This window comes from Homo sapiens, chromosome 1, assembly GCF_000001405.40.
Source record: "Homo sapiens chromosome 1, GRCh38.p14 Primary Assembly".
Taxonomy (NCBI): Eukaryota; Metazoa; Chordata; class Mammalia; order Primates; family Hominidae; genus Homo; species Homo sapiens.
Window position 1 is genome coordinate 221,538,473 of NC_000001.11, and position 72,089 is coordinate 221,610,561.

Genomic DNA, 72,089 nt, shown 5'->3' on the forward strand with positions numbered 1-72,089 from the left:
TGTAGAAATTTTTATTTCCCTTTGATCTGCATTCCCCAGGATTTGGTCTTTTTAAAGACGAGTTTCTAAATATGGACTCCAGCCTAGTGGATAATATGCTTCCATAGGAGGTAGATCAGGTAGATGGGAACATGCTTAAAGAAAGTCATGTCTGTTAAGTGAGATGATCTAATTCTGAGTTTACGTGCATGGCGCCCCCTGCAATTGGACAGTGCACAGTTTATGCCACCATAATGTGGCAGTGTCACCTGGGCTTGTTAACTTTGTGTTATCCCTGAGGCTTTAGTAAAGTTTCATTTCACTGTCCTAGACTTGAGTTAGCTGTGCTAGAGGGAATGAAAGTAAAAGAAGGAGCATTAAATGAGAAACAATCCTCCATAAACCACCTTTCCAAAGCAGGTAGGTGGGAGCAAAGTTAATTAGTGAAGGAAGATGAAGAAAAAAACTTGGAAGACAAGGGTTGAGGTCATGAGTTATGGCTTCTCCTTCTTTTGTAAAGCCACTACTAGTCACAGTGTTAATATTTTTAGAGGCAGTTGTGCTTTCCTATTAAACATCTTCTTCCACAACTTTTTTCTTTTTAGTTCTGTGAGCATTTTCTCATCTGGATCCTGCTTCTAACAATGATCCTAAATAGGTTCTTTGAGGGAAGCTAAGTTTTTTGTTTTTGATAGAGACAATCTCTAACTCATGATCTTAGAGCTTACAAAAAGGGTAAAGAACTAACACGATTGCTATGGTTCCAGTGTATATGTCCCTCCACAATTTGTATATTAAAACTTAATTGCCAATGTGATAGTATTAAAAGGTGGGGTATTAAAAGTATTTTAATATTTGATAGTATTACAAGTATTTAATCACCTCGTAAAGAGGTGTAGCCTTATGAATGGGATGAATGACCTTATAAAAGATATATAAGAGAGCTGATGTCTGCATTTGCACTTCCAGCCCATCTGCCATGGGAGGACACAGCTTTCAAGGTGCCATCTCAAAAGTAGAGATGGGGCCGTCTCCAGACATAAAATCTGCTGGCACCTTGATCTCGGACTTCCCAGCCTCCAGAGCCATGAGAAATAAATCCCTATTCTTTATAAATTACCAAGTTTCAGGTATTTTGTTTTAGCCACATGAATAGACCAAGACAGTGATTTATCAACATCACATCTCTGTGCTCTCCTCAGCCTCCGACCTGCTTTATTATCTATGATTACTACAGTCTAGGAACGAGCACTACTGTTGTTATAAGAAATGTCAGCTCTTTAGGAACCTGGTGAGTGACCACAATGACTGGAATATGGCTACGCTCAGTGGAGCTTGCTGTCCTTCTGGAAGTGAATTCTGTTCTCTCAATTTCTATTCTGTGGAAATATTTCCAAGGAAGAGTTGGAGTTTTCCTCCGAAGTCCCTATGTATCCTGCACACATTTTTTTGGAGTTTTTCTCAGTAGCATAGAGTTCGAATAAATAAAACCTACTGTTGAGAAAAGATCCCGCATTCATAACTTTCTTTACTGTTCATCCTATAAAATGGCGTATATCTTACTGCTCTCCCCAGTATAGCTCCATTTGTATACACAAATAAAAAAAGAAAATTAAAAACTTTATTCCACATGTTTATTGTTATGCACTATATTAAGAATTTTACATATATTGTAATTAGCCGGGCGCGGTTGTGGGCACCTGTAGTCCCAGCTACTTGGGAGGCTGAGGCAGGAGAATGGCGTGAACCCAGGAGGCGGAGCGTGCAGTGAGCCAAGATAGCGCCACTGCACTCCAGCCTGGGCGAAAGAGCGAGACTCCGTCTCAAAAAAAAAAAAAAAAAAAAAAAAGAATTTTACACATATTGTTTTATTTAATACAACCTCCCTATGATGAATAAACTCTTACTACTCTCAATACAGAGATGAGTGTCAAAGAATTTAACTGCCCTACATAAGGTTAACAAGTAGTTGAGAAAGAGTTCAACCACATATCTAATTGATCCAAAGCCCATACTTTTAACTTCTATACTTATTCTAAATACACTACTGAAACAAAAATGATCTGAATTTAAATGCCTCTGTTTATTTGCATCAACAATTGAACTTGTTTGTATAAATGTTGTGGCATTGAACAAAATTAAAAAGCTCCAAATGAAGCTCAGCCATACAGACTCCAGGTACCCATTCATTATACAATACATTTTTCTACCACTCAACATTCAAAGAAACATCCCTTTCCTGACTGGGCATGGTGGCTCACGCCTGTAATCCCAGCACTTTGGGGGCCTAGGCAGGCAGATTGCTTTAGCTCATGAGTTCAAGAGCAGCCTGGAAGACATGGCAAAACCCCGTCTCTACAAAAGATACAAAAGTTAGCTGTGCATGGGTGGGATGAGGTGGGAGGGTAGCTTGAGCCTGAAAAGTGGAGCTTACAGTGAGCTGAGAGTATGCTACTGCAATCCAACCTGGGCAATAGAGCCAGACCTTCCCTGAGGAAAAAAAAAAAAAAGAAAAAAGAAAGAAAGAAGTTTTCCTTTCTTTCAGTGGCAGCACATCTGAGCATTCTGCCTCTTCTTCTTCATTTCTTCTCTGCCCATGTCTTCTCTCCCCTCTTCCTCTGGGTATCTGGCACAAGGTCTCCTGGCTTGATGCAATGTGAAGTTCACTCCGGATTCAGTCACATCTGAGTCCTCGTAGTGAAGGCTTGAAGTGACTCTTCCAGGCTATACGTGCATGAGGAACCTAGGAAGCTATTGGCGGGGAAAAAACTAATCTAAGGAATTAGAGAGGCCTATAAAACTGTCCTGGTAACACTACCTCAGTCATTAAAGTAAGATGCCAGAGAGAACAATTCTGAACACTGGAAGGTATTCCATGACTCTTTTCTTCCTTGGACTCAACTTCACGGCCTCCAGGCTGACTAGGGGGCAATTTAGGGTAGGTACAGGCTCTGCAAGTAGCTAGGTCCAAATGAATTGTTTTTACTCATATCTGTGAGACACAGAGTCCAAAGCAATGTGGTTTTTGGTACCCGGGGTCACAGTACAGGGAAAAAGATATGTGTTCACTGGTTGGCACTGATGCATGGAGGATTTGAGAAACCACGATGCTGCTTGGATCTATTAAGGCTTTGACTATGTAGCAGTACATAGGGCCTGGCTACGACAACTGTGACGGCAGGTCCCACTTACAGAGGTCAGGGGCAAAGGCCACAGTGGTAGTAGCAATGTTCCTAATGCCCCAAGGCAGAACCCAGGGTGACCTGTCAGTGGAAGTGTGTGTCTCACTTCCTTGTGCACTTACACACGGCTTTGCTAGCAGGAGTGTGAGGGACTTACAGACGGCTTTGCTGGCAGGGAGTGTGAGCATTCAAGAGGCACCATTTGCAATTATCTAGGGATAAGTATCATGCTCGGAGAATGGTTGGATGTTCTGCAGGACCTGAGAGGTGGGAAAGAAGAGAAGTGCTGCAGAAATGTTTGAGTTAGACATGTAACACTAACTTGCATAGTTATTCTCTTTGATCCTTACAAATACCCACAGAAATTTGGGTTGTTATTTCCATTGTATTTGTGAGGGGGCTAAGGCTGGGTAAATTGTCCACGATCAAATAGCTGGTAAGTAATGGAGAGAAGAATAAAACTTAGATCCTCTGACTTACCATTCTTTCCTGTAGCCTTCCTACTTTCCCAATCTCAGGAAAATTATTATCTTCAATAAATTGTGGGTTTTTTTTTTTTTTTACCAGCAAATTAGGCTTATGTAATCATACTTTTCCTTTTTACATTGACCATTAGAAATCTGAGTTGAATTTTTAAAAATTGTACTGACAATATTAATCTAGTAAGTTGATATGTTTACCACAATTTTTTCCTAAAAATTTTCTAATTTCTGTTTTTCTTTTAACTGCTTTTTGTTATACCTATCTTTTGTTGAAAGCCACTTCAGACCTTGGAAGCAAATGGGATATTCTCTTTACGTAAGCAGAGAAAGAAATCTGGAAACCAAACTTGCTACCTCCAGAGTGTGAATCAGATTGGTCATTCCCAGAGAATAAACTGAGAAATTCCAAGTGAATTGGGAGATATCACATAAACTTTGATTTTTTTCCCATAGTCTTAATGAATTTTGCTGATGTCTTGATATTCCCAATCTCCCCTTTTAATCAACGTTATGTGTTTGAGATAAGTTCGGCAGAGGTTGGAGGATCAGACCTTAGTCATAGAACACAGGAGAGAATATCTAACAGTCTAATAAATGCATATAAATTAAATACATACTGGGCAAACCACTCTAGATTTGAAGTATTAAAATCTGGGGAAGAATCACAGTTAAGCTGGTTGACTGGGCACTTCTTGACTTAATGAAAATTTGTCAGCAAAAGGCTACCATACGAGTTAGGGAAGGTGTACCTTAAGCATGTCTTGAATGGCATGACTTTGTGGGTGAGGAAGATAGTGTTTGCTATGAAATAGTAACAGGAATAGACATGTCACACACAAGGGAAGAATAGCAGTTGTTCCTAACTAGAGCTTACAGTATGGTCCAGGAAGGTGTGGAGTTGAGTTAGAAGTTCTAGGGGGAAGAGGAGAAGAGCTTAAAGAAAAAATAGGAGTTAGAAGTGCCTGTGATGAACTCAAAGCAAAAGCCATCTGAGAATGGAAAATCTCATAAAGGAAGGATGAATAGGAGTAGGAAAAACCACTGAACCACCATTATCTACCAGACAGGTATATCATCTATGCTTCAGAAGAAATCTCATCAAACATGCATGTCAGGACTGGGCTGTGAATTGCAATTAAAATATTTACACAGAGGGAGAAAACTAATTTTTTTAAATGATAATGTGATTCTGTGAGGGTGATGACACTGGTGGTAGTACAGACTTTGGATCTTCCTGAATTCCCACCTGAAAATAGAAAAAGCAAATAGCAAGCAAGCCAGCGAAAACATGGAAAGCATTTACAACATAATGAGATGTCAAAGTAGCCCCATGAATTCCAAAATACAAGCAGTTGGGGATTAATGGTCAACAGCCAGAAGACGGTGTGATATTGACATTGTGCAGGAAAAATAAAAAAGGAAGCAGTGGAGGTTCAGATAGACCTGGGAGGAGGAGAATCCCTAAATAGCTAAAAGATATTCACCAGAAAGTAATGCAGACAATTTGAATTTAGCAGGGTTTCACGGTTCCACAAACAGGTAAGTGCAGGGATCTCTGCTAATTTCTCAAGGGGTAGACATATAACCTAGTCCCTGTGAACTTTTGATCGTAGCCAGCCAGGACAGCGCTCCATGACAGGGTGCCAGACTTACTGGGGGCAGAGCCTAAATTACTTGGGGCAGAATTAAAATGTACCAGCATAAACAACAAAGAAAAGGGAAGGTTTCCATGAAAGTCACATGGGAAACAGAGCCCTCTAGCTCCAACATTTCACAGAAGCAACAGAAGAGGGAGCTCTGTAAGCTTAAAAACAATAATAAAAGCTAACCAAACCAATTTATTTGCCTAAAAGTGCAAATAAATTAACTTCGCAGGAAAATAAACAACAGAAAAGTATAAAAGTCAAATATCACACAGAATTAAGATAATAAAAAAGAGAGTAAGAATCAGAATAACACCTCTACAGACAATGAAATCATGCCAGAGACATGTTCCAAGAATGGATTAAAGTTTTAATATACTATTTTAAAACAATTAAAAGGAATTTTTAAAAGTACATTATACAATACACGAAGGACACATAAGGGAAAAAACACATAAATAGGAGACATAAGAAAGACTTCAAAATAAAAGAAAAAAACACTTTCAGGAAATAACAAAACTATAAAGTATGCAACAGCAAATAAACATGACAAATAATGCCTTAAGAGAAATAGAAAATGAAAAGAAAAAAACTGTAAAAACATAAAAGAATTAAAGTACGGCCAGTGCTGTAATCCCAGCACTTGGCGAGGCTGAGGCAGGAGGACCACATGAAGTCTGGAGTTCAAGACCAGTCTGGCCAACATGACAAAACCCCGTCTCTACTAAAAGTGGAAAAATTAGCCGGGCATGGTGGCACATGTCTGTACTCTCAGCTACTTGGGAGGCTGAGGCACGAGAATCACTCAAACCTAGGAGGCAGAGGTTGCAGTGAGCTGAAACAGCACCACTGCACTCCAGCCTGGGCAAGAGAATGAGACACCATCTCAAAAAAAAAAAAAAAAAATTAAAGAAAGTTATAAAAAGATTTTTGATAAGTATCAAAAAAAAGAAAAAGACCTAACACAAAGAAATAGAGGTCTCCAAAGAAGAAAATTAAAGCAAAGAAATAGAACAATTAATAAATACTGTCAGATAACTTACCTAAAATTAAAACATTTTTTAGAGAGTAGAATGGTGGCTGCCAGGGGTTAAGAGAAGGGAGGAGTAGAAAATTATTGTTGGAAGGGTACAGAGTTTTAGTTTTGCAGGATTAAAATGGATGGTGGTGATGTTTGCACAACAATGTGATATACTTAATGTTTTCAAACTATACACATACAAATGGTTAAAATAGTACATTTTATGTTATCTATATCTTATCATAACTGTAAAAATTAATTAAAAAGACAAAACACGTTTTTAAAAAGTGGGTACATCTAAACCATAGTGTCTCAGTGATTAAACCCAAAGGAAATGCAAGGAAGTTATGACTATAAAGGATGCTGGCTATGTAGGAAAGATGAAGGGGGCTGTGACTGGATAATGGGATGAAGTACCCAGAAGAGTGTTTTGAGGAGGTGGGCAGAAAAGTTCTATGTATTGACCTAGATGGGAGTCACAAGAGTCTTGACCTGAAAATAATTCACCATGGTATACATTTGTATCGTTTAGTTTTCTATATTCAGGTTTTATTTTAAAATAGAAAGGGGAAAAGAATAGAAAATAAATGAGAGAACGATGAATGTGTTCAGATGCACAAAATCTAATAAAGTATTTCCATTTGCTTTGGTTGTATCCCAGCTATAGCTCTTCACTGTGAAGACATTTATCTTATTTACAGGTTTTTCATTCAACCTTTCTCTCATTTATTTATTTAACTTTCGGATTAATGTGCTTACATTCTAGAAATCAAATATAAAGCGCTGAAGCAGGAAGACAGATACTAGTTATTCTCCATCCCCCCGCCCTTGCTAAGACCCGTTCTCATCACCTTCTTTTATCTGCTCTGTGCTGCTGGAGATCATCCTTATGGACTGAGTCTTCCAGCTCCCAGGTCCTCTGGTTTCCATTTGTGTTTGGCCAGCAAGAGACACCATCAAGAGACTGAAGGGCAGGTAGGGGAAGGAAAGGTCAAGGTATGTCCTGCCTCACTTTTCCCTCTACTTCTATGCTATAATTCTGGCAAAGGTTTTATTTATCTGTAATTACTACTAGGATTCTTCTGCTCCAAGGCAACTCTCCCATTGAGCCCCCATGATATTGTTTCCAACTCTTCTTCCTTTAAGCCTGGGGTGGTAATGGCTTCACACTGTTGCTATTCCCTGGGTGCCTCAATGTTCCTATGGGCTCCTTAAACCCCCTATAATTATTTTATAATTATTATTTTAAATAATTTTTTATGTTAATGCCATAAATAATTATTTTATGTCAATGCCATAACCACTTCAACATGTGTGGAAAAGAGGTTTTTGCAGATGTGATCTAGAGATGAGATTCTCCTGGAGTATCCATGTGGGCCCTAAATCCAATCACAAATATCCTTATAAGAAACAGAAGTGGAGAAGACATAGACACAGGGGGAAGGCCATAAGCTGAGGGAGGCCGAGACTGTAGTTATGCAGCCATACGCCAAAGAACACAGAGAGCCACTAGAGGTTGGAAGAGGCAAAGGAGAATTTTCCCCCAGAGACTTCAGAGAGTGCATGGCTGTGCTGATGCCTTGATTTTTTTTTTAATTTCTGGCCTCCAGAACTGTAAAAGAATAAACTTCTCTTGTTTTAAGCACCAAGTGTGTGGCAATTTGTTACAGCACCACAGGAAACTAATACACCGTGTAAGTGTGCCTTCAGGATCCTGATTGAATTAGAGATTATAGTCTATTAAGGAAAGCAGACATTAAATAAATCAGCCCACATCTCCAACTCAATATTCTTCACACTATGCCTTTACTTCTCATCCAGGGAAAAAACAGAATGGCCCTAAAGAAATTATTGCTAGACACTGACAGGTGAGGTTCCCCAGTGAAAGATCAATCTACAGTGCATCCCTCCAAACCATATCTCCTCTATCCCCACTTATCTCCCCTACCCCCACAGAAATTCCTATTTTTCTTTAAGGTCCTATTGTTAAATATGAATACACAAAGAAGGTTTACAGACATTTGAAAAATTATTTATCATGGAAACAGAGACCAAGACACATATAATGCACATTACACAATGCACACACATACAAGTACACACACACACAGATAAATCCAAAAAACAAAAAAGAAAGAAAACTTTAGAGAATGATATGTCCTCAAAAAATAAAAGAGGATACTGCATCCATGAAACAAGAACAGATTACTACTTAAAAAGAAATCAGAGAACAAGGAAGCAATTCTGAAACCACTTTACATATTTGTTAAAACTGAACAAGTAAATATTAATACATAAATTGTAGATAATGGGAGTCAAGGTTCTCACTGTCAAAGAAAGAAGTAACAAATAAACAATGAGAGAAGGTTAGAGTGAATCCTGTGAGGCTAAATTAGAGTCAAATAATATGAGCTCATGATTATGTATATATACGACACACACATAAATTTTGAAATATTTAAAATGTATAAAATATGTTTGTGTATATATGTGCGGTATAAATACATATATCCCCTATCTCTATCCACGGAAGTGACCTAGAAGCAATAACACCCCAGTAGCAATGAACACACCCAGAACCCATATCTTGGCTTCTAATACTATTCTTCAATAATAGGAACCAGGGATACTTGGAAAAATGGCTGATTCTAGGGCTGTGGCAGGAAATAGGCAAGATGAATCTGGAGCCTGTTATTAAGGTGTCATAATGTAAGGAAGTGCTCAAAACTACAAAATAATGGGGATATGTCAAAGGAACACAGGAACCAATTTAAAGAGATTCTAAAGACTAAAGTTAGAACAATTTGAGGAGCAAAATAAACAACAAAGTATTTGATTATAACCCAGAGAATAAAATATCACGAGTCCTACTGATATCAATACATGATTGAATAAATAAATAGGGAAAAGAGACAAATATCACATACAGATGAATTCCAAATAATTTTTGTTATTTATAGAGATGGAGCTTAATTCCCCATCACTTGAGTGTAGGCTGCGCTTAGTGGCTTGCTTCCAGGGAATAGAGTATAAAAAGGGCTGGGGACTGGACATGGGTGGCTCTGTAAATTCACAGTGGAGAAACCTAGAAAACACTAGGTTGGCCAGATGATAAGGATTAACACCATCAGGGATGAGGCATGTGGATATCGAGCATCCTTTTACAGGATGTAACGAGAATACCACTTTACCTCTGTGGTCTTCTAGAAACCCATAATCTCAAACTGACCATGAGAAAAATATCAGAGAAATCCAAATTAGGGACACGCTACAAAATACCTGACCAGTACCCTTCAAAAATGTTTAGGTCCTAACAAACAAGGTTAAGACGGAGAAATTGTCACAGATTGGAGGAGACGAAAAAGATAGGATGACTAAAAGCAACATGTCATCCTAGCTTGAATACCAGAACAGAAAAAGAACGTTTATGGAAAAATCAGTGAAATCCAAATAGACTATTTTAGTTAATGACAATTTCTTTGTTTTGATAAGTGACCATGGTTGTGTAAATGTTAACATTAGGATGTGCCAAGTGAAGCTTTCTGAACAGTCTTTGCAACTCTTCCGTAAATTTAACATTATTCCAAAATAAAAAGTTTGGGAAAATTATGGTTGGTTAAACAGGTATGAGATGAGAGTTGAGGTTTTCTGAGAGCTTCCCAAGGGCTTGGGGATGATGGAGAAAGATATTGCTGCATGAGAATATGGTCATGGAATGAGATTGGAATCACTTAATTTTAGTGACAGAAATAATAATAAGAGCAATCAATATTTTTATTCAGTTCTTATTAAGAACCAGACACTGACTTGAGGAGCTTATTTATAATATTTCATGTAATCCTCACAATAGCCCAAAGAGGCTAATATTTATTTTTGTCCTTGTGGATGTGGATGCTCAGTTGTGAGAAAGGAAAAATAACTTTGCCTGGATTGTTCATGTAGGGAGTAGATCTGGGATAGGAACCCAGGTCCATCTGAATCCAAAACTCATACTCTCAATATCATATTTGATTTTAGTCTCCAGTCCAACCAAAAACCAAGGACCATGAAACAGAAAGGATTGAGTCACTCTAGCATTTAGCTTTGCTACATGGACAACAGGCTAGCGTGGCCTTAATTGCAAGGTCATCTTAGGGTTTCAATTAGCATCAAGAGGGCAAACCCCAAACTGCAGGTGTTTCTCAAGCCTCTGCTTGTATAATGTTTGCTAACATCCCAGGTGCCAAGGCAAGTCCCACGGATCATGGAGGTTCAGTGAGTGGAGAAACTGACTCCCGTTCCTGGTCAGAGGACCCGCAGCATCACATTGCAGAGGACTGGAGCTGGGTGGAACACAATTGATGACCTCATGGGCACTTGGACGAGGAAAAGAGAGGCAGCGCAAATGCAGGTCTTTGCAGTTCTGTTCGGAAGGTTGTTAATGATCTACCCTGCCTCTAGGCTGAATCCTGAGATGTGGAGATTTGGACTATGTGGATGGAGAAGGGTCAGGGAAAGCCTAGTGGAAGATGTGTGATCAGGCTGTACTGTGAGGCTGCCAAAGCTCAAAACAAACTAAAATAGGACAAGCTGTGGGAAGAACAGATGAGCAGGCCTTAAATGCTAAGCTCAGACACTGGGCTTGCTAGGCCAGGAAACCCCCAGCCAAGGATGGGTTCTAACTGATTTCTGTGTCCCGAATAGAGCCTGACACCAGGTAAGAATAAGACTGTGTGTTAGTAAGTAAATATATGAATGTAATGTAGTACAGGGGTGGCTATAATTTATACAATCATATTTGAAAAGAAGCATGAACAATTTTAGTTTTAAAGGATTAAGTTACAAAAAGTATGCTAAAAATGAAGATTTCATTTTAGAATAAAATATCTTTTCTATTACATCTTGCAAACTACCATTCAATAAATTGTACATGCAATTTTTTTACTTCTTTGAAAGTAATTGGCTTATTTAACGATTTGTATCTTCTTGAGGTGACTTTCTTTTCATCATAAAAACCCAGTTGAGTACTTTGTAGCAATTTACATTTTCTTCCTTCCTGTTTATAGAGTACAGAATGAATATAAGCTCTTATTCTTACACCAAATAACTACATAAAATGCCAAGACTCTGGTTAATTAACAGTGGATCTTTAAATAACACATGTCCTCCAAATAAAGCAAGTCAGAACTTGAAGTGCCCAAACATGTCATAGGTGACTGATGAAGTGTACCTAGTGACCCAGTGAATTGATAAGTTCACCATGACAACCATTATTTCAGATAGCTGCACCATAGGCAAAGCAGAAGCTGACCAGAGACTAGATATTTCTTGCTCTCCATGCACTGACTCAGAGAAGCAACCAATAACAGCAGAAGGTATTGGTGCTTGATAGTGCTGCAGCAGCATTGAGTTTACTTGAAACTCATTCTGCTTGGTTTCTGCCCACACTGGATAAGGGGGTATAACTAAAACACTGAGAGCAGAAAACATCCTTCCAAGGACATTACATTTCACATTGTAATAAGAATTTAGGATTACACCTAAAGTTACAGGAATCAGTGTTGTGTTATATTCTGGTGAAGAAGGCCTTCTGGTAGCAGAGGGTCTGCATGGCCATAATCACCAGTGTAATGATGACCTTGATCAGCTGATGGACGCCTGTGGAGTTGCCCTGCAGAGAGAAGTTGGTGAAGACCTTGTAATCACAGAAGCTAAAGGCCAGAAGGAGGATCTTGGGGTGGCAGACATGTTGAGGCAAATATAACCAATTTCTGACAGATGTGCAAGCGCAGCCAGGTGACCACAAGATGCCCCAGGGTCAGGTTCATGTTAGGGATCCTTTTGTTGATGAACATGATGCAGATGGACACCACCAGGTTGCGGAGGGGCCTAGTGATGATGCTTGCTTTGTGCCACTGTTACCGGGGGTCCTTGCTCCCAGAGCTCCCAAGATGGTGGCGGGCCGCTTCCAAAATGGTGGAGGGCCACTTCCAAGATGGTGGCAAGCCTCGTGTTCTCTGACCTGGGGTTCTTGGCCTGACAGATTCCAAAGAATGGAATCTTGGGCCATGCGGTGAGTGTTATAGCTCTATTAGAAGCTGCGGGTCACGGAAGAGAACGGTGGAACCCAGTGACTAGTGTTCAGTTTGATTAGGATGAACCTGGGCACTTAGCCGTGCAGGAAGGGCAAGCCTTTAGCTGAATAGGGAGTGGCATAGGCGACTCACTGGATCAGGAGCGCAGCAGACACCCTGCCTGATCTGGAGGGATGGAAGTCAGTGGCGGGTCTGTGACAGCGGCAAACAGCAGTGGTGGACAGCGAGCGAAAGCTCAGCTTGAGCAGTAACAAGCACAGACCAAAAGAGAGTGCAGTTGCAAGATTTAATAGAGTGAAAACGGAGCTCCGATACAAAGGGAGGGGACCCAAAAGGGGTAGCCTTTGCTGGCTCGAATGCCTGGGTTTATATCCCGATCATTTTCCCTCCTGCTGTGCTCTCAGGCAATAGATGATCGGCTATTTCTTTACCTCCTGTTTTTGCCTAATTAGCATTTTAGTGAGCTCTCTTTACTATCTGACTGGTCGGATGTGAGCTAAGTTGCAAGCCCCGTGTTTAAAGGTGGAAGTGGTCACCTTCCCAGTTAGGCTTAGGGATTCTTAGTCGGCCTAGGAAATCCAGCTAGTTCTGTCTCTCACCACCATAAAGAGCAGCACACTCATCATCTTCCAGGCAAGCAGCCATCCCTCAGCACACACCACTACCCCAGTCCAATCATGGGTACTCTTGAAGACACATAGTTGTAATGGGTAAGAGGTTCGGTCCTTATGGTAGGACAGGAGTAGATATTTTAGTTCACAAAGGATTTGGAATTCCTCAAATCACTTTCTTGGGGCATCTCTTTACTTTGCCTACACAGTGACCCTTTGGGAAATGGCACCAGGTGTCCCAGGCTGGTGCTTAAAGTGGGAATATTAAGGTAAGATGTGGCAGATTCTACCAGATAGAATATCACTATGCTTCCTTCCAAAGGGAGCCTTATTCAACTCCTCTCTGCAATTGTTTGTATACAGAATGTGCCAAAGGTTCCAAGGAGAATCTTAAACTCTCACACCACATGTGACCCAGTGGAATGCAGAGGGCAGGGCCTCCTTCCGGAAACACATCAGCCCTAGTCCTAGCTCCAATCCTTCTTGCTGAGGGGCCTCAGCTCTGTTACCTACCCCCTCTATGTCTCAGTTTTCTTACAAGTAAAATGATAATATTAATAGTAGCTAGCTCATATGATTAGAAGGATTAACTGAGTACATAAAGCACACAGAACATGCCTGGCACAGAGTGGGTGTAACTGTCTCATGAGCGACCATGACTTAGAATAATCAATTTCAGGAGTCCTCCTGGGTGGCAGGATTATCCTTTATATATATTCCAAAACTGTTTAATGAGAAGAAATACATTTCAGTTAAAAATAATTTATATTATAATATCCTTTAGTTGGGTTTAGTTAGGTTCCTGTTGTTAATTGAAAGTGCCCCATGTGTGTTCACTGCAGCACTATTCACAACAGCAAAGACATTGAATCAACCTAAATGCCCATCAATGATAGACTGGATAAAGAAAATATGATACATATACACCATGGAATACTCTGCAGCATAAAAAAAGAGTAAGATCATGTCCTTCACAGGGACATGGATGGAGCTGGAGGCCATTATCCTTAACAAACTAATGCAGGAGCAGAAAGCCAAATGCCTCATGTTCTCATTTATAAGTGGGAACTAAATAATGAGAACACATGGACACACAGAGGGGAACAACACACACTGTGGCCTTTTGGAGGGTGGAGGGAGAGAATCAGGAAGAATATCTAATGGGTACTAGGCTTAATACCTGGGTGATGAAATAATCTATACAATAAACCCTCATGACACAAGTTTACCAATATAACAAACCTGCACATGTACCCCTGAACTTAAATAAAGTGTGGTTCAGGGACAGTTTTTATCCCAAGGGGCATTTGTCAATGACTGAAGCCATGTTTGCTTGTCACAACTGAGGGTGTTACTGGATGTAGTGAGCAGGGGCCAGGGATGCCGCACAGCACTCTACAACGCATAGATAGCCCCTGACGAAAAAGAGTTATCTGGCCCAAAATGTCATTAGTGCCAAGATTGAGAAACTGCTCTACAGGACCTAGTAAACAGAAATAGTCAGCAAACAACTGTATTCCCATTAGGCAAAAGAACATTTTCTCTTCCAAAGGAAGTTAGAGGACGAGGAGAGTGGCTCATGCCTGTAATCCCAGTACTTTGGGAGGCCGAGGCTGGCGGATCATGAGGTCAAGAGATCAAGACCATCCTGGCCAACATGGTGAAATCTGTCTCTACTAAAAATACAAAAATTACCCAGGCGTGGTGGCGCACACCTGTAATCCCAGCTACTAGGGAGGCTGAGGCATGAAAATCACTTGAACCTGGGAGGCAGACATTGCAGTGAGCCAAGATCATGTCATTGCACTCCAGCCTGGGCGACAGAGCGAGAGTCTGTCTCAAAACAACAACAAAAAAAAGGAAGTTAGGTAAAGCCAAACATGCAGCCTGGAGTCGGGCTTGTTGTGCTGATTTTTTCTGTTGCTGATATATGATTGTAAGCTTTCTTTCCGCTGATGTTTTGTGGGGAGGGTGTCCAAAGAGCAAAGGGAAAGAGAACAGAACAATCAGAGAAGAAAATAAGTGTATTCAGCAAATGATCCCTCCAATCCTAAAAGAGTAAAATGCTTACTTCCCTGATGAAAAAAAAAAAGTCATTCATAGATAAGAAAAATCATGTACAAGAGTTTTTGACACCAAGCTGATTAGAGATCTCACAGCCATCTTGGGATATCTGTAACTAAGCCTAACACTGAGTTGAAATAAATATTCCACTTACCTATTCCTTATTAAAATATTAACCATATCCACTAGAAAATGAAGCAAACAGCTTTAAGAAGAAAGCCCTAAATGAAAAGAAACTGCTGGAGAAGTAGTTACTTTACTTAAATATCATTATATACTACTGATTTTTAATAAACACAGTACAAAATAGAAAAAGTGTCCTACTAGAATCAGAGATATACAAGCTCTTATATTTGGGCTTTTAAACATCTGAGCTAAAGATGTTTAAAATAGTTTAGGTTTGTTTAGTGAAAATTCTCTCCCTTCCTACTAAGGATAGAGTTTATTTTCCCATCCTTGGACCCATCTTGGACCATCTGTGTGACTTGCTTTGACCAATGGAATATTAGCAGAGACCTGAAATGTGCTTATGCAGTTTGTTTTGACCTGTGTTTTTAGGCGATTTGCCACGAGAAGGACATGGCCTGGTGGCTACTGCACCTTCAGCTTCCGCACACATAAATACATATGGAACACACCGGACCTAGTCTCCAGCCTGGAGCCATGCCTACAGCATGGCTGAAGCATGAAGCAGGGCTAACTGGCCACATTCAACCTCCATCAGCTGAAGCACAATACACCTGCAAACCTATGAGTCTGAGAATAAAGGCTTGTTATTGAAAGCCACTAAGATTTGGGGTGGTTTGTTATCCAACATTCTGATGGCAACAGCAGTAATAGATCACCAGGTCTTTGTGATTTTGCTTTTAAATAAATTCACTAATTCTAAATGGAATTCTCAATAGATATTTGCAAATTAATCTTTTTTTCTATAGAAATAATGACTACTGCTTCTTTGTCTTGAGTTGTTGATAAAAATATATGTTTCATAGAGCATAAAATGGGCTACATGAGGGCAGACTTCTACAAGGATTAATTTCTATAAGATGTAGAAATGTCTTTTATATCACTTTAGAACTCTCCCAGGCATTTAAATAAGAGTGGTCTTTTTTTTAGGAAGTTCTGTTGGCTGCATGTAAACTTTGAAATAAAATTAGCTCCAAGTTAGAAAACAATTGGTATAGCAATCTACCTAAGGCATTCTTGGAAAAAGTTGGGTGGCATGATTATTTTAGTCTTTAAATTTCCAGAAACATTTCTTCCATTTGGCTTGTGAGATTAGGAATTTAGCAAAGAAGTAACAAAACCGTACTTAGATAGGCAACTGATGAACTGCTTAAACTAAGATTTCTAATTCATTGTGATCGGGAATCTCATTTACATAAAATGAAAAATAATTAAATTGCATCTTAATTGTGATCTTTTCCAATTTAATTGAATTTCAACACTTAGGTCAGTGGCTGGAGTACAAAGTCAATTTCTTCCTGAAAGGTTTTATTATTATTTTAAAATTAATTTCCTTCCTTATTCACAAGAGGGGAGTGATATAGCCCAATGTGAATGAACGATTACATGGACCTATATGAGGTTTTGAATAAATACCTTGACTTGGGCCCAGTAAGCTTGCAAAGGTTGCTAACTGTATGTATTTAGTTGTCACTGGTGAATTCGTATGTGTAGGCAGATGCAGAAGGAAGGTTGTGATATAAGCTATAGACTGTAGTCTTTTCTTTCTCTCCTGAGGACGGGGTGGACAAAATGGGCTTGAGAAGCAGTAGCCTGAAGTTGGGAATCACTGGAATTCAAAAATGTTAGCATTTAAAGCTGCCCAAGAAGCCAGTGAAACGACTCCAACCTGCCATATGAGGACATGGAAACTCTCAGAAAGGTAAAGGCAGTGATCTACCCAAGGCTGAAAAGATAGTGAATTCCAGAGCTGCGTGGTCCATCTAGATTCCCCGATTCCTAATTCTAATTACTTCTCAAGCAGATTTAAGGAAGATTATCTGATGCAAAGTTACCAAAATTACAGAAATTGTTTATTATGGTCATATATACAGGGTCTGACTTACTAGCCTTTAAATGCAAAAGTAGTGGTTGCTTACACTTTGCTGCAGCATTAGCGCTTACTTGGGGGGACTGCTGGGTGGCAGAGCCCCCAAAGAACAGCCTCTCCCATTGGGAGTTCTCCAAGATCATTGTCTTTCTCATTTTGGAGTTTGTGTTTCCTACAGGATCTATTCTGACAAAGCTGTCCTGTGGCCTCACAATCACGTCTGTCAGGGTAGCATGGTTGTCCAGGACAAGTGTGTATATCAGTGGCTCCTGGCAGGTGATGATTACATAAGCATCCTGCCAGCCACCCGAGTGGAAACGATGGTCCCAGCACTTCTGAGAGAAGAGAACATGACGGGGGTGCAGCATGCGGCTGGGGTGCACAGGCTTTCTGGCCTGGCAGAGATCTTTTCCAGTGAAGTGATTTTTCACATTGCAGGAGGAAACACGAGAAAAGGCTTCTTCATCTGCCAGACTCAGGGTGCCTTAAAACACAAAGTGCTTCAACTGTGTTTGAGCTTTGAGGGGGTTGGGGCTTGCTTATTTTTATAGTTATTTATGCCTTACTCTCATTTCAAGTGGCAAGCACTTTATTCAGTTTTCTCAGTGGAGCAAGAACAGACTGATTGGCCCTCTGGGTGTCCAGGAATGAAAGGTCACTCATCCACTTTGCAAACACATCCACTCAGGCGGAGAAAGCCCAGACAGCCTGTGACCTGAAAAAGCTCCTCATGCAGTGCCCCTCGGCCAGGCCAGGTCCAGATGCTTTCCTCAGAGGGCTGAGACATCAGGAGGACCACTGATAAGACCATCTAGCAAGGATTGGACGTGGACGAGGGTCTTCACTGAAAAGAGAGAGAAGATGGGAGAAGAGGGTTAATACATACAGAAAGAGAGAGAAGCTTGAGACAAGAGGGATGTGGAAAAGACTGTGGAGATGGTAGAGGAGAAAGATTGCTTTTCCTTATTTCAGAGCTATTTTTATCAGGATAACATCTAGGCCAGAAGAAAGCAGCTCTTGTTTCCAATGTATCAGGTTAACACAAAACATATTTGTTCACCTCCAGAAGCATAGTTTTGTTTCCTTACCAACATTCTGTGAGCAGTACCACACAGTGGCTAAAAGGTCAGGCTCCTGAGTCAAATGGACATGGATTTGAGTCCCAGCTCAAAGATATACTACCTTCCCTAAAGCACTATTTTATCATTATACTATGAAGAAAGAACAGTAACAACTGTACAGAGTTATTTTGAGTATCCAATGAGATAATGCATGGAAGTACATCATAAAATATCTAACACATAGTTCTCAAATATTAGCTATTAATAATTAGTGAGTATTGCAATGGACATAGCACCAACAAGATTCAGAGACACAAAAAATAAAAACTGCTTTCAAGGAACTTACAGTCAGCTTGAGGATATAAGATGAGCATACATGAAGCAGTATGGAATGGCCCACAACAGCATAAAGTGTATGAAATACACTAAGTTCTGCATGAGTTTACAAAGCCCACAGTGATGAAAAGTTGTGTAATAATTCAAGATACTATGGGTAATCATCAATGAAGTGGTATATTTAAGTAGGTGCTAGAAGTGGAGATGAAAGATGAGTGTCTTTTAAACCAGTGCTTCCCCAATTGTAATGTGCATATGAATCACCCAGGAATTTCCTAATAATATAACTTTTAGTTCGGTCCTGGGGTGGGGCCTCAGATCCTGCAGATTTAAGAAGCTCCTTAGGTAATGTCCATGTTATTGGTCCACAGACCACTCATTGAGTAGCAAAGACTTAGAGAAAGATTTTGGAACATATTCCTGGCAGGTAATGTGTTTACCCAGTGACCTGTTCCTTGTTTTATACCTATTAAATATTAAACATGAAGGATGATGAAGAGAAAAGAAAAGAGTGGCAAGAGAAATAGGCCACAAGGTTCCTACTCACAAGGAGTTTTGGGGTTGTTTTCTCCTAAATTCTCATTGATCAGAAAAACATCATCATTACCACCACTCCAAAACAGTCACCACCATTAACTAGCCAAAACAACTGGTGGAAAAATATCCATTGAACAAGTATGTGACAATCCAGTACCAAAGCTTTAATAAGTCCTAAACAGAAGTGGAAGAGAGCAATCACCATGGGGCAGGGTTAGTTAGGGAAGATATCCTAGATAACTGACATTCAACCCAAAAGCTAAAAGAAATGACAGAAAGGAGTGAAGACGGTGGATGGTGACAAAACCCAGGAACCGAAGCTCCCAACTCTCCTTACTTTTGCTTCTTACTCTTATTGTGGCACACTTACTTATGTGCTGCTCTCTGATTGCTTTTGAGATAGTTCATTCAAACACATTTGTAGCCGCCCCCTAATTCCCCAAGAAACACATACAGTAGATTCTTCTATCCTCATACAGAGATAAAAATTATATTCTTCTTAAGCCTTCAGTTTATGATTAGTCTAAATCTAAGCCATGCTTGCTTTTCCAGAAATAAAATTAAGTGTAGAGAAGTCAGCTCCTTAAGTTGTAGATCATGAAAATGTTCTAAATATTAGAAGCATTACAGAAATGCAGAGATAGCTGACATGTTTACATGGCTTGTGTAATTCTAGGTAACAATGTGTGTTCATTCTGATTTATAATAACACTAGGTATACAGGAGCAGCTTCTTTGATGAGGAAATGAAATCTTCTTTGCTATCTTATTTAACTGAAAAGCTCTTAAAATATATGCTTTGAAATGTCCCCTCTTCCTTGGTATTTATCCAAAGTTCTGCAAAAAGAGTTATAATCCACTTATCTCCAAGAAGCAAGTTGAGGGAGAAGTTACATAAAATAGTTGGCTTATTTATAGATGTGCATCTATTCTGTAAACCCATATGTAAAGACCAGAAGGGCATTTTGTCCCTAAAACCAGGACAAATAAGAGATTTGTAGAGGGAGGCCAGGTCATCAGCACGATAGAAGGCTGCTTCTATTGAAGCTTCTGCTTCTATAGAAGATGATTTATTAGACTACAAAACCTGCCCCATCATGCTTACTCATTACAGAAATTTATGTAAGTATGGAACAAGAAGTTGGATTTCACAATTAAATAGATTTAAAATGATCACCTGCGTTTTAGAGTCTTTTGCACATCAATGGCCTCACAACAGCCACACCTGGCAAAAAGTTCTATAATAGTTTGGCTTTCTGAAACTCTATTTTCCCCAATATTGGCTTTTATATTTTGTCACCACTTTCCCTTTAACTATCAGTTCTTCAGTGGTCAGATGGAGAAATCAAAGAACCTGCCTTTTCAAACGCGAGTGGTTTGGATTTTTTGTTTTATTTTATATTTTCATTATTTGACCCTGCTTGCCACATCATTTGGAAACTAATCTTCCTAGAAAAGAGAATCCTATGTTCATTGACCAGCAGTGGTGTTTGACATCTGCTGTCTGGTCCCATCTTATGCAATGCTAGAAGCTGGCTTCTCGTCCAAGAAAATATTTAAAAAGCTATCTATAGAAAAACAAAAAAAAATCCTTAATGTCTGGTTCTTTCAAAACACCTGTTGAGGTTTGAACATTTTCCCCAAGTTGACCTAAGATAGGAATATAAGAAGACATACTGAAATGGGAGAATGGTAGATTTTATCACCTCGAGAAACAATTTTTACTATTTTGCTGATGAAAACTGAAGGAAAAAGAGAGTAACATCCCAGGGCAAAAGAAAGGACAGTCACTCCCTAGATTCTCCCAAAATGAGATGGCTCAGATACTGGAAATGGCACTGGCTTGGTTCACTCTATTCTCTCCAGCAAGAACCTGGAAAGCCAAAAACCAGAAAGGTAAGGAATCAATTGACAAGCTAGGTCTGGATCTCTGACCTCCTTTCTTCCATGTAATCACCCTTCATTATATCTGAGAAACAAGAAAGGGACAAATTGTCCCTGCTCAGTGGAGTTACCAAACTAGACTATAGTAAGATAACTGCATAGGGTGGCTTTGAGAAAATTTCAGCCAAGTCAATGGGCCATCCCTGAAGAGAAATTACCTATCCAGCATTGGGCTAGAATGACCTAGCTCTCGAAGCCCCACTATTTTCCTAATAACCTCACCATTTCAGGCGTTGCCTGGGAGCAGCCTGAGGGAATTTCCACAGGAGTGGACCTGAAGGAATAGCAGCCAGGACACTGTCAGTCACTATGCTCCTTGCCACAGGTTTTCTGGAAGGAAGAGCTGAGTGGCACATCATTAAAGGCCACCCATGGGTTCTTAACTATGCATAAAGTTCATCCCATGAGGACAGGGAAGAATTATTTTAATTAGATAAATCAATGTGAACTCACGCAAAGATAAAAAGATCATAAAAGCAATGGATTTCATCTTTAAAAAGGAGTACAACATGCAGGCAGACATAATGCCAGAAAAGCTAAAGCTTAAAAAGAACTCAAGGGAGAAAAAGGACTCTTTTTAAGACAGAGTTGGAGCATGAATAAGAAAGAGAATACTATAGCTTCCTTTACTGGAAAAGAGGGAACAACGTTAAAGAGCGAACTAACATTAGTCAGTCAACCAAAATGTATTGAGTAACCCACAACATACTGAGAATTCTACTGCTAAACACCAGGGATAAAGATAAGAGACATTTTCTCTTTTCCTTTAACATGTTAGAGGGTCATAGATATCTTTGAAAATGTGATAAAGCTATATATACCAAACATGGCAAAGCGTTTAGCAAGAAGCAAGTGGGGAGAAAGAGGAGATGTTGAGTGGTGAAGGGATAAAAAAACAGGAGAGAAGCAATGTATAGTTTAGTAAATATGCACAAAAATTTGCGTGAAAATTCATAAGCCCCCTAAAATGGGGAACCCTTAAGCACTTTAATTCATTATATTTTAAACTCCTAATCTTAACCCCCTAATTCACATCTGTTTTCAGTTAGGGGAATGATTTTTCAGACAAGAACAAATAAAATAAATATTCACAAAATTTTTTTTTAAAAATGTAAGAGAGTATGCTGCTCTCAGTGTGTTTATAACTATTGATTGTAACAAATGTCATCTCAGGATAGTCAGGGGGTTATATATTAATAATGCTGCCAAGTCATCGTCTGTTTTCTTCAAGAAAATGTGGAGAATAGGATACATGTTTGGTAAATGATGGCATAATATTTCCAGAGGAGAAAGATATAGATAAGCCAATAAGCACATTAGTAATCCTAAGCAGGATTCTAAAACAAGTTGTATATGCTTAGAAATGGAGAAGTGGTCACTAGTAGCAAGTATGGGTTTAGTAAAAGCAGAGCATAACAAGTTAACCATATGTTCTTTGGTGACAGGTTATCACTAGATTGGTAGGTTAGGGGAATAAAGTAATCATGTGTCTGTAATTTGTCAAGGATTTCATAGTGTATTGGATAGAGCAGTGCAACTGAATGATAACACAACTGGAAGAAAATGCAAATGCTTAATGACTAAACCCAAAGAATCTTTATTACCAGACTGATGTCTTCATTGGTGCTTCTCAGAACTCCATCTGACCAGTGTCCAGTTAAACTTTATATTATGGACTGTAATGAGTTCAGAAATAGCATGGAGTTAAAACTGGTGAATGGCATCAAGTTAAGAATGCAGCTAATACGGTAATGAAAGAATCTGGATCTAAAATTGATAGATTTTGTTATTGTTAAATTTAGGGTTGATGGAAACAGAACTCTGCAAACATAACAGTGTCATTTTATTTTACATGGGTTAGAGCACACTTTCAATAACACTATGTGTACTTCCAGGTACAACGTTTTTAATAGTATATTGAAAGACTCAACCTGTCCTGGTAAGAAAGATAAAATGATAAAGGACTTCAGAATAATTCAACATAAGGAATGACGGAAAGAACCAGAGAGTGTTCAACATGGAGAAGTTGAACTTAGGGAGTTCATGTTGTTTAAATTATTCAAAAGGATTACATAAAAAGGGAATGACACATGTTCTCTGGGGCTCTGGAGAAAAGAATAGGGACAATTAAATATACATTACAGGAAAATGTTGACTTAGCTTAAAGAATAACTTTTTAATCACTGATTGCTGAAAAAAAAGTGAAAGAAAATGTTTTCCGAGTATGACAGATTTTCTATTACTAGAGGCATCCCAGTAGATAATCAGATGGATAACTCAAAGGCCACCTGGTAATGTCTTCAAGAGACATTGTCCAGCTAGAATTTAGTTGGACAAAATGCACTCAAAGTATATGAGGGTAGAAAGAACTCTGAGTAGAGGCAGAGGTCAGAAAACCTGGTCCTCAACCTCCTTCATGGAAAAGTATCTCTTGGGCTCTTTCTAATTAAAAACTTCTAATACTATTATGGTGTATAACTTTTAAATTCATTTGTATGATCCTGCATTAGTCAAAATAGGTTATGCCTCAGCAACTAACAACTTCAAAATTCTCAGTGGCTTTTAAAAAAAACAGAGGTTTGTTTTTTGCTCTCAGGTTGATGGGGAGCCTTAAGAATCTGAAGTAACTTGCTTGGGTAGCTAGCAGAGCGAACTCAGTAAATTCTGCAGTTGCTCTTGATGGCCTCTGGCCTATCTAGAACTACTCTCAAAGCTCACTCAACCTTGAGAGTAAGCCTGGAGATGGGGATGGAAGGAACAGGCAATGTAATCTTCCATGTACTCAGAGGAGAGGAAAGCCAGTTTTTATGAGCAGTAACTGACAACTGTCTGAAATTAAAATGGGTTTAAGACCTCAAAAAACAAAAGAACCCAAAGAGAAAGCACTGCTGTCTCTTCCCGGATCAGGTCCTGCTCTTATCATGAATCTTTTCTGGGTAGGTCGCTTCACCTTTCTATGCCTCAGTTTCTATAAAACAAGGAGAGGAATATATTTTTCTAACTCTCAGGATTGTTGTTTCAGTATAATTAATCGATAAATAGAAATGTAATTCAAGATATTTTAATAATCATTGTTAAAAGAAATACTTTAATAAATTAATTAATTTGAACATTATTAAATAAATTCATATAGAGTTTATTTGAGCAAAGAATGGTTTATGAATTAGGCATCACTCAGAACCAAAAGAGGTTCAAGGGCTCTACCCAGACAGTGTGAGCAGCGAGCTTGTATAGGCTGAACACAGAGGAAAAGAACAGAAATCACTGGATTGGCTATATTAGAAATCACAAATATTTGCCTTATTTGGGCTTGGTGCAATGCACTGGCTGCCTGTGATTGGCTGAAGCTCAGCTGTTTGCATTGGCTGAAACCCAGCTATTTGTTACAAAAAAATATACTTCCAGTTAGGTTTTGATTTGTTTGACATGCTGTTAGGCTGTGATTTGTTACCTAGGATCTCAAAGTTCAGACAAAGCCTCAGATAACAGCTTCCTGCTAATTTAATTTAACACTACACAAATGAAGTGGATAATTCATAAATACTCTATGCCAAAACCTAAGATAAAGAACCATGCAGCTGAAAGTCTCCTGTATATCGAATACATTTTTAGCAATTTTGTACCCGAAGGAAGCACTTCTACTTGTGCAATTTAATATTCTTTTAACGGTCTTCCCACTTTCCAGTGAGTTAGGTACAAAAAAACAAAAAACAAACAAACAAAAAAGTTGTTCCAATCCATGTTACAGAAGCCAACTAAGGCATAGGACCCAGCAAGGGCTCCTCTGAAAACATCCAGAGCCGGTGCCAGGATCAGGAATAGGGCGCCCTGGCTCCCCACGCCTACCAGGCCAGTTTGCGTACTCTTCCTCCTCTCCTTTGGCCTTGCTCCTCCCTTACTCCCATTTCAATAGCTCCACAAACTCTTGGCCTAGAGAACAGAGAATGTGGGGTACTTGGGCAGTGGATGAGGCGACCTCTGCCAGTGGCCTTCTCAAAAATAGTTCCAGTTCCCTGCCGACCTGGCCTGCCCCCTTGGGAAGGTCACAAAAGGGAGGCTGGGCACATGACCCAGACGTTTTGGTCCAAAGGCAGCCCAGATGTTCCAGGCACCCACGTTCCCTGTACAGATGCCGAGTAATAATCGCGGCATCCAGGAATGTGGGCCCAAGTCCCTGTGCTTCCGGCCGGGGGAAACTCCCGCGTCAGGGAACTAATTGTGACTTGGACGGTGAATTGGAATGTTTGGAGGCATAGGTCATGGACTAGATAGGATGTAGGCAGATCCACAGGCAATAAATGCTCTCTGCTCAAGGAGTCACTGACCTACCATGGGGTAGGAAGCAGCCGTGGAAGAGACGGACTAGCGTCACGGTGTCACAGTGAGGGCGAGAATGCGTGCGCGTGCTCAGACATCGCGTGCCACGCACGCATGGCCGATTACTGTCTTTCTCAGCAATTGCTTGCCAAGCCCAATCTAAAAGGATTTACTAAAGACCCAAGAAGAGATCATCAAAATTTAGACAGATATAGTGTCCTCCCTTAAGAAACTCATAAACTGAGGAGGCCAGGCATAAACACATGTAACAAGTAGAAAAAACAAAATCACAAGGCAGTGCAGAATACCACCAATATGGTAGAATTCGGATGAGGTAGAGCAGAAGTGGGTCTCGATTATTGGGAAAGTTTTCATAGGTAATTTATATTGTGGCTCATGTCTAAAATCTATCTCTTCCACGCTGCTCCAGACTGTTCCAGCTTCTTCCAATCTAATATCAACTTGCTTCTCAGTTAGCTAGATCACTTTCTCCTCCAAACAAACCAGTATAAAGAAGCAGCCTTGGCCGGGCACGGTGGCTCACCTCTGTAATCCCAGCACTTTGGGAGGCTTAGACGGGCGGATCACGAAGTCAAGGGATTGAGACCATCCTGGCGAACGTGGTGAAACCCCGTGTCTACTAAAAATACAAAAATTAGCCAGGAGTGGTGATGCGCACCTGTAGTCCCAGCTACTAGGGAGGCTGAGGCAGGAGAATCGCTTGAACCCAGGAGGCAAAGGTTGCAGTGAGCCAAGATAGGCCACTGCCCTCCAGCCTGGAGACAGAGCGAGATTCCTTCAAAAAAAAAAAAAAAAAAGAAAGAAAGAAAGAAAAGAAAGAAAAGAAAAGAAAAGAAAAAGAACAACAACAACAACAAAAAAGCAGCAGCAGCCTTTGATGGAGAAGCAACTAACCAGTCTACTAAAAGATTAAGACATATATACATACGCGAGGTATTGGAAATGATTAGTGGCATTTTTCTTAAATATTGCTGTTCTACCCTTTGTAATTTTTAATTGATAATCAAATATCCAGCTGCCGTTCTGCCTAATTGTGACTCTTTTCCATGCTATTATTTAGCAGTAAAAGTAATTCTGCTTGCCATAATATCATGTCAGTTATGAATTAGATTATCAAAGCAGGGAGATCTGGGGTGTGTACAAGGGAAAATACCACCTGTATAATCCCTTTATGTAGGACTTGCCACCACTCTAAGTTAAAGATCATGGGGGACCCTTTCCATGCTGCCTAATGCAGCAGAGCCTAACAATATGGCAAGTGCTCAGCCTAAATCGTTGCTAAATGAACAACATCAGCATTTTTTGAGTTCTCTGAACTCATGTTCTCCTTGAACACACCAAGATAAGGTACTTTCCTCAGCCTAGAGGAGAACTATGACTTCTCCTTGTTTAGTTGTTCTGGCTTTAGAATTTATTCCCACAAATCAACTCCTATAGAAACATTCTTACAAAAAAAAAAAAAAAGAGAGAGAGCGAGAGAGAGAATATTTTATTCTTTAAAAAATAATTTCAGCTTTTATCTTTAGATACAGAGGGTATATGTGCAGATTCCTTATGTTAGGAATATTGAGTGATGCTGGGGTACTTTTTTCCTCTTGAAAATGGGATGAAGGAAATGAGAGTCTAGTGTTTTCTTTCATCAGAATTATCAAAACAGTCAGCAAAAATTACTTATGTTTGCAGAAGTTTCACAAATGAAGGAAAGGTCACAACTAACAAAGGCTGATAGGAGAGGAGAGGCTCCCTGGCAGAACTTGCCTTAGAAAATGGAAAGAACCAGACCTCATCCTGCCAAACACGTTCAGTCTTTTCACCTTTTTTTTTTTCTTTAGGAGATTTCTGATGACTAAAGCTGCTTAAGAGATCCTTAAATAACATTTTGGTCCAAGTAACTAGCTGATTTTTTTAAAGAGCTCAATACAACTGTCAGTATGGACACAGGCAATATGATGTTAAAATAGTGTTGATTCCACTAAGTGTTCACAGGGTGAGCATTTTATTATACGCCACTGAGAGGTCTGGGTATGAGACCCTTTCTTTCTCAGCCCTATTTTTAGAGGGCACATGTGATACGTGGCACTTGCACCTGTCATTAGGAAGCTCAACAGCCAACGGCCTGTTTGTGCTACTACTGTATGTGTGTCCAAATGGTGAGACCAGTGCTGGGGCTGAGGCTGTGTAAAGGTCATGATCACCCACGGCCTTCAGAAAAAGATATGCTTGCTGGTCCTTTTAACCTACATGCCCTTCGCTCAGAGTCAAGCATTAACATCCCAATTGTAATTACAATTGTTTTGCAGGAAGAAGACTGGCTTCCCAGTTTATTTGTTAAAACAAACAAAAACAAAACAACATACGTACATACAAATACATAACATATACACATATGTATTTACATATGAAAGATTTAAAATTATGTACCAAACTTAACCATTACAACCTATAGGTAGAGAAGAATTGGATTTAAAAATAAAGGGAGAAGAATATTTTAACTTAACTTTTACTCTATGAACCTTGGTATTATTTGAATTTTATGTTCATTACCACTACTGTGATTTTTAAATTTCTTGGCACAGAAGCTGTTATGTAATAGGAATTTAAGGGAAAAAAAGAAAGAGAATGAGAAAGAGAGGGAGGGAGAAAGGAAAGGAATAGAAATAGAAAGGAAGAGTATGTACAAATTGTCAAGAGCCACATCCATCAGCTCTGAATGAATGGAGTGATTAGAGATGAATGGAGCTAATTCAGAAAGACTTTATGAAATGGTTGAATTTGTGCTGCATTTGTAAAACAATTTAAAAAATAATGATATACTTACTATATCCTATAACATGTTTATTCCAAAAAAAAATGGATTATATAGAGAAGCACAAAGAAGAAAATGAGCATTACCAGGAACCCAGTCTCACAGAGAAAAACCACAGCTAACATTGCACTGGCTTTCCTTTCATTCTTCTCTTCTCTTTGTTTTTTTTCTTAGACTACATTTTGAAGGGCAACAGAAACAAGGTGTAGCAGAGAGAATGAGGTAGATGTGGGGAGGACATTCTAGAAGAGCAATGAAAGAAGTGTGTACCTGAAGCTCCCTTATCTCAAGGCTGAGATCTCAGAGAGATCTTGTCTGGACCTGGAGTACTGGTATTGTGTCTATCCCTGAAACTTTGCCATAGGGACAGGCTCGCTTGATCTTAGTTGACTCCTCCTCTGTAAAATGCAGATATTCTCTTTATCCTGCCCACCTTGCTGCATTAGGTACATAGAAAAAGCACACCCCAAAAGTTCCTTACAAATCAATTTTTACCTGCAATCCAAAATAATAATATTATGCAGGTTTGTGAACTAGCTCCCAAAAGTCTATTTAAACCAAAGGTAGTTGAAATTCTGTACTGGGTATTTATAGCAATATATCATTTTTTCACTATGCGTGTACCATTTTTAGTCACCATATGGGCACTTTAAGGCAAATTCTGTGTATTTATCTGGGAACCCAACCGACATTTATTTATCTGAGAAAATGCATTTTATTGGTTTATACAGGGGACTACTGTTAGCCCTACCTACAATTCTGGGGCATCTCTTGGCAGCATTATTAGCAAGCAGGGAAGACTGCAGACTGGGGACAGGTTTCATTTTTTAAGAGCACTCCTCAAACCGATAATGCATAGATCTATCTGATAACAGAAAAATAGCCACAACAACATGTGAAAGCAGTAATGATCACAGCTATCCTTTATTGAGGAATAACTATACTCCTGGAATACTTTATGTGCATTATTGTGTTTAACTTTCAAATCAACTCTATGACAGTTACAGTACTCTTCTCCATTTTATAAAGGAGGAAACAAAGCACAGAGAGGTGAAATAAGTTACTCAAGGTCATTCCATTTAGATTGATGCAGAGCCAGCATTTTCAGCTAAAGTCTGGCTCCATAGCTAAAGCTCTTATCATTTGTTAACACACAGGCAGATAGGTGAACCTAGGTTACCATTTGTGATCGCCATCACTAGGAAGTCATGCTAGGCTATTTTAAAGATCGTTCGGGTATTTTGTGAGTTCTTCTGAAGGGTAAGAAGACAGTAACGGTAGAAATCTGACCTCTCTCCCAGAGATGTTTAACAAGCAATTGCCCAACCCTACTCACACTCCTTCCAGAGGTGATGCCCTGGGCAGCCTGGCATTGGAGAAATGTGTTCACTCTGCTTGAAGTGGTGATGCTGTCACTACCTGTCACTAGGAAAGTTCATTTAAGGTTCTATGAACAAAGAGTCTGATGTTAGGATTTGGTGTGTGTGGGGGTGGGGGGATTTATAGTCATTCCATTCTCTCCTGCAGTGCCCATTTCTCTGCTGGATCCATATTTCTGAGTCATCTCTCAATTAGAATCAACCATCCATAACATGCTCAAAAATGCGTCCTTTGATGCTAGCCTCTACACATTTTTTTTGTTTTGCTATATTGCTTATAATGTTTGTGCAGCTGCTTTGAGAGCTAAATATGCAATCAATGTGATGCAATCATGTTCCTTCCTTATCAGAGAAGGGAGAAAATGTCAACTTGAATTTTAGGCAATTTTCAAGAACTCCACGATACAAAATCATAAGTGTATTTAATTGATGTGATCTTAATTGGAATCACAAGGGAAATTGGAATGTACTTGCAGTTCAGTTGTTTGTGTTTTTAATAGCACTGTTTGGCTGAGATTGGACCATTATCTGTCTCTGATTCACCAAATGTTGGAGAGTTTGTATTTCTAAAGTTTGATGAAAACTGAATGCTATGTTACAGTATTTTTTTCTGGCCTTTTTTGTTATGCTCTTTCTTATGAGATTTCGATTTTTTGGGTTATGATTTGAGAATGAGCTACCATAAGTACACATAAATACGTACTTCTGTTCATATTCTAGCAATTAGAAATACATTTATAGTCATTTCTTGTTTGTTATTATAACTGGTGATATTTATTTATTCACTTGTTTATACAAACATTTATTCAATCAATAAATGCCTGCTGAGCCCAAGCCATCTCTTTGTCTGTGTGATAAGAACAGAAGATGGATAACTGAACAAGACTAAATCCCTGCTCTCAGGGTCTCACGGTAGTTGGAGAGATGAGCAAGTAAAGCACATGGAAGTCCTGGGGTAGAAGTATGCAGAGGGTGCTGAGGGAGAAGAGAGAAAGCTATAGCTAGACTGAGGAAGGTCAATAAATTTAAAACATAGGGCTAAATTTTACCAGAGCATGAAAAAATGATGACCCCAGAGGTCAAAGTGATTGGAGAGATTTTGCTTTGTTTTTAAGTTATCTTGCCTATGTTAATCAAACTGAATAAACTTTTAAAATTGCATTCATTTTTCATCACTGATGTTCTTCCATTAAATTCAAACTGGAAGAGCTCATAAAAAAAGAGATCAGGCTATTTAGTTTGTTAAATTGGTATGTATTATCCTAGGTTTTCAGATACCAATGTTGCATATTTCTATTGAAAGCGCTTTTTATAAAGCATCATATTACATGGACTAGAACTAGGACGTGGCTTTGTCCAGAGAAGTGCATTCATTCAATACATCAAAAATGTGTTAGGTATTGATTTTACCACATTTCTGTCCTCAAGTTAAAATCTAGAAAGGGAAGATATAATCAGTTACCCAAATTGATTTAACATTCAAGGAGTTTTTTAACTGCATTTTCAGTCCTATTCATTCATAAGTAACATCACAGAAAAGCCTAAAGACGCCTAATGTCAAAGACCATATTGCACTTTTTCAAGTGGGAGTAAAGAAGCAACAGTGATCCCGGCATGGCATTCTAGTGTTTGTTAGCTTCCTTGGGGTGATCATAGGCCCTAGTCACACCCTGAAAAGACAGAAAGTTTCAAACACTGACATGGCTAAAAGATTTAGGAGAGAAAATGGCACTGTGATGGGACAAATACTGGAAAAAAAAAAAAAAAGGAAACAAAAAAAGAGATTGGTTCTGTTCTGTTCCTAGCTCATCACTCTCTATGCATATGACTTTGAAGAATTTCTTAATGTTTCTAATCCTTAATTGCTTCATCTAAGATACAGGAGAATGGAATATATGATTCATAGACTCTAAAATATGAATTCTAAGAGAAATACAACATTTGAGATGACTCTTGGTTACGTAGCTTGAATCAGTCAATAAAGAGAATTTAGTTAAAAGGCTTTTGATAAAGAATCAGAGGTTAAAAGGGCTTTTGATAGAGAATCAGAAAACCAGATTTCAAGTTCTAAGTCTCCTGCTAACTTATCTGTGTAACATTGGACCAGCCACTTCCTCAGTCCTTAGTTGCCTCTTCTATGAAACAGTATGGGATATGTGGTAGGTGGGGAATGGTTTGGAGACATGAGCTATATTATTGCTATGCCATATTCCGGTTCTAGCCTTCAATGGTTACACAGATGTGTCAAGATTCCCTGAGAAATTGTACAAGTCCTTCTCTAGTTTCCCTAAAATAGTATACACTTACCTTCTCTGGAAGGGAGAAGCAAGGTGGCCATTTTCATTTTATAATGCCAAGTGATCTTTCTAATACAGCTTAGATTGTGAAGTTCTAATGAAATTGAAATTAACTAGGACAATTTATCTTATTTAAGACCTCATGATAAATGCTTTCATTCATAGGCTAAGACAGGAGGTTCTTTCTTCTTCTATTTTCTTTGATTATTTCCAAAACTAGAAGGCTTCTTATCCCTTTGAAGATTGTTTACCTCTAGAAAATGAGTTCATGCATCCTACAGCTTGTTCTTCTCTGGGTGTCCTCATGCTAGTAAATTGTGTTGATACAGAGACAAGACAGATGTTCTTGTAAGCTTCCTCCAAACTCTAGAAGACTGCGGTACACATTGTAGGCCCATTCGATTTGCTTACTTGAGGGTCCAGTCACAAAGGATTTTAAAGAGCTATTAGAAACCTTTTGAACTCTCATTTCTACCTTTGTTAAATGATAGTCTTTCTTGCATGCATGAGCCCAGAGAAGAAATGTAATAATTTAACTAAATTTGGAGCTGATAACACTTGTTGATATTTTTATAGTCTGTCCTTTACAGAGAACTTTCACGTATATTATCCTAGCAAAACATGCAGACTGTGTAACAGTAGTTCACTTAACTAATGAGAAACCCAAAGCCTAGTTTAGTAGGTGATGTGTCCAAGGACACACAGCTAAGGAGGACTACAGCAGGAGTTGAAGCCAAATCCTCTCCATCTTTAGTGATAGCTAGTTCAGTCTCCACTACTTAGTATCGATCCCCAAATGGGGGCCCCTTGTGACCCATGGGGAGAACTGTTGAGTGTGATAGGAACAGTAGTCTTTATATCACGAATATGGGGATTAGTAAAAGATTCTCTTTTAGCTTTTAATCTCTACTCCCTCTTTCCTCATCTTTAACACATACTGTGACCTTGAAAAGAGATAGAAACCAAAAATCTTCAAGTGGCTTTTTGGTTAATGAATTACTTAATAGTACTTCTTGGAAATTATTGGATGCTTTCTTTGTGTTTTAGAAGGTGATACAATAAGTAGTGTATTTCTTCTCTCCTGGGTTGGAAGACTTTGCAGCTCCATAGCCAGTGACAGAATTTCTAATGCAAGGCCATGGCCTGATTGGTTTTATTCCTTGCTTGATTCTCCCAACCAGGGTCAAAGTCAGAAGTAGATTTATGTGGAAAAAGCCCAATATTCATCAACCAGTGAATGAATAAACGAAATGTGGTACACACATACAGAGGATATTATATTTGGCTACATAAAGGAAATAATGTTAGATGCTGCATTAATGTGAATGAATCCTGAGAACATTATCTATCCTAAGTGAAAGAAAGCAGTGATAAAATACCAAATATTTTAAGATTATATTGATCTGAATCTTCCAAAGCAGGGAAATATTTAGAGACAGAAAGTAGATAAGCAGTTGCTTAGGGCTGGGGGAATAAGAGAGTGATAGCTAGAATATGGAGTTTCTTTTTAGATGATAAAAATGTTCTAAAGTTTATGGTGAGTATGATTGTACAACACTATTGAACTTTACACTTTAAATGGGTGAAATACATGGTATATGAGCTATATTTCAATAAAGTTATTTTGAAAAGAAGGAGATTTATAATAATATAGCATTCTCTCTTTTGTATTCCATTACTATGTAAGGTGCCCTGATATTATTGGTCAGTAAGAGCACCTGTTACCTCTACCATTCCCTTAGCTAAGGACTGATCAACAACCATACTGGCTATGCAACCCTTTCCTTAAAAGCCACAACCACTGGCTGGGTGCGGTGGCTCATGCCTGGAATCTCAGCACTTTGGGAGGCCGAGGTGGGCCTGAGGTCAAGAGTTTGAGACCAGCCTGGACAGCATGGCAAAAACCCATCTCTATTAAAAATACAAAATTAACCAGGCATGCTGGCAGGTGCCTGTAGTCCTAGCTACCCAGGAGGTTGAAGTAGGAGAATTGCTTGAACCCAGGAGGTGGACGTTGTAGCGAGCCAAGATCATGCCACTGCACTCTATCTTGGGCAACAGAGCAAGACTCTATCTCAAAAAAAAAAAAAAAAAAGTTATAACCACACTGTATTTTCTTAAAATAAATAACTTTTTCTCCCTCGAACCCCTAGATATTTAATTCAAATCTCAGCCCTACTTACCTCATATTGCAGTTATATGTTTACTTGTGAGGTTTTTGTACTCAATCCTGAGCTCAAGCAGAGCAGGGGACATTTATTTGTCTTTGAATTCCTATCACCAACCATAGTATTTTATAGCAAGTAGGTGCTCCATAAAAGTGGAGAAGGAAAGTAGCAAAGAAGGGAGGGAGGGAAAACAACCATCTCATTTCATCAGGTGTCACTGAATTCCTGAACATCTGGAGTATAGTAGCTGCTTTGTGCATGAGGTCCTAAATCACACTCAAGTTAGTGATGTCTTTGAACAGCATGCAGTTGAGTGATGGGTTAGACATGGGTTAAATTTATGCACACGTTTAGAAAAGTGCATTCCATCAGAATGTCTGAATTTATCTAAATAAACGATTTAATCTTGGTTTATGATAAATATAATACTACTCTTTAATTATTGTCTATTTGTGGTTTACACATATGAATCCCAGAGTATATCTTTCACTCGGTCTGTGTTGGTTATAAATTTAAGTCCAGGGACCTTAGATTCTACATCTTACATGTCTCTCAAAGCATAGACCACAGAACAATTTATTAATAGAGACTTGTTCTCTGAATAAATGGCTGAATGATAAAATTAAATAAATATTCTAAAAAATTTAACAGTGTGGCAAGCCTAAATAGTGAGGTTAGGTTAGGTTGATTTTTTTTTAATGCACCATTAAGTAAACAACCTGATTCTTCATACACTAGAATTCCAGTTACTCCATGCCTGGGTCTATATGTTAGGCTATTCTGTGGTATTGATGTAAAAGAAAATATTTACCTGAAAAGACTTTTGCATCTGCAATACAAGGAGATGGAGTTATTGTACTGTACCCATAATTTCTGTGGTCATCCATGGCCAGGTACAAACATAAACCTTTTCTCTGTTTGAGCTTGTGACTCCTGGTTCCCAGGCATACCACTCCTTCCTGTCCTGGCTGCCAAACTGTTATATGTGTGAGGGAATCAAATTCTGCTCAGCACTTTCTACAGTAGCATCCTGTTAGGTCCATGCCAAAATGTAAATTATTATCACCATTAAGCACATATTAAATGCTTCCTTATGTATGATGCGGGAGAATGGGTTTCATAGCTAGAGTCCTGGTCTTCTATGAGTTTATATATTCTTTTGAGCAAGGCAGTTGAAAACTGGACTGGAAATCTGGTGGTTACCTGCATAAGGACATTTTTAGCAAGGGTGACAAGAGTAAAATTTGTCATTTTGTCTACAGAAAACTTTTTTTGTGAAGCAGGAAGCAAATAATCAGGTCAAGTGTGTGAATTTTAAGGTAGTACTTGGGCGTATTGGAGCTATCTTATTTGTTCTCTACTGGGAAATTTGATCCAATGGGGAAGGATTAGGATGGGCTCAGGTCCAAGAATTACGGCTGCTATTTCCAATGCTTCCCGCAACTCAGCAACGCTGCCTTCACTATGCCTGGGGCAGGGCCAACCTCAGGGCAATGTGAGGCCACACTGAGTGTCCCTAGGTGGCCTTATGTATGAGAAAAAACTAGTTCTCCTGCAAACTAATGCATTTCTGTATTGTGCAACTCTTCAATAGACCAGGATCCCAGATGGATGACATGTGATGGAGACTTTGGGGAGAAAAGGGAAGCCAGCACGGGCAGAGTTGTTTTGAATTTTCTTCAACCCAGACTAGCTTCTCCAAAGTCACTCATTTGATTGAGTGTTTACTAAGCAGCTACTATGTGCCAGGCACTATTCTAAATAATGGGAGTACTATGAAGCATAAAATAGACTCTTCCATGGGACTTATTTTTTGACGGAGGAGTTGTACACATATGGGCACCCTCTCAAAAAACCTATTGAGCTTCCCTAGTTTGCTGCAGCTGCCCAAGGATTTTCCTTCTAACTGGGCATTTTCTAGGCCAGAGAAATTCATTTAAGAGAGGACATAAGACATAAGCAAGAATGCTTATTACAACTTAACACAATCAAAGTCCTCATCTTGAAGAGTAAAATATTATGTCTGATATCCCTTTGTGATAGGCAATGACTACAGAAAGAGGTAAGGCCTCAAAGTCAGACTCTTTAAGTTTGAATCCTGGCTCTTCCACTTACTAGCTACATGTTAGTAGGTAAGTTACTTACACTATCTGCATCGCAACTTCATTTGTAAAATGGGCATAATGTTAACAGCCACCTCATAGAGTAACCATGAAAATTAAATGAGGTAAAGTACCTGGAATGTTGTACATGTTCCTGTTTATTTTTCAGTGTTAACTTATTATAAATATGCCAGTTTGGAATGTGCCTCAGCTGTCTTACTGGATGAGTACTTTCAGCTCTATTCTAACTTTCGCAGGGTAGAGGCCTTGTTTTGTATATCATTGTCTTTCCTATAGTAATTCTTCCAAGGGTTCTACACACAATAGGGGATCAGTCAGTGCTTGCTGATTTCTGCTAAGAAAATGAATTGAATGTCATTTATATGGCTTTGATGTTGCTGAGGTGAGCACACAGTATATATTAAGTCATCTTACCTTCCACCTTCTTCAATTCTGTCCAGAGTCCCTATATTCTTCCCTATCAGCCAGAGTCCAGGTCCTAGGTTTCTGCCTCCTCCCTTTCATTAAAAAAATACTCAATTAAACTCCAATGATCAAGTCTTGGGACAGTGCCCTTTGTCATATCTCTTTTATTCATTCTGCTACTTTTAGTCCACCAATAGCTTCCCTGTCTAGAATCTTATCATCTTATGATAACAACTTTATCTTTGTTGGTAAAGTTGTTGCCCCTGACTCAGATTATGAATGCTGAATATTTGGTTTCCCCCCACTAACAAAGAGCAACCAGGAATCATTTTATTATCACATACCAAATATATGTTAATGGAAAGTTCCTACCACCTATGAATCCCAAGGAAGAGGAAGAAAGAAGGTGGGGATAGATACCTGAGAATTGTTTTGAAATGTGATCCTTTTCTCCCCTCTATAAGTGAGAAAAAGCACACTCAGCCTCTGGCTTGTTATCTAAAGCAGGGGTCCCCAACCCTCAGGCCATGGATGGGAACCGGTCCATGTCGTGTTAGGAACCAGGCTGCACAGCAGGAGGTGAGGGGCAGGTGAGTGAGCATTACCACCTGATCTCCGCCTCCTGTCAATTCCGTGGCAGCATTAGTTTTTCAGAGGGGCCAAACCCTCTTGTGACCTGCGCATGCAAGGGATCTAGATTACGGGCCCCTTATGAGAATCTAGCTAATGCCTGATAATCTGAAGCGAAACAGTTTCATCCTGAAGCTACTCCCCTCCTCCATCCATGGAAAAATTGTCTTCCGTGAAACTGGGCCTGGTGCCAAAATGGTTAGAGACAGCTAATCTTAAGGGAGTGAATATACTGTCATACTAAGAAACCCTTCTCATGTGTGAAAGATATTACTTTGTAAGACGAAAAGAAGTTATAAAGCAAAAGCTGCCTAATACTGAATTGATCAGAGTTCAAGAAGACTCCCTTTGTCTTCCGTCTCTCAAAATATTCTGAAGCACTTGCCCTCTTGCATTGGGAATAAGTGACTCTGACAAAGTTTTTTTTCTCATAGCTGAATCCATATCAACATATATTTATCAATTCATTCCATTTTATTTTATAGGCATGCTGCCTCCGTAATTGATTACAGTAAGAAACACCTAGAAAACTTTAAAAACAAAATATATCCTGAACTTCTGGAAAATATGAAATAACAGGGAGTGGATTTATCCTCCTGAATGAAACAAGTAAAAAGTGAAAAAATATATGAAACAGTGTCATTCAAAAAAATGGTCTCAGATAATGAAGGATCATGATAACTGTTAAGAGAAAAAAGCTTTAGACTTACTAAATTTAGCAAAGTTTATTTGTGCAAATAATGATTCATGAAACAGGCAGCACGTTTAACCAGGAGAGATTCAGAGCTCTTCACCCAGCAAGGGGGGCAGGTGGTATTTTCAGATAGAAAAAAGGACTTACCAAAACAACTTGATTGGTTACAGCTCAGCATTTGCCTTATATGGACATGGTCTGCTCAGTCAGCAGCCTGCGATTGGCTGAAACTCAGTTACTTGTTATAAGAACACATTCTTAAGTTAGGTTGCAGTTTGTTTATATACTAAGTTAGGTTGTAGTTCACTATGTACGAATTCAAAGTATAGAGGCATCTTTAAGACAAATTCAATTTAATTAAACACAACTAAGATGGGAAACAAGTGAGAGAAACCAAATGACCACTCTGGCTTGCTGACTGGGTAACTTTAGGAAATGACACAGACAAGGGGAACCTAGACAGAGCTCTGCATTCTCTTTGATTAAAGTCTTAGAGCTGAAACTTCAGGGATGTCAACAAAGCTATAGTTTACAGTGAGAAATACAGTACAGGAGAGAGCTTCAGGGAAGGAGAACCCCAGAGATCTGTAGAGGGTATTCCAGGAGAACTCTGCTGAATACTGACCTGAACATGAATATAAAGAAACTACCCATGGCTAGAAAAAGAGTCATTGCAAAAGATTAGAAGAAATAGTGCCTAAGCTCACATAGGGCTGGATATATTGTCCCTAATAATTAAAGGAAAGCATACTTTAGGAATAATTAGTTAAAGTACTAACAATGATCTTACCTCAGTAGTGAGAAAAATTAACCTTAAACTAAAATGCAGGCCAAGTGTGGTGGCTCACGCCTGTAATCCCAGCACTTTGAGAGGCTGAGGCAGGCGAATCATGAGGTCAGGAGTTTGAGACCAGCCTTACCAACATGGTGAAACCCTGTCTCTACTAAAAAAAAAATTACAAGAATTAGCTGGGTGTGGTGGCAGGCACCTGTAGTCCCAGCTACTTGGGATGCTGAGGCAGGAGAATCGCTTGAACCCGGGAGGCGAGGTTGCAATAAGCCGAGATCGCGCCACTGCATTCCAGCCTGGGCGATTCAGTGACACAGTGAGACTCTGTCTCAAAAAAAAAAAGAAAAGAAAAATAGATCAATTGTCACTGACCCATAAATGACACAGATGATAGAATCAGAAGACAAGAATATTAAAGAGTTGTAATTTATTCCATATGTTCAAGAAGTTACAAAAAAAGATTAAACATGTTAACTAGCTACATGGAAGATATACAAAAGACCTTAATAGAACTATTAGAGACAAAAATTACAATGTCTGATAAAACACAGTGGATGGAAATAATAGCAGATTAGTTATTGCAAAAGAGAAGATTAGTGAACTTAAAGACATAGGAATAATAATTTCCCAAAATGTGACACATTGAAAAAAGTGAACAAACTTCAGTTAACTTAGGATAATTTTAAGCAGCCAAATAGATGTATAATTGGAGTCTATGAAGGAAAAGATTGGGTGATATATTTGTAGAATAAAGGGCTAAACTATGAATCCACATATCTTAAAAGTTCAATAACCCTTGAGTAAAGAAATAGGAAAAAGGTACAAAAAAGAAAATCTTTATTGAATTACTTAAAACAAGTGATAAAGTGAAAAAGTCTAAAGCAGCTAGAGAAAAAAAGATACGTGAACAGGAGAATAAGGATAAGGATGACAGCCGATTTTTGTCAGTAGTCATGCAAACGAGAGCAGAACAATATTTTTTAACTATTAAGGGGAAACAATCTTGTTAAACTAGAACTTTTACCTAGAAAAAAATACATTTCAAAATAAAGGTAAAGACCTTTTCCATGCATAGACAAGCTGAAAGAATAAATCACCAGCAAACTTGCACCGCAAAAAAATGTTAAAGAAAGTCCATGGGGCAGAATGAAAATGATACCATAGGAAAATCTGGAGCTACACAAAGAAATTAAGAACATTGAAAATGGTAACTACATGGGAAAGTAGAAGGTATTTTTCTTGTCATTTAAATTTCTTCAAAAGAGAATCAAATATTTAGAGGAAAAACGGTAACAATATATTGTAGGATTATAACACATGTAGAGTGGATGGGATGACCACCATAATTCAAAGTGAAGAAATGAAAGTATACCGTTTTAGGTTTTTATACTTTATATGATGTGATATTATTTGGTTGTATATCATGAGAAGTTAAATTATGTATTCTTTAAACCCTAAAGCAATCACCAAAATAACATAATACAACAATTAGTTGTAGCTAATGAACCCACAAATAAGAAAAAATTAATTATAAAAATACACAAGCAAGAAGGGTCAAGGGACCAATAATTGTGATGATTGCACAATGATGTGAATATACTTAATGTCACTGAACTATATCTATATCTATATAAAATATATAATAAATAGTTAAAATGATAAATTTTATGTTACATATATTTTACCATAATGAAAAATATTCAATCAAAACAAGGCAGAAAAAGAGGACAGAACAACCCAAACTGAATGGACAAATAGAAAACAAATAGAAGGGAATAGATTTAAAGCCAACCATATCAATAACTACATTTAACAGAAAAGATTTAAATATATGGATTTTTTAAAAATGATTGTAAAAATAGATAAAAATCAAGACCTAACCTTATTTTTGCCAACAAAAACCAACTTTGAATATAAAGATTAAAAAAAGATAAAAATAACTAAAAGAATGCCCAGTGTAGTGGCTCACACCTATGATCCCAACTACTTGGGAGGCTGAGGCAGGAGAATTGCTTAAACCTGAGAGGTGGAGGTTGTGGTGAGACAAGAGCATGCCACTGCACCCCAGCCTGGGCAACACAGCTAGACTCCATCTCAAAAAAAAAAAAAGTATGTAAAAGAAAGCTAGAGTTCCTATATTAATATCAGAAAAAGTAGATTTCAGAGTAAAGCATAAAACCAGGGATAAAGTGGATCAATTCAGGAGAAGGACATCAACATCCTAAATATTTACACACCTGCTAACACAATATCAAAGTAAATAAAACAAAAGCTAATAGAATTAAAATAAGTAGACAAATCTACAATTGCAGTCGAAGATTTCAACATTCCTCTCTCAATAATTGTTTGAACAAGATGGAAAATTAGTACAGATACTGAAGACTTGAAAAACACTTTAAGTCAACTTGATGGAACTGATATGTGTGTGTGTATATACATATATATATATATTTTTTTTTTTTTTGAAACAGAGTCTCGCTCTGTCGCCCAGGCTGGAGTGCAGTGGCGCGAACTCGGCTCACTGCAAGCTCCGCCTCCCAGTTTCCCGCCATTCTCCTGTCTCAGCCTCCAGAGTAGCTGAGACTACAGGTGCCCGCCAACATGCCCAGCTAATTTTTTGTATTTTTTTTTTTTAGTAGAAACGGGGTTTCACCGTGTTAGCCAGGATGGTCTCAATCTCCTGACCTCGTGATCCGCCCGCCTCGGCCTCCCAAAGTGCTGGGATTACAGGCATGAGCCACCGCGCCCGGCCGGAACTGGTATTTATAGATTACTCCACCTAACAACAACAGAATGCACAATCTTTTCATGTGCGTGTGAGACATTCATGAAGATTTTTATAAATGATATGAAAACTTTATCCTGGTCAATAAATCAAGTCACAACTAATACAAACAGATTCAAGTCATGCAAATTGTATTATTTAACAATAATGAAATTAAATTATGAGCAAATAGTGAAAGGCTATCAAGTAGATCTCTAAATATGGGGAAATTAAATAAATAGTACTAAAAGAAGAAAAAAATATAATCCTCTCAATAGATGCAGAAAAAGTATTTGACAAAATCTAACATGTTTTCATGATTTAAAAAAGAAAAAAACAAAACTTCTCAACAAACTGAGAATAGAAGGGAATTTCTGTTCTTGAAGGGATACCCGATAATGGTCCCTATGAAAATGTGTAGCTGAAATGAAATCATACCTAATGGTGAAAGAAAACAAAGCAAGGATGTTTGCTATCACCATCTATGTTTAATATTACATTGGAGGTGACAGCTGGTATAGTAAGGCAAATAGCAAAAATTAAAAGTACATAGAGTATATTTTTAAAAAACTAAAAGAGTATAATTGGATTGTTTGCAACACAAAGAAAGCATAAATGCTTGAGGGGATGTATACCCCATTAATCCTGATGTAATTATTACACTTTTTATGCCTATGTCACACCATCTCATGTACTTCATAAATATATAGATATATGCCCTATGTACCCACAAAAATTAAAAATAAAAAAATGAAATAAGTAGATGGACAGGAGAGAAAAAAACAAAAGTTTTTATTTGAAGACATGATCATATATATATAGAAAATCTCATGGAATCTACAGGAAAAGTTACAGTAAGTAACATATGAGTTTTATAAGGTTGCAAGATATAAGACCAATATACAAAAAGAACAATTCTATTTCAATATAGTAGCAACAAAAACTGAAATTAATAAAATAATATATTTACAACATCATAAAATACAGAATACTTATGGATGATCTGATAAAATACATGCACATGACACGGAAATCTATAAAATTATTGAGAGAAATTTAAAAGACCTAAATAGATGGAAAGATGTACCATGCTATGCTTATAGATCAGACTGTAAATTTTTCTAGAATTCATCACAATCCAGTCAAAATCCAAATGAGCTTTTGCAGAAATTAATAAACTGTTTCTAAAATGTATATAAAAATGCAAGAGATCTAGTATAAACAAAATTTGACAAAGAATAACAAAGTTGGAGGACTAACACTTTTTAATTTCATGATCTATTATACAGCTACAGAAATCAAAACAGTATGGTAATGGCATCAAAATAGACAGATTAATGCAATGAAATAGACCTACACATTGATCTTCAATCCATTTTTGACAAAGATCCACAGGCAATCTTGTGAAGAGAAGATAGTCATTTTAACAAATAGTGCTGAAAAAATTGGATATCCATATGCAAAAATATGAACTTCAGTTCATACCATGCACCACATACAGAAACCAATCCAAAAAGGATAATAAACTTAAAGGTACAACTTAAAACTGTAAAAGTCTTAAAACTTAAGACTTCTAGAAGAAAACATAGGAATAAATATTTGTGATTGTGAGTTCAAAAACAGTTTTTTAAATATAATAACAATAGCACAATCCACAAAATTAAAAATTGATAAACATAGTTAGGAATTTTTGCTCTTTAAAAGATACTGCTAAGAGAGGAGCCATACCTTCAGTTTTTGACTTGGCTTTCAAATCACAAGCCCTGCCCCTTCCCCATCATGTGGGCGGAAATTAGTTCTCAGGCCCTGCTGCCTAGCTTAGTTTCTTCTCTGCCTCAGATTCAACATCTGTAAAATGAGAATTACATTGTTAGGAGGGGTTAGGAGTATTAAATGTAAAATGTGTAGAACAGGACAGGACCCTGATACTGTTTCCTCATCCCTGTCCCCCATTCTGGATTTAAGGGTGCCCAGAAAATGATTTGCTTTCTTCCAAAGAGCTTTTAAAAATAAGTTCCTGTGACTTCTTCAAGTGTGTTAAAAAAAAAGAAAAAGAAAAAGAATATTGGATGACACTCAGTAGCCAGTGTTCCTGTCACTGTTATCTGCTTATGAAGAGGAAATATGCCAAAGTGCCGGCCCACCTGCCTTCCTCTTTTACCCCACTTCCACCCTACCTACTGTTAACATACCCCAGGCCACAGTCTCTTATTCACAAGTCAGAGTACAAAAATCTGAAAGCCAAAAGTATTTTATTCAAATTTGGTGGCAAGATCTAACACTAGGCTTTTCATAATCTTTATTTTTCACGCTTAATATGTATACAATTTACTGCTGATTGATATATTAATGGTTGATTATGGGGAGCTGTCCTAGATTCTAAGGGGATGGGATTTCATATGCAAATGTGAACAAAGAAAGTTAGTTAGGGCTTCTAAATTGTTAAAAAAACAATTTGTGGCATTATTCTACATAAGCATTTCTAATACTATAGGTTTTATTTTGTAACTCAACTTTAAGCTTTCTTTAACTAAAACTCATCTCTGAAAGTTTGTTGTATGCTTTCCGGTCCTTAATAGTTGCCAAAGCAAAGGGTTTGCAGTCTCTTTTAAATGTATGACAGCAATCCATAGTAAGAAGTACGGTTTTCTTTATTGGGATCAAGTCCACCCATTTGACTCTGTATGTGAAATAAAAGTTTAATGAATGAATATTCCTTTGTGCAAAGTGCTCTGAGGTTTCCTAATTTATTTTAACAAAGACAGCTAGCCCCATACTATAAAAATGATTATGGAACCTGCATTTTGAAAAATATTGTTGTTTTTGTAATTGCTAAATCTGGTTTTCATTATATCAAAATTTTTCTTTTTTTAACTTTTTCAGGTTCTGGGGTACATGTGAAGGTTTGTGACATAGGTAAAGATGTGTCATGAGGGTTTCTTGTACAGACTATTTTATCACCCAGGTATTATTCTATGTGTAAGTTTGAAATTTTTCATTATAAAAAGTTAAAAAGAACAAGAAAAGAGTCAAGCCACAGACCAAGAGAAAATATTTTCTGATTACCTGCCTGATAAAGGACTTGTGCTGCAAGGTTTGTAAAGAAATATCAAGACTCTATAACAAGAAAATTAGCAATCAAATAAGAGAAAAGATTTGAACCACACTTCATTAGACAAAATATACAGATGGAAAATAAACACACAAAAAGTTGCTCAACATGAATAGACATTGGGGAAATGCAAATTAAAATCACAATGAGAAATTGCTTCACACCTATTATATTGTCCAAAATTGGTGAGAATGTGGAGGAACTGGATCTCTCTTACACTGCTTGTAGGTATGTAAATGGCTACAATGAGTTTGGAAAACAGTTTGCTTATTAAAAAGTTAAACATACATCAGATGTATGATACAACTATTCCACTCTTAGATATTTACCTAAGTTAAATATCCATATCCATGTAATACTTGTACCAAAGTTTCATAATAGCTTTATTTGAAATACAGAAGTGGAAAAACCCAAATGAGGGTGATTGATGTTTGTTATCTTGATTATGATGTTGGTTTCACAGCTGTATTCATTTGTAAAAGCTTATTAGACTGTGTACTTTACATTTCAGTTTATTATATGTCAATTACAGCTCAACAAAATTATTAAACAATTATTCCTGTGACACATTCATAGGATTAGTAACTTTTGGTAACTTCTGAATTAGACCTCTCTGGACTGTCATGACCTCATTGGCTATCCTCTGAGCTATTATTCAACTCAAATTATGTCAAGAACTATGCATGGCATTAAAGAAAAGTATGATAAATACATGCAAAGTTGATAGAGGAATACAGGAAAGGAATGCTTTGGCCAAACTTGGCAGGTCAGTAACATCTTCCTAGTATGGAAAACTCTAAACTGAGAGCTAATGGAGTCAGTCAGACAACTATTGGCGAGATTAGAGAGGCGTTTACATGCAAAGGGAACAATGTGTATAAATGATCAGTGGCAAAAGAGAGAATGGGACCTGGGGGAATACAGTGATTCAACATGACTGAGAGAATGAGTGTCAGGGAGTGCGGGCAGGTAAAAGAGGTCAGATCATGAAAGACCCCATGCCATCCTAAGGAGTTTCTGTCTGCCACCAAGAGTAATAGACTGCACAGAAGGGTTTTTATTAGGGATAAAGTGTGTGAGATGTTGTAGAAAAAAAAAACAACAACAACACTCTTCAGTGACTAGGATTGAAGGCAAGACTAGATGTAGGAAGTGCAGCTAGGAGAGTTAAACAATGAATCATCAAATTAAAGGGTGATAGGAGCCTGAACCGAGATAGTGAATGTGGGATTTGAAATATGGATAATTTGAGAGTTATTTCTTGGTTTCTGTTGTGAGAATACAAGAGGAGAGTAGTTGAATGGATAGGTTCAGTTCTGAACACTTTGAGATGCCTGCAGAACTCCAAGAAGATGTGTGACACAGGGAAGCTGCTTCAAAAGTATCTATGACTTTTTTCCTCAAACAGAGTCTGATACAAATAAAACTACATTAATGCTATTTCTTATTAATGTAAACCAGTAATATGTATAACAGGCTTTACTTATTTTCTTCATTTTACTATAAATCTGAAACATCTCAAAATTTAAAGAAATGAAAAGATACACGATACAGAGTATGGTAAATTTGAAGTCACTCTTCTATAATTTAACTAAAAACTGGATAAACTGAAAAGCTAGCCTTTTAAGACCGAACTCACAAAATAGAGAAATGTTCAAGCCCTATTTCAAAAATGAATTTAAAATTTAATCCTGAAATGAATCTAAGACCTCTTTGTTATTTATTTAGTGGCCCTCAAAAGGGACTAAAGTGGTTGGCAGATATAAACTCAAATCGTTTCTAGAGGAAATCAACCCCAATTTAGGGCCTCAGGATTCTCATAGATCAAATTTAATAAAATAAGAGCTTACATACCCACACACACATACACAACAAGGAAAAAGACACCACAAATGACAGCAAAAACAATAACCAATTTAGATCCCCAAGTACTTCATATATTAGAATTATCAGGTAAAGAATATTTATGCTTAAAATGTTAAATGAAATAAATTATTACATTTTGTAAAAATGAGTAAAGAACAAAAGTCTATCAAATGCAATCCTGCAGATTTGAATAAGAACCCTGCCAGAAGAACATTTCTATGAAAAGAAAAATATTGTCATTGAAATTTAAAAGTCAGTGAATGAGGTAAATAGCATAGCAGATATAGCTAAAGAGAGATCTGGTAAGCTGTGACACAGAGCTGAATAAATTATCCCAAATAAAACAGAAATACTGAGACAGAAAGTATGAACAGAATGAGAGGATATCCCCACCAGATATTAAAATGTACTACAAATCTCCCATAATTAAAACAGTTTAGTACTGATGCATGAATAGACCAAAAGAATAGAAGTTTAGAAATGAACCAAAAACATTAAAATCTGATGTATTATAAAGGTGGCATCTCAATTACTGGAGCAAAGATGGTGTGGTATCACATATATCTAATCAAAAACAGGGAACCCAAAGAATAAAGAAGAGGCAAAAGAGATGATGACTGAGAATTATCCAAAACTGATTAAATACATGAATAAGCAGACTGAATGAACACAATGTATAACAAGCAGCATATAAAAAGAAATGTATCTAATACATCATAGGGAAACTAGAGAACACTGAAGAAAATAGAAGCACAGATTGCTTCCCCCGTAAAAATTTCAGGTAGCCTAATAGCAGACATATCCATAGCAATAATAGAAGCCAAATAGTCTCTTCTGCTGAGAGAAAATGACTGTCAATTAGAATTACATACTGAACAAAATTATCCTTTAAGAGTGAGACAGTGTAAGTTAAATACTTAGAAAAAATCAATTAGGTGACTGTGTAAAGAATATAGTTAATAAAAAGGGAATGGCTTCAGAAGGAATATTATTCTAATAGGAATGATGAGAAAATGACTAGTAAATAACTATAAAAATATAAAGAGGCAATTATAACATAATAAAACAAAAATGTCTAATCTATGGGTTGATTTTTAAAAAATGACAGAATTCAAGTATTAGACAGGAGGAGCTTAAACACCAAGAAGGAATGTCTGGATTTAAACTGTTCAAAGCCTTTTATTTTGTTGAAAAGGAACTATTTTGATTAACTATAGACTTTAAAAATTGAGATGCATAGTAAAATTTTAAGTAATCATAAAAATGCATATATAGTGAAATTTACCAGATCATTTAGAAAGTTTTCAGGGAAAAAGAATGAATTGTCTCAAAATGCTGAGTAATTGGAGTAGATGGGCATTACCAGATGTTATGGATGTCATAGCATATCATAAATCACCAGTTACTTAGTATGGTATCAGTAAAACATATTCTAATATGAAAAAAGGGAATAAAAGAGTTACTTAACAAATAACTCTAGAGGCATTTCCACTAAGTCAGGAACAGGAAAGTATGCCCACTGTTTCTAGTAAAATTTAACATTAATCTGGAATTACTGCCCAAGGCAATTAAATAAGATAAAACAACTAAGAGCATAAGAATAGGAGAAAAAAAATCTCTATTTAGAGATAGCAAGATAATATATCTGGAAAACCCTAGAGAATTAATGACTAAATGAATACAGCAATTAAAGAATTCAACAAAACCATCAATTTCATTAAAATTAACATGCAAAGATAAATCGTACAATAATCAACAATAGATTAAAAAAACCATTTACATAGGAACAAAAGATAAAAATCATAAGAATAAACTTAACAGAAAACTTTTAAAATCTATATGAGAAAAAGCTCTAATACTCTCCTAAGAGACACAAAGTAGCTATGAATAACATGAAGGATATCTCCTGCTGATTAGTAAAGTTTAGCATTAACAAGATGTCAGTTCTTACAAGTTAGCTTACAAATTTAACACGATTCTAGTAAAAATGCCAATGAGATTTTTTTTATGAAGATAAACAAGTTGATGTAGTACATATGGAAAAATCAACATATAAGAATATCTAGAAAAACACTGAAAAAAGACAGGAGACTATCCCCACCAGACAGAAAAATATACTACAAATTTCCTATAATTAAACAGTGTGGTACTGATGCATGAGTAGACAGACTGTGATATGGTTTGGCTCTGTGTCCTCACCCAAATCTCATCTTGTAGCTCCCATAATTCCCACGCTTGTGGGAAGAACTTGGTGGGAGATAATTGAATCATAGAGGCAAGTCTTTCCCATGTTGTTTTCATGATAGTGAATAAGTTTCACAAAATCTGATGATTTCAAAAATGGGAGCTTCCCTGCACAAGCTCTCTTTTTGCCTGCTGCCATCCATGTAAGATGTGACTTGCTCCACCTTGCTTTCTGCCATGATTGTGAGGCCTCCCCAGCCATGTGGAACTGTAAGTCCATTAAACCTCTTTCTTTTGTAAATTGCCCAGTCTTGGATATGTCTTAGCAGCAGCATGAAAACAGACTAATACAATACATTAGTACCAATAGAGTGAGATATTGCTGAAAAGATACCCAAAAATGTGGAGGCAACTTTGGAACCGGGTAACAGGCAGAGGTTGGAACAGTTTGGAGGGCTCAGAAGAAAATACAAGAAAATATGGGAAAGTTTGGAACTTCCTAGAGACTTAAATGGCTTTGACAAAAATGCTGATAGTGATATAAACAATAAGGTTCAGGCTGAGATGGTCTCAGATGGAGATAAGGAACTTGTTGGGAACTGGAGCAAAGGTGATTCTTGCTATGTTTTAGCAAAGAGACTGGCAGCATTTTGCCCCTGACCTAGAGATGTGTGGAATTTTGGACTTAAAAAAGATGAGTTAGGGTATCTGGTGGAAAAAATTTCTAAGCAGCAAGGCAGTCAAGAGGTGACGAGTGCTGTTAAAGGCATACAGTTTTATAAAGGAAGCAGAGCATAAAAGTTCAAAAATTTGCAGCCTGACAATGCAATAGAAAAAGAAAATCCCATTTTCTGAGAAGAAATTCAAGCCAGCTGCAGAAATTTGCATAAGTAACAAGCAGCCAAATGTTAATCCCCAAGACAATGGAGAAAATGTCTCCAGGGCATGTCAGAGGTCTTCACGGCAGCCCCTCCCATCACAGACCCAGAGGCCTACCTAGGAGGAAAAAATGGTTTTGTGGGCCAGGCCCAGGGTCCTGTGCTGCATGCAGGCTAGGAACTTGGTGCTCTGTGTCTCAGCTGCTCCAGCTGTGACTAAAAGGGGCCAAGATACAGCTCAGGCTGTGGCTTCAGAAGGTGCAAACCCCAATCCTTGGCAGCTTCCACTTGGTGTTGAGCCTGTGGGTGCACAGAAATCAAGAACTGAGGTTTGGGAGCCTCTGCCTAGATTTCAGAGGATATATGGAAATGCCTGAATGTCCAGGCAGAAGTTTGCTGCAGGAGTGGGGGTCTCATGGAGAACCTCTGCTAGGGCAGTGCAGAAGGGAAATGTGGGATCAGAGTCCAGTCTGGAGCATGTCTTATCAGCAGCATGAAAACAGACTAATACAGACCACAAGAAGAGAAGTTTAGAAATGGACCAAAAGCCTATTAAAATCTGATGTATTATAAAGGTGGCATTATAATCATTGGAGCAAAGATAGTCTTTTGAATAAATGGTGGCAAACGATAAAATTAGATATATACCATACCATGCACCAATGCAAGTCCAAATGGATCAGAAGTGTAATTGTAAAAAATGAAAATATGTAAAGACTATAATAAAACATAGATGAATTCCTCCTTAACCTGGATTCAATAAAATGAAAGATGATAAGTTGATAAATTTAAATATGTATAAACTAAAAAAGAACTTTGGTTGGTTAAAAAGAAAAATGGAGTCAAAAATAAAATGAATAACTGGAAGAAAATAATTGCAACATATATCGTGGAGGAAGAGCTGATATCATTAACATACAAATAAATTTAAATTGAGAAAGAAAATCCTAAAAATCTTACAGAAAATTGGCCAAAAACCAAAACTAGTAATTTCTGAAACAAGATGCAATAAAAGGCCCTTAAATATATAAAACTAGTGTTCACATACATTGCTAATAAGATTGCACAATGAGATGGAGGAGAATTTGACAATATTGAACTAAACTGCATACACATTTACTCCTTGACCCAGCAATCTCAACAGAATTTAACACAAAGATAACTTACAATTTGAAAAAAAAATGCACAGTGTGACTTATTACAACATTATTTGTAATAGCACAATGTTAGAAATAGCCTAAGTATCCAAGATGGGAAATTGGTTGAATAAATTATGGTATACACACAGAATGGAGTAGCATGCAGCTGTAAAACATAATGAGGAAGGTCTCTTTACACTGATATGGAGCGATTCTCGAAGAGACATTAAATGAAGAAAGCAAAAATGCAAAATATCACATATACTATACCCTGTTTTTGTAAGAAAGAAGGAGAAATAAGAAAAGATACATATATCTACTTATTTTCACAAAAAGAGCCATGTGAAAGAAAAAACAAAAGATAATAAAGTCAGGTACTTACAACAGGTGGGCATGGTATAGAATGAAAGAAATATAGGATAGATGGCATGTCTCTGAGCAAACCTTTTTAAATGATGTTGACTTTTGGAAGCATGCTAATGTTCTATATATTAAAAAAATCAACAAAGATAGGAAGGGAAATAAAAAGCTAAAACTAAAAGCAAACTGGAAAAAAATAAACACAGTGTATTTCAAATAACCTTACTGAAGAAGAAAACTGTAAAAGTTAAGCCATTTATTAACACAATATGTGACTGTGGGGAGGGTATAAAGAAAACTGAAAACTCCAAAACCATTTTTAGTAGATTTGGTGTTTTTTATAATGGGCGAGGCAATTCAGAAATCTTTCAAATGTACTATAGGATTGAGCAAAAGAGTAAATGCATCAAAGTTGTTGGGATCCAGGGTTCTTAACTACAGAAGGATCTATAAATAGGAAATGGAGAAAGTAAGAAGAACCCTGTAGGCATGGATTAGAATAGGAAGTATTGTTATGGACTCATGATTTCTAAAATACGGACATGATTGCATATATGCATGTATATGTAAATGTGTATATATATATATGTCAATATGTGTATAATGTAATATGTGTTAATAAAAAAGGAATGGCTTATACTCCACGTATTTTCCAGCACTGTCCTTGAAAGGTCTTTGAAGTAAAGATACCTCAGTAACAATGAGCATACCTACCACTCAGGTGTTGGTCTGTAATGCCACTAAAAGGAACCAGGACTCCTCAGAGAAATGGATGATTCCAGAGCTGGGCCAGGATAGATAAAAGATAGGTTTGGAACATCTTATTGCTTGAGAAAAATAAGAAGTGCTAAAAAAATGTGTGGTGCATGTCTCAACAATATAGAAACCCTTTACAAGACTCCCACTGGCCTTATCTGGGACAATTTAAGCAATAAAAACAACTAAAAATCTAAGGATAATAAGTATAAAAAGGAACCCAGGAGTTTGTACTGATAATAAATACATAAATAATAATAGATCCAATAAAGAAATAGATGAGTGAATAAATAAATTTACAGGAGAGAAAAGATAGCTGTTGCCCTCAGTAGAATGCTAAATGCCACCTGGCAAATATGAGGAGTGCTGGATTTGGAATCATGTTTTTTGCAACCATCGTTGTAAAGGTAGGTTCAGGCAAGAATCATCAGTGGATGGCAAATGCAGGAGAAGTGTTGATGAATAGAATATTTGCATGGTCTTAAAGCTTTTCTTCACAGACTGCTTATTTTCTTCACAGACTGCTTATTGCAAGGGAGAAAAATAGTAACTGTAATAGAGAAATCAGGCAACATCTTGACTGTGTAATGAAAATCAGCAATTGTGTTGGTTAATACTGAATGTCAACTTGATCAGATTGAAGGATACAAAGTATTGATCCTGGGTGTGTCTGTGAGGGTGTTACCAAAAGAGATTAACATTTGAGTCAGTGGGCAAGGGAAGGCAGATCCACTCTTAATCTGGTGGGCACAATCTAATCAGCTGCCAGCAAATATAAAGCAGGCAGAAAAATGTGAAAAAGAGACACTGGCCTAGCCTCCCAGCCTACATCTTTCTCCCATGCTAGATGCTTCCTGCCCTCGAACATCGGACTCCAAGTTCTTCAGTTTTGGGACTCGGACTGGCTCTCCTTGCTCCTCAGCTTGCAGACAGCCTATTGTGGGACCTTGTGATCATGTAAGTTAATACTTAATAAACTCCCTTTTATATAGATATAGATATAGATATATCCTATTAGTTCTGTCCTTCTAGAGAACCCTGACTAATACAGCAATCATCACTTAGAGGTAAACAGATATACAGACATCATGGCCCTCCAGATGCAATACCTGATGATTGTGTTGTGGCCAGGAACATAGGGCCTGGATGTATTCATAAGGAACCATCAACTAAATTCCAAATGAAGAACATTCTATTTAAAAAATTGGAACCAACCCAAATGCCCATCAGTGATAGACTGGATAAAGAAAATGTGGCACATGTACACCATGGAATACTATGCAGCCATAAAAAAGGTTGAGTTTATGTTCTTTGCAGGGACATGGATGAAGCTGGAAACCATCATTCTCAGCAAACTAACACAGGAACAGAACACCAAACACTGCATGTTCTCACTCATAAGTGGGAGTTGAACAATGAGAACATATGGACACAGGGAGGGGAACATCACACACTGGGGCCTGTCAGGGGATTGGGGGTTAGGGTAGGGATAGCATCAGGAGAAATACCTAATGCAGATGACTGGTTGATGGATGCAGCTAACCACCATGGCACGTGTATACCTATGTAACAAACCTGCACGTTCTGCACATGTATCCCAGAAATTAAAATATAATAAAAAATTAAAAAGCACTGCATCCTCCAAAAATAGCAATAAAAAAGACAAAGAAAGGCTACATAAATATTCCAGTTATAAGGTGACTAATCGGACATGACAACTACGTGCATTATCTGATCATAAACTGGTTCCTGAACTGGAGGGAAAATAAATACTAATAAAGGACATTGTTGTGTTCATTAACAAAATTGAAATATAAATAACAGGTTAGATAAAAGTATTCATCAGTATTAAATTTACTGAAGTTGTTAACTGCTATGATTACATGGGAGAATTTTATTATTCTTGGAAAATGCTTGCTAATACATAATACTTAAGTACTGATGAGGAAAGGGCCATTATGTGTGCAGCTTACTCTCAAATGGTTCAGAAATATGTATATATAAGTATATATATATATACATATACATATATACACATATATATACACATATATACATATACATATATATACATATATATATACACACACATATGAAGAGAGAGCGGGAGAGAGCACGTACATGCAAGTGGGATAAAATGATAACAATAGGAAAATCTAGATTAAAAGTATTTAATTCTTTTCACTTTTCTTAATCTTGTGATTTTCTGTTAATTTGAAATCATTTCAAAATAAAAAGTATTTTAAAAACTTTGATTCTCTATAATAAATGTTGGAATGAATGTAACAAATAAAATTTAACCAGTCAAAAAAAACCAGTGCATCAATATTGGGTGGGGAACTGCAGTTTCACGGCAGTATATATGATGAAGTTAGTGTGGTTCTCGCTGATTGTGGGCTAAATATGACCCCTCACAATGGCTCAGGATCAGAGAGCGGAGGACAGCTCTCAGAGCAGGCTCAGGACTTCTGTAAATTTTAGTAATGCAGAAGTCCCCATCTAAGCTCTTGGATCCTTTCTGATGGTGTCCTTCCCAAGCCATTTCCTTGCTGACAAGGCCTGCAAGGTGCAGTGAGGTGCCTGAACTGTCCTTGAGGGCTCCAGCACACCTTCAGATAGGGGCATTTTTAGGCTTTAACAGATTTTCTGGAATTGGCAGACTCTGAACATTACTCTCAATGTTTTTCTTTTCCAGTAAGCCCTTCCTAGGGGGAAGCTATGGGAAGGACAACAGTAACTGCTTCTAATGTCAAGGTAGCATGGTAGCATGGGCGTTGTCCATGCACACCGCAGGTATCTTCACCCACAGCCTCCAGGCCTGAGCTTCAAAAACGGAGAGACTCTTCTTTGCTGCATCACAAAATGTTTCCTCAAATAATTAACGGCAATTATGATAATGGTGAAGAAGCCAGGCTACTAGCCAGTCTCTCTGAGTTTTAACCAGGCTCCAACACATACTAGCTATAAGACCATAGAGAAGTTACTTAACCCTCTGTGTCTTAGTTTCCTCACCGGTAAGAGTATAAATACTGCATTGGGAAGGTTGGCTGAGTTAATACTACAAAGCACTTATCCCAAGAAAATAGTAAGTGCTTTTAGTTATTGCTTATAAGTGTATAAAATATAGTTTTTCAAACTTGTAGTTATTGTTTTAAATCTCTTTAAGAAAGCCCTTTAACTGACGAGATTTTAGTCTCCTCTTCCATTGCTGTACTCTCTAATGAACATGGTCACTATTCTCTTTTATCTGATCCTTTCTGTGTCTTTTATAAGACTTTCAGCTCACTAGACCACATCACCGGTAAACAGTCACTGATCCCTCAACACATACATCCACTCATACTCACACATGCACACGCACATCAACTAGTCTGTAAAAAAACAAACAAAAACAAACAAAAACTCCTGATGCACGAATTGGGGGCTTCTCCAGATTAATCAGGATTGTACTCTGTCTAGCCAGTGGGGCTACAGGCAGAGTGAGCAATGGATTTCAGAGGCCCAGAGCACCCTTCTGATCCCAAACACATCCATCTAACATCCTGAAATAACTGTTATGGTAAATGCTTTATTGAGAAGACTGATATTTAGTGAGTTAAGAAAGGAACATGTTAGAAGAGATTTGTGTTCACTACCATCAAATTGCATGGGTTCCAATCCTAGCTCTGCCCTACCTTCTGTGAATTCTTAATTGCTCTTTGCCTTAGTTTTATCAACACACACACATACACAAAAGAACCTACACTATAGACTTAATAGAGTTATATATGTAAAGTGCTTAGAGTGAGCATGTCATCAGAGCTATGTAAGTGTAATCTATTATTTTTATTATTTCTTTATACATTCAACAAATAGTAATTAAGCACCTACATTATGCGAAACACTATGCAAGGTCCTAGAAATATCAGCATATATGAAACAAATAGTTTGTAAACTATTGGGGGGAAGCAAAATAAGCAAACAGATTTTTTAAGCAAATCATCATATAAACGTGAAGGAAAAAGAAGATGCCGAGGGAGAGAATGCAAGGGTATTGGTGGCAGGGGGAGTGGGGAAAGGGGCTTGGGTTTGGCCACAGAAAAGGCTTCTCTGAGGAGAAAGCATTTGACCTAAGGCCTGAATTGAGGGGAAGAAGCCAGTTCCCAAAGAGGAAGAGGAGGAGCACTTCAGACACAGGGGGAAGTCTGTGTAATGGCCCCCAGCAGACAATGGACAATGGCTGTCCAGTAGAATCTGGGCTTAGTGAGTGAACATGAGTGGCCTTCAATGAAGGCAGGGGTCAGATTACGCAGGGCCTCGGAGGGCATGGTAGGAGTTCAAATTTGATTTTATGAACCCTGTGAAGTCATTGAAAGGTTTGAAGCAAGACAATTACATGATCCAATTTACTTTTTCAAATGCTCTATCTGAATGCCCTATAAAATTAGATAGTTACCAAGGCAAGATAGATTATAGGAATGCCATCACAGGGGACCTGGCTGCTGCATCCTATGAACTACACAGACCACCCAGGCAGTGGTCTGTTTGGGTCACACATACAAAATGTATCCTTTTGTGTTTCAGGGAGCCAGTCCAAGGCCTTGTGCAGTTTTTGGGCTTGGATCGTGGAGGTTCCACTGGGGCTGGGAGGGAGAACGTATTTTGACCATTGGATAATGTCTTGCAGCTTGTAACATGTGGCTTTGATCTATTTGAGTGAGAACCTCAGTCTGTTTAGCTGACATCATTTATACAGTCTCTTTGGCACTCAAGAAGTAAATTATCTCTCTTTAAATGTTTTAATTCTATCATCAGCTTATTTTAATATTTTACTATTAATAAGAACATTTTTCTCTCCTCCTCTTGAAGTGGACATTTGAGGAAATAATTTCAAGATTGAAAATCATTTCATATTGAGATTATCTATATCCTCAATCATTTGGCCGAATTCCTGTGGCTTTGTTTGTTTGCTTGTTTTTGAGTAGATATGTTTGAATGTCTGGAACTACATGGTACCAATAATTAGCTTGACTGTTATTTCCTATTTTTATTCAGGCCTGTCTGGTGTTACATAAATAGTTCTGATGTGCTGAATGTCTGTTGATCCCTATTTTGACTCCTAGTGGTTATATGAATTTAAATCTCTGAGACTGTCAGCTAAGTCAGCTGTGACTACTTCCATTCTAATATTCTAGGGCTTTGGATGGTATCTGAGGACACTGGGGAGGCATAGTGGTGTTTCCTTTTAGTTATGATTTTATAAAATTGTCCTGGTTGGGTTCTCTGAGAATAAGATGCTGAGATGGAGTTGGGAGTGCAAAGGGTTTCTTGAGGAATAAGACTCGTGAAAAGAAAAAGGAGGAAACAGAATTGGGCTGAGGTGTCATCACACTGTGACACAGTCCTGACAAACTCAAGGCTCCAGATCAATGACTGCCCATTAAAAGAGTCCTGCATTGGGCAAAAATGGTTATGCCTTAGTATCACCATCTGACTCAATCATTGGCTTAGAGTAGCCTCAAGAGGATCAGGACCTCAGTTCAAAAATTAAGGTGAACCTCAGAAAGAGCTAACCACTGGAGACTGCCAGCTTACCATACTTCTTGCAGCTGGGTAGCAGTTCTTCCTCTGAAGGGGAAACAATGTGGTGGCATGTCTCTTTGTCTTCCACATATAAATTGCATCCATCTGCCTTTCAGAGAAGCTTGTGCTGTGAGATCTACTTGTCTACACACATGAGAGAACAGCTCCTCCTTTCTTCCTAATGGTAAATATAGAAGAGGGAAGTTAGTGAAACAAACTATGGCCCTTGTGGCTGCCCTTGGTCTAAGGACCACTACTACTGCTCATTGTTTCCTCTTCCACTCCTCATTCAAATTTGTTCTCATCCTCAGCTACCACTTCTACTGGTCTCAGTGGCTTACTTGATGGTGTCAATCAGACCTCATTTCTGAGGGATCCGAGCTCCTTCTTAGCCAGGGCTGTACCCTTGTTCATTCTCAATCACAACTGGGCAAGGAAGGACAAAGAAGTACCAAAGTGGATCGCCTGGGTTCCGCGTGGATTCCTCCCTGCCTCTGGGATGTAACAGCAGCCCTGTCTCCTCCTGCTGATCGCATCAGTTACTCCTGAGAAGACGGTGAATCTTCTTCTTGCCTACCACTCCTTAGGCATGAGGAGCCCGAGATACCTCGGTAGTAGCTGCAGCTTATAGTTCCGTTACACCCTTGCTGTGTACACTGGCAAGAGTGCTCCCTTTTGGTGTTGAGAACCTTTATCTCTACAGTAACCTTTCAGAAATACGAAGCACAGTTTCCAGTAGTGGTGGTCAGTGGTTCTACTCCACATATGTGCCTTGGTTCTCAAACCCATGTATTCTTTCTACAATGGACCCAGTGCCATAGAAACATATCTGACTCCATAGGTATATGGCATCCTGAAGGATGATGCCCAATTTTTATAGAATTTTGCCTCTGGGCTTGTACTTCAGCTGTGACTTCAAACTGAACTTTTTAATGCTCTGAGCCTGGCTGTTCCTGAATGGTATGCTAGGTGATACTACACTATACTGTTTGGGATTCTGTCTCACTGAATCAAACATTCTGTAAGCCCCATGATAGAGGTGTTAGCTGAGGTCCTGAAGGCAGAAATGCAAACTTGTACCTGAAATAGGTGTCCTGAGGGATACAATATAGTAATTGGATCCTGAGGGATCCAATATAATAAATTGCCACCAACTGATCAGTTGATCTCCTCAAGGAAAAGCCCCAAAGGGGCTTCCAATTAGCCTCTGTTGCTAATAGGCTAGACATTCATCAATGGCAGTGGTTAAACTGATCTTGGTGAGTGGGAGATGGTCCTGTTAATCCCATGTGTAGCTTTCATCTCTGCTTCTATGCTCACAGGATTCACCTGTCTGTTTTGTCAACACTGGAGCCGCTGCTGACAAAGACTGGTTAATACCAATTGGCCATGCCACTTTTTCCACTTTGGTTGTTCAGTGCCTCATTCAAGGTAGATGCTAGTTCTAATGAGCTTTAATATGTGAATTAAAAAAAAATAAAACCTCCAAACTTGGTTCCCATTCTAATATATACAACCACATACCTCTACTCTCAATGTTTTTGTCTCCATTCTTCCAATTTCTTTCCTTCTAGGCTCTGAACCAGCTGACCAGGCTATTTGCCACTGACCTTGGAGGTTTTTTTCCCCATCACTGTTATTTTTCAAGGTATCCTCTGAGTGAGGCTATCATGTAGTCTCCATGAATTTTTGGCTTGTACGCACTCGCTAAGATGACCCATTCCAACACCAAGCTCTGTTGTTTCGTCCTTCTGTCTTGGCTTTACAAAATGGCCTTTGTAATTGGCCTAACCCAATATAGCCATAAGTGAGATAAGAAAAGAATACTAGAGCAAATGTGGTGGATGAATGAGAATTTGGGCTGCTTGCTCATGCACCATGATGACACTTTCTGCTCATGCTCATAGTAGGCCTTGAATATACCATTTCCATCTTATGATCAACTGCTGCGGTCACCTTCCCAACTTTTTTATTTGATAAGTCCAGTAGGACCCAGCTGTTCCAGACAAATGGTCATTTGGTGTCTCATGGTCAATTGTTTTATATCTACTGCAGTCCAATAGCATAAGAGCCTAAGAGCTCTTTTCCAGTGCTGGGCAATTCTCTGTTAGAGATGGTATAGCCTGTCTCCAGAAATTCAGGTTTGTTTATTGCTATTCTTACACTAGAACTTGCTATAAAGCCCACACTACATATTTTCTACCACTCCTATCTCCAGCACCATGGGGCCTGCCAGATTATGTGACCCAACTGCCAGGGTTGCTCTTCCAGAAGCCAAAAAGTCCCACCAGGCATTGTGCATGCTTTTTTGTAAAAGGAGATACAAGATGCAACAATTTCTCTTTTACTTGGAACAGTATAATTAAGCATGCCAGTAGACCCTAAATATTTTACTGAGATGGCAGACCCGTTAATTATTATAGCATTTATTTCTCACTGTCTGGAGTGCATGCATCTTACCATGGCCTCCAGTGCACTCTCCACCTTTTCCTCACCCGCAATGTGATGCTCTGCAGGATGTCCAGATAGAGGAGCTAACAAAACAATTAACAGAGAGTGAGATTGTAAATATGCATTGTTTTCTGTTCCACGTGAATGCAAACTATTTCTGAAAGTCTTTCATTGTTAAGATAGAGAATACATTTGCCAAGTCACTGGCTGCATATCGTATTCTTGTGGCCACATCAATCCACTCTGGCAATCTGAAATAGCAGCTGTCATTAGGGCTGCCGCAGATTGAAGCTGCGACAGTCTACACAGTTATTCTCCAGGGCCCATTCAACGTTTTCAGGGTCAAACCAGCAAGTCAAGTAGATAGTGGCCACCACCTTACCACATTTAAGCATGATATTAATCTCTAATAACTCTCACTTTGAGAGCATATGATTCTGTTTGTGTCTTACCGTCTTGTACAGATGGTATAAGATGGTATCTTGGGAGAATGTGCTAGTAGAGGGATAGGCATGGGCTGGAGGGATGATTTTAAGTATTTGAAACATACAGAGGTGCTGCTGGTGGTGACGGTGATAAATACAGGGATAATGATTTTGGATGATTTTTACTAAATTGCATTGATGCCTTGGATATGGATAATGGTATGCTGAGGTCAGTTAACAACGAAAGTTCCTGAGAGAAGAATTATCTTTGCCTTTTGAAGAAAAAGGCTTCTCATTTTCTTCCCATACAGGAAAACACCTGCTTTTATTGGGAAAGGGCTACTCACTTCTACAGGCTGAAATTATTGAAAGAAGTTTATGGAGTCAAAATATTGAAGGTATTATGCATATGTCCCCAAGTCATGTGTCAGATATGCAGGTTTTCCCAACCAAGGCCTTGGCTTTGTCAAAACGGACTTGCCTTGGTTGGACATCCACCAATCTTTGAAGTTCAGCTGCTGTTTATTAGATTCTAGATTTGATCTCATACTTCGCTCACCACTGCGTGAGAGGAGGACTTTGTGTAGCCTGCTGAAGAGACTCTCTGGCTCTCATGCTTCGTTTTAGTTCTTTCCATTGTTAACTGCCCTCAGCATTCCATTATCCACATAATAGAATAAGGCATCAATGTAATTTAGTAATGATCATCCAAAATCATTATCCCTATATTTGTCACCGTCACCACGAGCAGCAGCACCCCTGTACATTTCAAATACTTAAAATCATCCCACCAGCCCGTGCCTATCCCTCTACCAGCGCATTCTCCCAAGATACCATCAGTGAAAGTTTTAACAGTTAGACCACTTCATTGGCCCAGCCCATCTGTGCTCTACCTGCCACCCAAAATGGGGTCCTCCTTACTAGCTCCAAGGTAATTGTTCCAATGCATAAATCCCATCTTGCCACCTGCTTTCTCAGAACACTCCCAGTGCCAGCTGTGCCAGTTGGGTTCTCTGAGAAGGAGTTTCTGAGATAGAATTGGGAATGAGATCGACTGGGGAATATTACCTATAAAAAGAAAAGGAAGGAGACAGGGTTGGGTAGAGGAAGCTGCCAGAATTTGATGCTGCCCTGACAATGCCTCTGCCAACCCAACAAGGCACTTCAGAGAAAAGCTTTCCCGTTAAAGGAGTTTTGCATTGTGGTGAACATCTGTATTATTAATTTGTTGGCGTAAGGGTGCCCTGAAAAAAGGGTGATCTCAGCTGTCACCACTTTTTTCTGTCCTTGACTGAGGATCACCCCAAAAGAAGTGACCTTGGCTTCAAAGCTCAGAAAGACACTGAAGGTTTTTCTGGAGGCAGCCAGCTAACCACATGCCTTGCAGCTTGGAAGAAAGTCTTTTCTTGAAGTGGGATATGGGCAGCCTATCTCTGTATGTGCCAAAAAATCATAGACACCCACAGCCAGACAAAATTTTGAAGAATTTGTTTTGTCCCTTCTGCTTTCAAATGCTACTAGTGTAAGATGCACCATTGGTTTGTGTACCTCCAAGAAACATACACAAAACAACAAAGCCAATCATAAAAGTCCATCACTTTATACACATTGCATTGCAGAGTTGTTAAAATCTAGAAAAATATGTATCTTAGAACTTGATGAAATACAGTACTTGCTTTTCTTTTTGATTTACACTTCACGAATGGAAACACCTTGCACCTCCTCTCTGGCACAGGGACTCAGGTCAGCATCATCCTGAATTGGAAAAAAGAAGCTCAGTTCTATTTCTTCATATTCTGTTGACTGTGTTGCATGTAGAGATGAAATAATCAGCATCTCACTTAAAAAAATGCAAAAAAAAAAAAAAACAAACAAACAGTGCTTCTGGATCATCTAAAGGTCACACTTCTTTCCACCTCTGCTCAGAACACATAGAAATGAGAGATTAAATTTAAAAAGGAAAACCAAAGAACATAGCAAGCCTTAAAAAATATCCAATTCATTCATCAGTGGATATTAAAATTGGTAAAGCCACTTTGGAAAACTGTTTAGCAGTATTCATTAAAGATGAACATGTACATACCCACAACTCAGAAGCTCTACTGCCAGATAAATAGCCAAACAAATACATACCAAAAAGCATGGGTGAGAATGATAAAGGAGCACTATTTATTATAGCTCCCAACTGAAAACAACTCAAATGTCCACAAACAGTAAAATGGATAAATTAATGAAATATAAAACAGCAATAAAAATGAATGAGCCACTGATATATGCAACAACACGGATGAATTTCATAAAAGGCAGACACAAAGAGTACCTTCAGTGGTACGATTGTGCTCATAAAATCACAGAAATCAAAAAAACAAATTTGCAATATTCGAAGTCAGGATAATTGTTAGTGTTGTGAGAAACATGAAGGTCATGGCTAGGAGGTATGGAGCTACCAAGTTTCTGTGGTTCTGGTAATTCTCTGTCTTGATATGGGTTGTACTCACTTTGTAAAATGTTGTCTAGCTGCACACTGATGGTTTCATACTACACCATAGGTGTATTTCAATACAGAAAAAAACTAATAAGAAATAAAAATAATATGAAGCATATGTAACTGAAAAGTTAGAACTTGACAGAGCTAGGTGCCTAATAGTATTCAGTAGTTTGCCATAGTGTTTTGCATTTTCTCATGTGCTTTAAAAATTTATTACAAAAAAATTAAAATTAAAGGTCATGAAAAAGTGAAGTCTCAGCTTTCTGCCTCCTATTGAAAATTTGCTTAGTCATTGGGGGATCCAATGATCTGAAAGGCAATAATTCTTGTCTCAAGGACAAGTTGGAGGCAAAAGTATGAAAAAGATGGCCATGCAAGTTTCAACCAAAGGTCAGATGATATAACTGTATTTATGTCATGCAAAATAGACCTCAAGTAGAAAAAATGCATTTTAAAGATAAAGAAGGTCATGTCAAAACATAAAAGCTTCAAATCCATAGGAAGATGAAAAATTAAAAATGTCTTTGTACCTCTCAAAGCATAGCCTGAAAATATATTTAAAAGAAATGGAAGAGGTCAGGTGAATGGCTCACACCTGTAATCCCAGCACTTTGGGAGGCTGAGGTGAGAGAATAACTAGAAGCCAGCAGTTCAGGACTAGCCTGGTCAACATAAGGAGACTCCATATCCAAAAATGAATAAATAAATAAAATAAAAAGAAATAAAAGAAACTGAAGAAATACACAGAAGAATAGACAAATTAACAATTACCTAGGTAAATGATAGACTATATAGATTAAAATATCTGTAGTAAAATGTAAAATCATTATAGAAAAAATGTTTTATAGTGTAATAAAAAATACTACATAGCACACTTATGAGACACAGGTAAAGTAGTTCTTAATGAAAAATTATAACCTTAATTTGTGTATTAGAAAAATGAAGAAAATTAATGTTGAGAAACCATTGGAAGATGTGAAAAAAATAACAGCAATATAAATCCAAATGCAGTAGATGAAGAATATTTGCAAACAGAAGCTAAAATGAACAAAATAGGAAGCATAGATGCAATTAAGATTTTTGTAGCTAATACTAACTGAAAATTTTTGTTTTAGATGATCAATAAAATTTGACAAACCTATAGCAAAATTTATTTAATAATTAGCATAATAGATATTAACAATGAAAAGGACTATTATAAAGTGATAGGAGATAGTATGAACAATTTTACAGTAATCAATTTGAAAATTTAGATAAAATGAGAAAATTAATAACTTATAAAAGCAAACCAAATGAAAAATAAAAAACCTAGAGCTTCTAAAACTATTAGAAAAGAAATGGAATCACTTATTTTTTTTTAAATGTTTCCACATAGCAAAACTCGTGCCCCAGATAACTTCACCAAATAATTCTATCAAATATTCAAGGACCAGATAACCAAAACCTTATCCAAGCTATTCAAGGACTAAATTGAATTTGTTGGTATGAAATTGATATTGTAGAGATGCTAATTCTCCCCCAAATACATGGCAATCTAATTAAATTGCCAGCCATAGTTTTTGAGGAACTTGTCAAGATAAATCAAAACTGATATGAAAATATAGAGGGTTAAGAATAGCCAAGACAATCTAAAGGAGATAAGGTATGAGTCCTTGTCCTACCAGATACCAAGACTTATTTTAAACTAACTTTATTATTATAATTATTATTTTGAGACAAGCTCTTGCTCTGTAACTCAGGCTGAAGTGCAGTGGCCGATCTCAGCTCACTGCAACCTCCATCTCCTGGATTCAAGTGATTCTCCCACCTCAGCCTGCCAGTAGCTGGAACTACAGATGCGTGCCACCATGCATGGCTAAGTTTTGTATTTTTTGATAGAGACAAGGTTTTAGCATGTTGGCCAGGCTGGTCTTGAACTCCTGACCTCAAGTGATCCACCCACTTTGGCCTCCCAAAATGCTGGAATTACAGGTATGAGTCACTGTTCCTAGCCTATTTTAAGCTAACATTACTAAGACAGTGCACCTCTTGCACAACAATATACAAATAAAACATATTTGTATATTTGTGGATCATAAAAGATCACCAAGAAATACAGACACTTGATTTATGATAGAGATAGTGTAGCAGATCACTAACAACAGACTTTTTAGCAAATGGTATTGGGACAATTGGATATCTAATTAGAAATCTCACACCACACTGAAACATCTGGATGGAATAAAGACAATTGTAAAAAACAAAAGTATAAAGTTTTCACAATGTAACATAGGAGAATACTTTACAGCTCACAGAAGGGAAAATATTTCTTAAACAAGATGTAAAAAACATAAACTATAAAGAAAGAATATACATTTGACTACCATTAAATAAGAACTTGTGTTAATCCACAGATATTATTAAAAGAGAAAAAATACAAGCTGCAGTGTAGGAAAGTTTCTAAAAATATATCCAAAATGACTACTATCCCAAATATATAAGGAACTATGAATTAATAAGACAAGCAAACTTATAGAAAAATAAGCAGAAGAATTAAGCAGATATTTTACAAAGAAACATTAATGACAAGTAAACGTGAAGAAAGGCTTAACATCATTATTAGTCAGAATAATGAAAATTAAACCCAGAGTATGCCATATTGGCAAAAATGTAAATATTATTTTAGACAATACTAAGTGTTGGTGAAGATGAGCTCTCATCTACCACTGCGGAAGTAGAAATTGCTTCACCTATTTTGGAAAACAGCTTGGAATCATTTAGTGAATGTGTACATGCACATTCACAGCTACCAGTAATTATATTCCTAGCAAGAATGTTCATAATATTATTTTTGGTAATTGCTAAAAACTGTAGACACCCAAAATGTACATCGGTAGCAAAATAGATAAATAATTTGTGGTATATTCATGATTTTTTCTTTAAAAAAGACCAAACTATAGTTATATATATAAACATGAATAAATCACAAGCAATATTAAATGAAAGAAAAAAGGAATGAAAAGACATATTCAAGGTCATTCTATTTGCATAAATTGTATAAGCACGAGGATAAATTACATATATGAGGAAGGAATACTTATGTAGTAAAAGCGTCTTTAAAAAAAAATCAAACGAATGACTATCAAAAAGTCAGAACAGTAGTTATCTGTGGGGAAGAGGATGAAAAAGAAACCATCTTGGAGGGTCAGAGGGAACTTCTGTCAATGTTTTCTTAACCTAGATGGTAGTTACACAAATACTCATTTTAATATTATTATTGAAAATGTAAATATGTTTTATATACTCTTTGATATATACAGTATACAATCATCCATTGCTTAAGGTGGGATAGTGATATGGTTTGGCTGTGTCCCTACCCAAATCTCATCTTGAATTGTAGTTTCCATAATCCCCACATGTCATGGGAGGGGCCCTGAGGGAGGTAATTGAATCATGAGGTGGTTATGTTCTCATGATAGTGAGTGCTGCTGTTCTCATGATAGTGAGTGAATTCTCAGGAGATCTGATGGTTTTATAAGGGGCTTTTTCCCTTTTTGCTAGGGGACTAGGCACTTCCCCTTTTGGTAGAAATGGGAGATGCCATCATGTGAAGAAGGACATGTTTGCTTCCCCTTCCACCATGACTGTAAGTTTCCTGAGGCTTCCCCAGCCATGCAGAGCTGTGAGTCAATTAAACCTCTTTCTTTATAAATTACCCAGTCTCAGGCAGTGTTTTAAGGCAGCATGAGAATGAACTAATACAGATACATTCCAAGAAATCTGTCATTAGGAGATTTTGTCATTGTGCAAACGTCGTAGAGTGTACTTACATAAACCAAGATGGTGTAGTGTAGCCTACTTCACACCTAGGCTGTATGGTACAGCCTATTGTTTCTAGGCTACAGGCCTATACAGAATGTTACTGTCCTGAATATTGTAGGTAACTGTAACACAATGCTAAGTATTTATGTATCTAAATATATCTAAACATAGAAAAGGTACAGTAAAAATATGAAATAGATAAAAAAATGTACACCTATGTAGGGCATTTACTATGAATGGAGTTTACAAGACTGGAAGTTGCTCTGGGTGAGTCAGTGAGTGTGAAGGCCTAGAACATGACTGTACACTATCATAGACTATATACTCTATACATTTAGGCTACACTAAATTTAGAAAACTTTTTTTATTCAATAACAAATTAACCTTAGTTTATTATAATTTTTGACTTTATAAACTTTTTATTTTTTTTACTTTTTGACTTTTGTAATAACACTTAGCTTTAACCTCACATTGTAGAGATGTACAAAAATATTTTTATATTCTTATTGTATAAGCTTTTTTTATTAACTTTCTTTCTACTTTTTAAACTTTTTTGTTTAAAACTAAGATACAAACACACACATTAGCTTAGGCCTACACAGGGACAGGATCATTAAGGTGTCACTAGGCAAAAGGAAATTTTCAGTTCCATTTTAATCTTATGAGACCGCCATTTTATATACAGTACATTGTTGTTGGAAACATTGTTATATGACACATGACTATATTTCAAAATTAAAAAGAAAAAGGAAAGACAACATCCCAGGAAGCTGAAATTGATAAGTCTTTGGCCCCTTTCTTAAGAGTTAGGGTAATCTGATAGCAGAGGCATTGTTTCAGATGTGAGACATTTAGTCGAATTACCTGTTTGTTTTCTCACAAACTCATACTTGTTTGACTGGATCATCTGGGTACCTTTGCTTTCTGCAGTCACAGCCTTTGATTACAAGGTGTCAAGAGATGGTATCAAGGGCCAGAACAGCAATTATAAAGCTACTGCCATAATAAGGCATTTATAGGCACACCTCATTTTATTGTGCTTCACAAATAGTGTGTTTTTTTTTTTACAAATTGAAGGTTTGTGGCAACCAAGGAGTGAGCAAGTCCATTAGTGCCATTTCTCCAACAGCATATACTCACTTTGTGTCTGTGTCATATTTTGGCAATTCTCAAAATATTTCAAACTGTATTATTATTATTATATCTGTCATGGTGATCTGCAATCAGCAATCTTTGATGTTACCATTGTAATTGTTTTGGGGGACCACGAACTGCATCCATATAAGATAGCAAACTTAATAAATGTATGTTCTGACTGCGGCACTGGCCAGCCATTCCCCTGTCTTCCTCCCTCTCCTTGGGTCTCCCTATTTTCTGAAACACAACAATATTTTAATGAGGCCAGTTAATAACCCTACAATTTTCTCTAAGTGTTCAAGTGAAAGGAAGGGTTGCATGTCTCTCGCCTTAAATCAAAAGCTGGAAATGATTAAGCTTAGTGAGGAAAGCACGTTGAAAGCCAAGTTAGAACAAAAGCTAGGCCTCTTGCACCAACCAGTTAGCCAAGTTGTGAATGCAAAGGAAAATTTATTGAAGGAAATTAAACTTGCTACTTCAGTGAACACGTGAATTATAAGAAAGCAAAATAGCTTTATTGCCTAAGTGGAGAGAGTTTGAGTGGTCTAGATAGAAGCTCAAACCAGCCACAACATTCCCTTAAGCCAAAGCCTAATTCAGTGCAAGGCCCTAACTCTCGTCAATTATATGAAGGCTGAAAAAGGTGAAGAAGCCAAGGAAGAAAAGTTGAAAGCTAACAGAAGTTGGTTTATGAGATTTTTTAAAAGAAGCCAAGTTTATAACATAAAAGTGCAAGGTGAAACAGCAAGTACTGATACAGAAGCTGCAGCAAGTTATCCAGAAGATGTAGCTAAGATCATTGACAAAGCTGGCTACACTAAAAAAATACATTTTCTTTGTAGACAAAACTGCCTTCTATTAGAAGATGATGCCATCTAAAACTTTCATAGCTAGAGAGGTGAAGTCAATGCCTGGCTTCAATGCTTCTGAAGACAGACCGGCTCCCTTTTTAGCAGTTCATGCAGCTGGTGACTTTAAGTTGAAACCAATGCTTATTTACCATTTCAAAATCCTAGAGCCCTTAAGAATTATGCTAAATCGGCCGGGCGCGGTGGCTCACGCCTGTAATCCCAGCACTTTGGGAGGCCGAGGCGGGCGGATCACGAGGTCAGGAGATCGAGACCATCCTGGCTAACACGGTGAAACCCCGTCTCTACTAAAAATACAAAAAATTAGCCGGGCGTGGTAGCGGGCGCCTGTAGTCCCAGCTACTCGGGAGGCTGAGGCAGGGGAATGGCGTGAACCCGGGAGGCGGAGCTTGCAGTGAGCCGAGATCGCGCCACTGCACTCCAGCCTGGGCGACAGAGCGAGACTCCGTCTCAAAAAAAAAAAAAAAAAAAAAGAATTATGCTAAATCTACTTTGCCTTCCTCCACAAATGCAAAAACAAAGTCTCCCTGAGAGCACATCTGCTTACAGCATGGTTTAATGGAATTTTTTTTTTTTTTTTTTTTGAGATGGAGTCTTGCTCTGTCACCCTGGCTGGAGTGCAGTGACTTGATCTCAGTTCACTGCAAACTCCGTCTCCAGGGTTCAAGCGATTCTCCTGCCTCAGCCTCCCGAGTAGCTGGGATTACAGGAGTGTGCCACCACACATGGCAGATTTTTGCATTTTTAGTAGAGACAGGGTTTTGCCATGTTGGCCAGGCTGGTCTGGAACTCCTGACGTCAGGCAATCTGCCTACTTCAGCCTCCCAAAGTGATGGGATTAAAGGTGTGAGCCACCATGCTTGGCTAGCTTACTGTATATTTTAAGCTAACTGTTGAGATCTACTCCTCAGAAAAAAAAAAAAAGATTCCTTTTAAAATATTACTGTTAATTGACAAGGCTCCTGGTCATCCAAGAGCTCCTAAGGAGATGTATAGAAGATGAAGGTTATTTTGTTATTTTCATGACTGCTAACACAACATCCATTCTGCTATCCATGGAACAAGGAGTAATTTTGACTTTCAAGTCTTGTTACTTAAGAAATACATTTCATAAGGCTATAGTTGTTATAGATAGTGATTTCTCTTTTGGATTTGGGAAAAATAAATTGAAAACTTTCTGAAAAGAATTTGTCATTCTAGATGCCATTAAAAACATTCATGATTCATGGAATGAGGTCAAAATATTCACATTAACAGGAATTTGGAAGAAGTTGGTTCCAACCCCCATGGATGACTTTGAGGGGTTTAAGACTTGAGTGGAGAAATAACTACAAATGTAGTAGAAGTAAAAAAAAAAAAAAAAAAAGAAAAAGAAAAAGAAACTAGAACTGGAAGTGGAGCCTGAAGATGTGACCAAATTGCTATAATCTCATGACATTTTAATGGCTGAGGATTTGTTTCTATGGATAGGCAAAGAAAGTGATTTCTTGACGTGGAATCTACTCCTAGTGAAGATGCTGTAAACATTGCTGAAAATGACAGAAAAAGATTAAGAATATTACCAAAACTTGGCCAGGCACGGTGGCTCACGCCTGTAATCCCAGCACTTTGGGAGGCTGAGGCAGGTGGATCACGAGGTCAGGAGATCGAGACCATCCTGGCTAATACAGTGAAACCCCGTCTTTACTAAAAATACAAAAAATTAGCCAGGCGTGGTGGCGGGCGCCTGTAGTCCCAGCTACTGGGGAGGCTGAGGCAGGAGAATGGTGTGAACCTGGGAGGCGGAGCTTGCAGTGAGCCGAGATTGCGTCACTGCACTCCAGCCTGGGTGACAGAGCGAGTCTCTGTCTCAAAAAAAAAAAAAAAAAAAAAAAAAAAAAGAATATTACTAAAACTTAGTTGAAAAGAAGCAGCAGGATTTGAAAGGATTGACTTCAACTGTGAAAGAAGCTCTACTGTGGGTAAAATGCTATCACACAGCATCACATGCTACAGAGAACTATTTAATGAAAGTAAGAGTCAATCTACATAGCAGATTTCATTGTTGTCTTATTTGAAGAAATTGAATTGCCACAGCCACTCCAGCCTTCAGAAACCACCATCCTGCACCCATCAACTCAACAGTATTTTAAAATTATGTACTTTGTTTTCTTAGACATAACACTATTGCCCACTTAATAGACTATAATATATTGTAAACATAACTTTTATGTACACTGGGAAACCAAAAATTTTGTGTGACTCACTTTATTGTGTATTTGCTTTATTGCAGTGGTATGAAACAAAACTTGCAATATCTCTAAAATATGCCTGTACATTATTCAAGGACTGGTGGGAAGCACCTTCTTTACAATATTTCTTGGTGAAGTAAGAATGTAATATCTACAATTCCCAAGACTTTTCTAGTTCTATCAAATCAATTCTTCTCATCTTTTCTTGTTTGTACCTTCTATTTATCATCTTCCCCTACTGCTCAATAACAAAAGAAGCTCAATACCAAGTAGGGGATTTCCAGTGAATTACACCTTATCGAACAGACTAGATCAACCAAAGAATAATTACCTCAGGATAATTCCTTTTATCTTCTTTTTAAAAATAATCCTTATATCACATGTAATTATTATTCATTTAATGTCTCTGTTGTAAACTAGACTATAAAAGTCTCCAAGAGAAAAAAGACCCTATCAATATTGTTCACCTCTTTACTTCAGCTCTTAGAAAAAGACCTAGCATAAAGAAGGTGTTCAATAAGAATTGTCAAATGATAAATAAATAAATGGATACATGAATTAATGAACACGTAATGCAACATTCACTAGTTTCTTCATGCAACTGCAGACTCAGGACTGAATAATTTTTCTCCTGTTTTTGTTTTTACTATCAAGGTAACTTTCTACAGATTCAGCAGATATATTAGTAAGCATGAGATTTAATGAATAACATGATAGAAAAAATGCAAATTAAATACAAAACAGAAAATAAATATTTGTCATTTTAACGTTCAAAGTTGACAAAAAAAGAAAAATAGTGGTCAATTTGGGCAAAGCTGCAGGAAAAAGGCACTCTTTCTACTGGGAGTATCAATTATAAAAAGATTCATGAAAATTCATCAAATGGACCAAAAACCTTTCAAATTCAATTATAGGTATTTATCCACAGGAAATACTAAAAGATGTACACAAAAGATAGTTGGACAATGTTCTTCATAAGTTGTTTATAATTGTGAGAAACTAAAACATCCTAAATACCCCCAAAATAGGAATTGGTTCAATAATTCAGGCTGTGTTACAATAAAATATTATGAGTCATTAACATTAATGTTGTAGGAAAATATTTAATGACATAGGGACACCGTTACTGTATATTATTAAGTTTTAGAAAAGAAGATTGCAAAGCAGTATTGTTGGTATCATCCTGTTTTGTAGGAAAAAAAGTCATGTACAGACATCATAAAGGCCTAGTCTAAGTTCTAGAAGAATATATGTCAGTGTTATAATGCTTATCTTTGGGTAGTAAGATTATGGGTAATTTTATGTTTCTTCTATAATAAGAAGGAGTGGTAAAAGTTAAATTCTAATAAAAGATATATATCGTCATAAGAAAATATTAGAAAAATATATAGCAAAATTTAAATAGCCATTATCTCTGAGTATAGGATTGTGGGTTAGTTTTATTTTC

At 37.7% G+C, this 72,089-nt stretch overlaps 2 long non-coding RNA genes and 1 pseudogene across 3 annotated transcripts, besides 2 other annotated features; 1 reads left to right on the top strand and 2 right to left on the bottom strand.

Moving 5' to 3' along the window:
- Positions 1-10,778: 10,778 nt before the first annotated feature.
- LOC107985462 (uncharacterized) lies at positions 10,779-15,842 on the top strand. The gene is made up of 2 exons (XR_001737823.1): positions 10,779-11,003; positions 15,615-15,842. It is a non-coding gene; the product is annotated as an uncharacterized LOC107985462 (long non-coding RNA).
- On the bottom strand, positions 11,489-12,188 carry LOC100132179 (solute carrier family 35 member E3 pseudogene; annotated as a pseudogene).
- Positions 16,872-17,372: an enhancer, noted in NCBI's record as "H3K27ac hESC enhancer chr1:221728686-221729186 (GRCh37/hg19 assembly coordinates)". NCBI's record gives its function as "activates a minimal SCP1, AML or CMV promoter by ChIP-STARR-seq in naive H9 embryonic stem cells {active_cell/tissue: H9 hESC(naive)}" and the evidence as "EXISTENCE:reporter gene assay evidence [ECO:0000049][PMID:30033119]".
- On the bottom strand, positions 17,074-25,181 carry LOC105372937 (uncharacterized). Of its 2 annotated transcripts, XR_922624.3 has the most exons (4): positions 25,011-25,161; positions 24,836-24,919; positions 22,594-22,665; positions 17,870-17,956 (listed from the first exon to the last, which is right to left on the bottom strand). It is a non-coding gene; the product is annotated as an uncharacterized LOC105372937 (long non-coding RNA). The 2 variants fall into 2 exon arrangements; XR_922623.3 differs by having other exon boundaries at positions 17,074-17,956; positions 24,836-25,181.
- Positions 38,794-38,950: a silencer, noted in NCBI's record as "fragment chr1:221750608-221750764 (GRCh37/hg19 assembly coordinates)". NCBI's record gives its function as "represses an EF-1alpha promoter that drives an FKBP-Casp9 reporter gene in an ReSE screen in phorbol 12-myristate 13-acetate-treated (for megakaryocytic differentiation) K562 erythroleukemia cells {active_cell/tissue: K562(+PMA)}" and the evidence as "EXISTENCE:reporter gene assay evidence [ECO:0000049][PMID:32094911]".